We start from the raw sequence: 72089 nt of genomic DNA on the forward strand, positions 1-72089 counted from the left end.
AGAGAGAAAGAGAGAAAGAGAGAAAGAGAGAAAGAGAGAAAGAAAGAGAGAAAGAGAGAAAGAGAGAAAGAGAGAAAGAAAGAAAGAAAGAAAGAAAGAAAGAAAGAAAGAAAGAAAGAAAGAAAGAAGAAAGAAAGAAAGAAAGAAAAGAAAGAAAGAAAGAAAGAAAAGAAAGAAAGAAAGAGAGAGAAAGAGAGAAAGAGAGAAAGAGAGAAAGAGAGAAAGAAAGAAAGAAAGAAAGAAAGAAAGAAAGAAAGAAAGAAAGAAAGAAAGAAAGAGAAAAAGAGATAAGGAAGGAAGGAAAGAAAGAAAGAAGAAAGAAGAAAGAAAGAAAGAAAGAAAGAAAGAAAGAAAGAAAGAGAAAAAGAAAGAAAGAAAGAAAGAAAGAAAGAAAGAAAGAAAGAAAGAAAGAAAGAAAGAAAGAAAGAAAGAAAGAAAGAAAGAAAGAAAGAAAGAAAGAAAGAAAGAAAGAAAGAAAGAAAGAAAGAAAGAGAAAAAGAGATAAGGAAGGAAGGAAAGAAAGAAAGAAGGAAAGAAAGAAAGACAGAAAGAAAGAAAGAAAGAAAGAAAGAAGAAAGAAAGAATGAAAGAAAGAAAATGAAAGAGAGAACGAGAGAAAGAAAGAAAGAAAGAAAGAAAGAAGAAAGAAAGGAAAGAAAGAAAGAAAGAAAGAAAGAAAGAAAGAAAGAAAGAAAGAAAGAAAGAAAGAAAGAAAGAAAGAAAGAAAGAAGAAAGAAAGAGAAGAAAGAAAGAAAGAAAGAAAGAAAGGAAAGAAAGAAAGAAAGAAAGAAAAAAGAAAGAAAGAAAGAAAAGAAAGAAAGAAGAAAGAAAGAAAGAAAGAAAGAAAGAAAGAAAGAAAGAAAGAAAGAAAGAAAGAAAGAAAAATAAGAAAGAAAGAAAGAAAGAAAGAAAGAAGAAAGAAAGAAAGAAAGAAAGAAAGAAAGAAAGAAAGAAAGAAAGAAAGAAAGAAAGAAAGAAAAAGAAAACCATGCTAGAAATAAGAAATAGTGCAAGTTTTTCAGATAGATAAAGAGCCTCTGGGTCTATTTGAAAGAAAAAGTATTGTCTAAATGAACCTTAAATCAGCCCAAAGGCACAAACTTTTGAGACAAAAGGCTCACCCATGGAGCACTGAAAGCTTTTGTGATGCAGAATTTTAGACCTTGAACACAGATGGATCCCAGATAGGAGAGGCTACAAGAAAGCACAAATACTGCTCAAAGAACACAAGTTCTTTTTTTCCCAGAAGTCCATTAACTCCTAATTTTGTAAAGAATTCTGAACAAATCCAATTATGAAAAATATCTAAACAAAACTTAATTTAGTGAAGGGGAACTGAAATTTTACATTCTAACAAGTCTCTAGGTGACCTTCAAATACAAAGACTAAGCATTATAAACCTCTACTCTGTTTTGTTAAAATAAAATATATATTTATATATATATGATATTTATATATATGTATATATAATATATAGCAATCAACTGGAGAGATTTTCTAACATGGATGGTCCAATATCTCCAGGAATTCTCATTCAAGTTATCTCAAATACCATTTTCTAAAAGTTCTGGGTGCTTCTATATGTTGCTGAGTGCTTTTCCTTTTTGTGGTAGTTTTGTTGTTGTTGTTGTTGTTTTCTTTTGTTTTGTTTTTACTGTTGTTTGTTGGGGTTTTTTATGTTTTTCTTTTTTTTATTGTCTTCTCTAGCAGAACCATACAACTTGAATTATTTTGTTCTGCCTCATGAATTGAGGAGGAAATAAAAATGAATGGTACCAGGACCAAACAGCCGTATGAACATGAGTGGAAGTAAAAAATGATCAGACTTAAATATTAAACCCAACGTGAACAACAGAATCCATACCCTATCTACAACAAGCTATACACAGAGGGGAACAGTAACACTAGCACTTCAGGGGACAAAGAAAGGAGATATGGGAAAAGGGGTGGAAGGAAGACAACACTGGTGTTGGGAATGGCCCTGATTCATTGTCTCTATGTACCTTAAATATTACTGTGAAAGATTTGTTATTCACTTTTGGTCACATTAAATTATTTTTAAAAATATTAGACAATATGAAATACTAAGATACAGAGAACTGGTTCACTCATCCTTTACTGATGGAACTGTAAATGCTACAATCCACTACTATCAAATGATTTGAAGATTTTTTAAAACATAAACAGATGTTTATCACATAATTTACTAATTAAATTCCTGAACATTTATCACAAAGCATTGAGCAGATGTTTACACAAAAACCTGGACCTGATAAATTACATCAGGTTTTTTTTTAACTTATAGCAGGTTTATAGCAACACACACACACACACACACACACACATCAAATGCCTTTTGATAAGTAAAGAATGAAATGAATATTAAACAAATAGGTCAAAATTTACAACAAAAATATTACAGGCAATTGAAAGGAAAAACTTGATATACACAACTTAGAGAGAGCACAAGGGCATTATGGCAAGTTTGGTATGTTGAGGTTTTTTTTTTTTTTTTGGTAGGGGAAAGTATTAGGTCATTTCTAAAAGTGTTCAGGTTCTATTTCTGGGATATGAGTCAGGCGTTGGAGGTTAGGTCTTAGTCCCTTTATAAACTCTTAGTATTCTGACAGGTGTTTGTTTGTATGTTTGTTTTGGTCATACCCAGTGGTGCTCAGGAGTTACTTCTAGCTCAACACTTAGAAATCTCTCCTAGATTGGGGAACATATGGGATACTGAGGATCGAACCTACATTCATCCTGGGTCAGCCTTGTGCAAGGCAAACACCCTTCAGCTGTGCTACCACTCCAACCCTATTTTAGATTTTTTGAAATGAAAGAATTAGGGGCCTGTGAGGTGGCGCTAGAAGTAAGGTGTCTGCCTTGCAAGCATTAGCCAAGGAAGGACCGTGGTTCGATTCCCCAGCGTCCCATATGGTCCTCCCAAGCCAGTGGCAATTTCTGAATGTTAGCCAGGAGTAACCCCTGAGTATCAAAAGGGTGTGACCCCCAAAACAAATAAAATAAAATAAAATAAAAAGAAATGAAAGAATTACAGATCCAGGAAACAGACTATTGTTTCAGAGATTAGAGATAGTTGAGGAGGGGAAGCAATAAGCTAATAGTTATAATGAGTTAGAACAAAAAAAATTTGATGATAAAATAATTCTATAATTTTATTTTGTTGGTTACAGAAGTCAATAAGTAATGAATGACATAAAACTCTGCACCCAGTTATAGAAGTCTCAATGTCTTGGCTTAAATATTATAATTATGTAAGGTGAGACTCACTGTTTCAGATGATTAGGTCTCTTTGTACCTCTTTATAACTTCTTTAAATGTATAATTATTTCAAAATTGTAAGCTTATAAAAACTCTTATTTTCTGTTGCTCAAAATTAGCACAGTACCAATGCCCACCCCTGTACTTCTATTTCAAGCATCTTTCTCTCATGTCCAGAGCACACTTCTGTCCACTCTTCACTTGAATCTGTAGGGATTGCATCCTCTTTTCAATTTCCAATAGAGGTTGACCTTTAAAATTGGCTGTTCTGATATTAATTGGTATGACTTTTCAAGAGAGGAAAGTGGTCAATATCTACCAAGACCCTTAAAAATATTCATATACCTGGACATGATTCAATTCCAAGCACCATATATGGTTTTCTAAGGACTGCCAAGAGTGAACTCTGAGAACAATCAGAAATGGTCTCATCAAAAACAAACAAAAAATTCGCATATTTATTTCACTTCCAATTCTAGAAATGTAAGAAATACACCACTGACCAAGTAGAAGCAATGATAAAGAAAAAGGACTACATTAAACTAAGAAGTTGTGCACCTCAAAGGAAACCATGACTAGGATACAAAGACTGCTTACAGAATGGAAAAAACTGGTCACTCAAAACCCAACTGATGATAAATGGGTTAGTACTAAGATTATACAACATACAGGTGGAGCTGAACAAGAATAAAAAATCTAACCAATTAAAAAATGTGGAGAAGAGATAAACAGAAACTTCCTCAAAAAAGAAAGGCACATGATAAAAAAAAATGTTTCACATGATTAAGCATTAAGCAGATACAAATCAGAACAGCAATGAAATGTCACCCCTTACTGTAGGAATGGGCACACATCTGGAAAAACAAGAACAGCCAGTGCTGGTATGGATGTGGGGAGAAAAGCAGTTTCATTGGTTGCTGGTGCTAATGACAACTGGTCCAGACCTTTCAGAAAACAGAGATGTTGCTCAAAAAAAAAAAAAAAAAAAAAGAGGGAGGGACTTCAGAGCATAAAAACCGGCTATCCTTTGCAAAAGCTGGCTCCCTGTGTGTGACACCAGGCGGGGAAAATCCGCGAAAGTACACCGGCCCAGTGGGGCTCAGCTGTGAAAGACTGTGAGTGTGACCTGTCTATGTCTGTCTACTGTCCTCTTGCGTGAAACTCTTGCGAGTGGGGCAAAAAGAGCCTCCAGAAACCTCGCTCGCCCAGACGCCATTTTCAGGGAGGGACTTCAGAGCATAAAAGCCGGCTATCCTTTGCAAAAGCTGGCTCCCTGTGTGTGACACCAGGCGGGGAAAATCCGCGAAAGTACACCGGCCCAGTGGGGCTCAGCTGTGAAAGACTGTGAGTGTGACCTGTCTATGTCTGTCCGCTTCGCTACGCGGCCGTGCACTCTTTCTAAGGAAAGAACTCCATTGCAACAAGAAGGAAAAATCACACTAAGAACGGCGCTATATCACAGAAGCAAACATTTCTCTCTGGACTGTCTTCTCTGTTACATGCTCGGACCTAAGATTTGACCCAGTGTGAGGCTTCATCCACGGAGGACTCCCCTCCCTTAGAGGCAAGTCAGCCCATCCAGAAAGGGAGGAGCCAGAGGAGTGTGCTGCCTACATCATATAGACAATGAATACCACTACAACACGTAGAAAAACCCACAATACAAATGTGACAATGGGGAAACAGCGCAGGCCAGCATCAGACATAGAGAATGAAGATGACAATTCTGAGGACCAGATAATGACTGAACAACTAATCAACCTCTCAGATAAGGACTTTAGACTAGCAATATGGAAGGTGCTCAACAGACTCCAAGAAACCATGGATCGAGTTGAACAGAACACTAATAAGAACCAAGAAAATATGAAGGCAGAAATGACAAAACTCCAAACTGAAATAACATGTCAACTAACAGGCCTGAAAAACTCAGTAAACGAAGTGAATGACAAAATGGATAAGCTCTGGGACAGGGTATCAGAAGCTGAGAATAGACTTGGTGCTGTGGAAGATGAGATACATAACAATTCCATACAGCAGGAGAGATTGGACAAAAAACTTAAAGCAAATGAGCAGACAATGGAAAAATTAGTCAAAGAATGGGAACAGACGAAAATAGAAGTCTATGATAAGATCAACAGAAACAACTTAAGAATCATTGGAGTCCCAGAGACCCAGGAAGAAAATTTCCAGGAAGAATCAATGGTCAAGAACATCATTAAAGAGAAACTTCCAGAGCTAAAGAATATATGTGATCAAATCCTGCATGCCCGAAGAGTACCAACCAAAAGAGACCCCAGAAAAACCACCCCAAGACACATCCTAGTCACAATGACAAATCCCACAGATAGAGACAGAATTCTGAAAACAGCAAGATCAAAAGGGGAAATCATGTTCAAGCAAGCTTCCCTGAGATTTACAGCAGACCTGTCACCAGAAACGCTCAATGCCAGAAAGCAGTGGTGGGATATTGTGACAAGACTGAATGAAATGAATGCTTCACCCAGAATACTATACCCAGCAAAACTCACTTTCCGGTTTGATGGAAGAATACATGGTTTCACAGACAAAAAACAGCTCAGAAACTTCACAGACACAAAACCAGTCTTAAGAGAAAAACTGAAAGACCTAATCTAAGACAAGACTACCCAAAAGACACACCAAATTTTGAAATAAAGATGGCGTTAAATCCCAGGACAATTCTTTCTCTCAACGTCAATGGACTAAATGCACCAGTTAAGAGACACAGAGTGGCTAAATGGATCCAAAAACTCAATCCAACCTTCTGCTGCCTACAAGAAACGCACCTGAATAGTCAGAACAAACATAGACTCAAAATAAAAGGCTGGAGAAAAGTTATCCAAGCAAACAACACCCATAAAAAAGCTGGAGTGGCCATACTAATATCAGATAATGCAAACTTTATACTCAGGAAGGTTGTAAGGGACAAAGACGGACATTTTATATTAATCAAGGGGTACGTAGAGCAGGAAGAATTCACTCTCCTAAACATATATGCACCGAATGAGGGGCCAGCAAAATATTTAATACAACTGCTGACAAATCTGAAAAATAATATCAACAACAACACAATAATTGTGGGGGACCTAAACACGGCTTTGTCAACACTGGACAGGTCAACCAGACTGAAACCCAACAAGAATATACTAGACCTGAGGAGAGAAATGGAAGAAATAGGCCTAGTGGATATATATAGGACACTCCATCCCCAGAAACCTGGATACACATTCTTCTCCAATGTACATGGGACATTCTCCAGGATAGACTACATGCTGGCACATAAAACATACCTCCATAAGATCAAGAGGATAGAAATTTTGCAGACTACCTTCGCTGACCACAAGGCTCTGAAATTATTTGTGAACTCCAAAGGGACTCAGAAGAAACACTTTAACACCTGGAAGTTAAACAGCCTCATGCTCAATAACCAGTGGGTCCGAGATGAAATCAAGGAGGAAATAAAAAGGTTCCTGGAAACAAATGACAATAAAGACACAAACTCTCAGAACTTATGGGACACAGCAAAAGCAGTACTGAGAGGAAAATTTATAGCTTTGCAAGCACACATCAGGAAGGAAGAAGGAGCTTACCTGAGTAGCTTAATGACACAGCTAATAGAACTAGAAAATGCTCAACAAAAGGACCCAAGAACAGGAAGACAGAAGGAAATAACAAAGCTGAGAGCAGAAATCAACGAAGTGGAAACTCAAAAAACAATCCGAAAGATCAACGAAAGCAGAAGTTGGTTCTTTGAAAAAATAAACAAGATTGATAGACCACTGGCAAACCTAACAAAGAAAGAGAGAGAGAGAAACTTGATAACTCGTATCAGGAATGAAAAAGGAGAGATCACTACTGATATGACAGAGATTCAAAGGGTAATCAGAAACTACTTTGAAAAACTCTACGCCACTAAAAATGAGAACCTGGAAGAAATGGATAAATTCTTGGACTCTTATAATCTTCCACGGTTGAAGGAAGAGGATGTAGCATATCTAAACACCCCCATCACCATTGATGAAATTAAAACAGTAATCAAATGTCTGCCGAAAAACAAAAGCCCAGGTCCAGATGGATTCACTAATGAATTCTATCAAACTTTCCAAGAGGAACTACTGCCAATCTTGGCAAGACTCTTTCATGAAATTGAACAAACAGAAACACTTCCAAATAGCTTTTATGAAGCCAACATCACCTTGATACCTAAACCAGACAGAGACGCTACCAAAAAAGAAAATTACAGACCAATATCACTGATGAATGCAGATGCAAAGATCCTCAACAAAATCCTGGCAAATAGGATTCAATGCCTCATTAAGAAGATCATCCACTACGATCAAGTAGGTTTCATCCCAGGAATGCAAGGCTGGTTTAACATCCGTAAATCTATCAACATAATACACAACATCAATAACAAGAAAAATAAAAACCACATGATCATATCAATAGATGCAGAGAAAGCATTTGATAAGGTCCAACACCCATTCTTGATCAAAACTCTCAGCAAGATGGGAATGGAGGGAACCTTTCTCAATATAGTGAAGGCCATCTACCACAAGCCAGTGGCAAATATTATCCTCAATGGAGAAAAACTGAAAGCCTTCCCTCTAAATTCTGGCACAAGGCAAGGCTGTCCTCTCTCACCACTCCTATTCAACATAGCACTGGAAGTACTTGCTATAGCGATTAGGCAAGAAAAGGATATCAAGGGAATCCAGATAGGAAAGGAAGAAGTCAAGCTCTCACTGTTTGCAGATGACATGATACTCTACTTAGAAAACCCTAAAGACTCTATCAAAAAGCTTCTAGAAACAATAGACTCATATAGCAAGGTGGCAGGCTACAAAATTAACACACAAAAATCAATGGCCTTTCTATACACCAACAGTAATAAAGAAGAAATGGACATTAAGAAAACAACCCCATTCACAATAGTACCACACAAACTCAAATATCTTGGAATCAACTTGACTAAATATGTGAAGGACCTATACAAAGAAAACTATAAAACTCTGCTCCAAGAAATAAGAGAGGACACACGGAAATGGAAACACATACCCTGCTCATGGATTGGCAGGATTAACATCATCAAAATGTCAATACTCCCCAAGGCATTATACAGATTTAATGCCATCCCTCTAAAGATACCCATGACATTCTTCAAAGAAGTGGATCAGACACTTTTGAAATTCATTTGGAACAATAAACACCCTCGAATAGCTAAAGCAATCATTGGGAAAAAGAATATGGGAGGAATTACTTTTCCCAACTTTAAACTGTACTACAAAGCAACAGTTATCAAAACAGCATGGTATTGGAATAAGGATAGGTCCTCAGATCAGTGGAATAGGCTTGAATACTCAGAAAATGTTCCCCAGACGTACAACCATCTAATTTTTGATAAAGGAGCAGGAAATCCTAAATGGAGCAGGGAAAGCCTCTTCAACAAGTGGTGTTGGCACAATTGGATAGCCACTTGCAAAAAATTAAACTTAGACCCCCAGCTAACATCATGTACAAAGGTAAAATCCAAATGGATTAAAGACCTCGATATCAGCCCCAAAACCATAAGATATATAGAACAGCACATAGGCAAAACACTACAGGACATTACAGGCATCTTCAAGGAGGAAACTGCACTCTCCAAGCAAGTGAAAGCAGAGATTAACAGATGGGAATATATTAAGCTGAGAAGCTTCTGCACCTCAAAGGAAATAGTGCCCAGGATACAAGAGCCACCCACTGAGTGGGAGAAACTATTCACCCAATACCCATCAGATAAGGGGCTAATCTCCAAAATATACAAGGCACTGACAGAACTTTACAAGAAAAAAAACATCTAACCCCATCAAAAAATGGGGAGAAGAAATGAACAGACACTTTGACAAAGAAGAAATACGCATGGCCAAAAGACACATGAAAAAATGTTCCACATCACTAATCATCAGGGAGATGCAAATCAAAACAACGATGAGATACCACCTCACACCCCAGAGAATGGCACACATCACAAAGAATGAGAATAAACAGTGTTGGCGGGGATGTGGAGAGAAAGGAACTCTTATCCACTGCTGGTGGGAATGCTGTCTAGTTCAACCTTTATGGAAAGCGATATGGAGATTCCTCCAAAAACTGGAAATCGAGCTCCCATACGATCCAGCTATACCACTCCTAGGAATATACCCTAGGAACACAAAAATACAATACAAAAACCCCTTCCTTACACCTATATTCATTGCAGCTCTATTTACCATAGCAAGACTCTGGAAACAACCAAGATGCCCTTCAACAGATGAATGGCTAAAGAAACTGTGGTACATATACACAATGGAATATTATGCAGCTGTCAGGAGAGATGAAGTCATGAAATTTTCCTATACATGGATGTACATGGAATCTATTATGCTGAGTGAAATAAGTCAGAGAGAGAGAGAAAAACGCAGAATGGTCTCACTCATCTATGGGTTTTAAGAAAAATGAAAGACACCCTTGTAATAATAATTTTCAGACACAAAAGAGAAAAGAGCTGGAAGTTCCAGCTCACCTCAGGAAGCTCACCACAAAGAGTGATGAGTTTAGTTAGAGAAATAACTACATTTTGAACTGTCCTAATATTGAGAATGTATGAGGGAAATGTAGAGCCTGTTTAGGGTACAGGCGGGGGTTGGGTGGGGAGGAGGGTGATTTGGGACTTGGGTGATGGGAATGTTGCACTGGTGATGGGTGGTGTTCCTTTTATGACTGAAACCCAAACACAATCATGTATGTAATCAAGGTGTTTAAATAAAAAAAAAATTAAAAAAAAAAAAAAGATAAAAAAAGGAAAGTAACAAATGTTGGCAAGGATATGGAAAAACTGGAACACTCAGATAATGATGATATGACTAAGAAATGAGGTATATGTAAATATTAAACATTGCTCTGTGACCCAGTAGCTCTGTTTTAAAAGATATCAGGGAATAGAAATCAGGAGTTCAAATAAAAACAAGTACATGAATGTTCACAATAGTGTAATTCATAAAATCCAGAAGGTAAAATAACCCATATGTCAATCAATTGAAAAGTGGGTATCAAAATATATCCCATAAACACAATAAAAATTAATAAGCTACAAAAGGGATAAAGAACTAATACATGTTAATAATGAAGATGAATCTTGAAAACTTATTCAAAGCAGAGATACAAAAGCCACATGTTATATGATCCTATATAGTATACATTAGGGTAAGTGTATAAAAAAAAAAAAAAAAAAAAAAAAAAAAAAAAAAAAACCTAGAAATTAGTTTCCATATGGTCCAGTAATACCATTCCTAGAAATATAGCCTAGGTACCCTAAAATACAATCCAGAAAAGCCCTCTGCATGCCTATGTTCATCGCAGCACTATACACATTAGTCAGAATTAAACAACGTAAGTGTCTGAAAACAGATGAGTAGATTTAAAAAAAAAAATAGTGCTGCATCTATACATTGGAATACTATGCAGCCATTAGGAGAAATTAAGTCAGAAATTTGCTTCTATGTGGAAGGATATGAAGAATATTATGCTGAGCCAAATAAGTCAGAGGGAAAGGGATAGACAGGATCATAATGCTCATTTTTGGGACATAAATAAAAGATAGTATGGTATTAATATCCAGAGACAATAAAGAGGGTCAGGAGGATCAGTCCAAGATAGGAAGCTTGCCATAAAATGCGAGGGAGTGTAGTTAGGGCAAAGAAGAAACTACTATAACTGTGATAATTGGAAATGATCACTCTGGACAAGAATTGGGTGCTGAAAGAAGATAAAGTGATATATGTGATATTCCTTTAGTAATAATATTGCAAACCAGTATCTAAAGAAGAAAAAAACAAGAAAGAGGAGAAAAAAAATATCTGCCACAGAGGCAAGCACAGGAAAGGACAGGGGAGAGCAGTAGAGTAAATGGTGTTATTGGTTGTGGGAAATATGTGCCAGTCAATGGTGTTGTGCATTACATGACTAAAATTCAATCATGAATAACTTTGGAACTGTGTATCTTGTAGTGATTCAATTAAAGAATATCTTAAAAGATGTCAGCAAAGATTAACTGTATTTTTAATTACAATCACAGCTATATTCTAATTATAACTAAATGCAAACTAAGTTGACAGATAAATACAGATGCACTCATATGCTAAAATGTGATCTTATTTTAATATATATTTTATGAAAAAGATTTAATCCCAGTGTATTTATTGATATGGTTCACAATTTTGTTCCTTGTTCTTTGCAAAGAAAACATATTAAAATATCAGTGAAGAGGTTTCAATTGATTGGATCTTAACTAATTCTAAATTTTCTTTTTTGTAGTTCTTCCAAGTTTTTATTATTTAATTTGAACTTTTATAATGAAAATAGTGCTACTTCAGATGTGTAAGGCTTGAGTCATACCTATTTAGCCTCTCAACTGCTTGAAGAAAACTTTTTCCCTAAACATATATAGGAATGCAATCTATTCTACTGAAACTTTATACAGAATCTGTTGCAAAACACAATTCTCCCAGCTACTACAAATTTCAAGTGTTTTTTTTCCCCACTATATGGTAAGAGCTACACTAGCTATCCCATCATTCACTCACCCAAACCTTATCTTCTACCTATTAAAGTTACATTTATTATTACAGTATTGCTGTACTCACTTTGTCCTATGTAGAAAAGCATTGGAGCTAATTAAAACAGAGAAGTAAGATCTCTTTAAATCTAAGTAAAGTTGTTCCAGAAAAACAAGTCATAATATAGCTCATAACCTGCACTAAAAATCTCATTTGTTGGTGATGTAGAGGTAAGATATTCATATACATATGTATATATATAAATATAATTACAGAACCAACAATATTATAAGCATGGGACCCAGATTCCAATAAGCAAATTTAAAAATGTGTTTGTCAAGGAGGCAGGCATGTATAGAGGTAACCTGGGGACAATGTTGGAAGAAAGTTGGCACTGGTGGTAGGACTGGTACTCTAACATTGCATACACGAAATTCTAGTGTGAATAATTTTCTAAATCATTGGGATTTAAAAAAATTTAAATAAATATTTTATTGCTAAAAATGTAAGCTTTTTAAAATCAAATCCCATTTTTCAAATTAATTTAATTTGTTCGGTAATTGAACCCTTCTAACGGAGTACTTTAATAATAAAGTGTGTTTTATCTAAATTGAAGCTTTATTTTTTAAAAAAGAACAGAAAAATCAACTTATTATTTCTTTAATTTGATTATATTTTCCCTATCAATATAACTACATTTACCTCATTAAAGTTTGAGCATTTTTACAGTGCTTGGTTTTACAGCATTCCCTTGGGTTTCTCTAAAATATCTTGTTCCTTGTACATTTTCAAATTATAGATCACCACAGTACTGTCCTTCCCCTCACTTCATTTTTCTTAATAATAGGAAGGTCGTCCAGTAACTACAATTCAAAGATATGCTTTCTGTTGGAAAGCATATCCAAAGCACATAAAAGCATACACTTATATCTATACCATTTATTTGAAATCTTTGAGAAACAAAATATACCCAAAAATGGCCACAGTAACTGCCATATTCACAAATTTTAATTCAATTTTCATTCAGTGTTTAATATAAAAACAAAAGGCTGGGTCAAAGAATGTCTGAAACTGTCTTATAGGACACAGCTCAGAAGTAGAGCTCTAGCTTGTATGTGTAACAATGACCTGAGATTGCTCATTGGTGTGTGATCACACACATGTGGATGAGCAAAAACATATACATACAGACATGCATGGGTGTCAAACAAGTCTAAAAGATTTCACCTTGTGTTATGAACATAAAATGCTTCGCTCTATAGAAATGAGAAGACTAAACTAGTCTCACTTTTGCAATTTCTTTTCCAGTAACACTGAATTGTAACATTGAATAGACTTGTTAATAGAAATTAAGATCCTAAAAGGAACTCCTGATCTTTAGACATTAGCCTGATCTCTGCTAACTCTAAAACACAAAGAATTTTGTAAAATGAATAACTATATTCATTTTAAATAACCTCCAATCAGGTCCATATCATCCATGGACTAAATTATCTTAGTGTAATGATCAGAGGCCAAAATTTCCATTAGTTTTAGATGGATAGAGAGTTAGACAAGACTCCATTCCTGGGGCTGGAGAGATAGTACAGCAGTAGGACGTTTGCCTTGCACACAGCAGCAGATCAGGAAGGAGGATGGTTCGAATCCTGACATCCCATATGGTTGTCTGTGCCTGCCAGGGATGATTTCTGAGTATAGAGCCAGGAGTAACCCCTGAGCACTGCCAGGTGTGACTCTCCCCCCCCCAAAAAAAAAAAAAACCCAACAACAGCAACAACAACAACAAAATTCTAATCCTATTTCAGAGATTGTTCAAACATTCCAGGTGACTAAACTTACTAGGATAATTTTAGTACAAGTATCACAGTGACTAGCCAAAGACATTGTATTTGCTCTTTCTTCACCTTGTGATCAATGAAAACTGTGAGCAATCTAAAGGGAGATTTAAAAGTAAGAGTTAATCTGAGACTGTTGCAGAAGCCAGATCCCCTGTATGAGACATCAGGTGGGGAAAAGCCATGAATGTACGCCCGCCCAGTGGGGCCCAACTGTGAGTGCTACCTGTAAATGTCTGTCTACTGTCCTCTTGCGTGAAACTCTTGGGAGTGGGGCAAAAGAGGCTCCAGAAACTTGCTCTCCCGGAGGCCATTTCCAGGGCAGGACTTCAGAACATAAAAACTGACAGACTGTTGCAGAAGCCAGATCCGCTGTTTGGGACATCAGGCGGGGAAAAGCCACGAATCTACGCCAGCCCAGTGGGGCCCAACTGTGAGTGCTACCTGTAAATGTCTGTCTACTGTCCTCTTGTGTGAAACTCTTGGGAGTGAGGCAAAAGAGGCTCCAGAAACTTGCTCTCCCGGAGGCCATTTCCAGGGCAGAACTTCAGAACATAAAAACCGACAGACTGTTGCAGAAGCCGGATGCGCTGTTTGGACATCAGGCGGGGGAAAGCCACGAATCTACGCTTTGCTACGCGGCCGTGCACTCCTTCTAAGAAAAGAACACCATCACAACAAGAAGAAACAATCACACTAAGAACTGTGCTATATCACAGAAGCAAGCATTTCTCTCCGGACTGTCTTCTCTGTTGCATGCTCGGGCCTAAGATTTGATCCACTGTGAGGCTTCATCAACGGAGGACTCCCCTCCCTTAGAGGCAAGTCACCCCATCCAGAAAGAGCGGAGCCAGAGGAGTGTGCAGCCTACATCATATAGCCAATGAAAACCACCACAACACATAGAAAAACCCACAATACAAATGTGACAATGGGGAAACAGCGCAGGCCAGCATCAGACATAGAGAATGAAGATGATAATTCTGAGGACCAGATAATGACCAACCAACTAATCAACCTCTCAGATAAGGACTTTAGACTAGCAATATGGAAGATGCTCAAAGAACTCAAAGAAACCATGGATAGCATTGAAAAGAACACTAATAAGAACCAAGAAAATATGAAGACAGACATCACAAAACTCCAAACTGAAATAACATGTCAACTAACAGGCCTGAAAAAGTCAGTAAACTAAGTGAATGACAAAATGGATAAGCTCTGGGACAGGGTATCAGAAGCTGAGAATAGACTTGGTGCTGTGGAAGATGAGATACATAACAATTCCATACAGCAGGAGAGATTGGAAAAAAACTTAAAGCAAATGAGCAGACAATGAAAAAATTAGTCAAAGAATGGGAACAGATGAAAAAAGAAGTCTATGATAAGATCAACAGAAACCACTTAAGAATCATTGGAGTCCCAGAGACCCAGGAAGAATATTCCCAGAAAAAATCAATGGTCAAGAATATCATTAAAGAGAAACTTCCAGAGCTAAAGAATATAGGTGATCAAATCCTGCATGCTCGAAGAGTACCAACCAAAAGAGACCCCAGAAAAAACATCCCAAGACACATCCTAGTCACAATGACAAATCCCACAGATAGAGACAGAATTCTGAAAACAGCAAGATCAAAAGGGGAAATTACGTTCAAGCAAGCATCCTTGAGATTTACAGAAGACCTGTCACCGGAAACACTCAATGCCAGAAAGCAGTGGTGGGATATTGTGACAAGACTGAATGAAATGAATGCTTCACCCAGAATACTATACCCAGCAAAACTCACTTTCCGGTTTGACAGAAGAATACATGGTTTCACAGACAAAAAGCAGCTCAGAAACATTACAGACACAAAACCAGTCTTAAGAGAAAAACTGAAAACCTAATTTAAAACAAGACCAACCAAAAGACACACCAAATTTTGATATAAAGATGACGTTAAATCCCAGGACAATTCTTTCTCTCAACATCAATGGACTAAATGCACCAGTCAAGAGACACAGAGTGGCTAAATGGATCAAAAACTCAATCCAACCTACTGCTGCCTACGAGAAACGCACCTGAATAGTCAGAACAAACATAGACTCAAAATAAAAGGCTGGAGAAAAATTATCCAAGTAAACAACACGCATAAAGAAGCTGGAGTGGCCATACTAATATCAGATAATGCAAACTTTATACTCAGGAAGGTTGTAAGGGACAAAGATGGACATTTTATATTAATCAAGGGGTACGTAGAGCAGGAAGAATTCACTCTCCTAAACATATATGCACCGAATGAGGGGCCAGCAAAATATTTAATACAACTGTTGACAAATCTGAAAAATAATATCAATAACAACACAATAATTGTGAGGGACCTTAACATGGCTTTTTCAACACCGGATAGGTCAACCAGACTGAAACCCAACAAGAATATACTAGACCTGAGGAGAGACATGGAAGAAAGAGGCCTAGTGGATATATATAGGACACTCCATCCCCAGAAATCTGGATACACATTCTTCTCCAATGTACATGGGACATTCTCCAGGATAGACTACATGCTGGCACATAAAACATACCTCCATAAGATGAAGAGGATAGAAATTTTGCAGACTACCTTCGCTGACCACAAGGCTCTGAAATTATTTGTGAACTCCAAAGGGACTCAGAAGAAACACTTTAACACCTGGAAGTTAAACAGCCTCATGCGCAATAACCAGTGGGTCCGAGATGAAATCAAGGAGGAAATAAAAAGGTTCCTGGAAACAAAAGACAATAAAGACACAAACTATTCAGAACTTATGGAACACAGCAAAAGCAGTACAGAGAGGAAAATTTATAACTTTGCAAGCACACATAAGGAAGGAAGAAGGAGCTTACCTGAGTAGCTTAATGACACAGCTAATAGAACTAGAAAGTGCTCAAAAAAAGGAAACAAGAATAGGAAGACAAAAGGAAATAACAAAGCTGAGAGCAGAAATCAACGAAGTGAAAACTCAAAAAACAACCCGAAAGATCAACGAAAGCAGATGTTGGTTCTTTGAAAAAATAAACAAGATTGATAGACCACTGGCAAACCTAACAAAGAAAGAGAGAAAGAGAGAACCTTGATAACTCGCATTAGGAATGAAAAAGGAGAGATCACTACTGATATGACAGAGATTCAAAGGGTAATCAGAAACTACTTTGAAAAACTCTTCACCACTAAAAATGAGGACCTGGAAGAAATGGATAAATTCTTGGACTCTTATAATCTTCCACGGTTGAAGGAAGAGGATGTAGCATATCTAAAAACCCCCATCACCAATTGATGAAATTAAAACAGTAATCAAATGTCTGCCGAAAATAAAAGCCCAGGTACAGATGGATTCACTAATGAATTCTATCAAATATTCCAAGAGGAACTACTGCCAATCTTGGCAAGACTCTTTCATGAAATTGAACAAACAGAAACACTTCCAAATAGCTTTTATGAAGCCAAAATCACCTTGATACCTAAACCAGAGATGCTACCAAAAAAGAAAATTACAAACCAATATCACTGATGAATGCTGAGGCAAAGATCCTCAACAAAATACTCGCAAATAGGATTCAATGCCTCGTTAAAAAGATCATCCACTACGATCAAATAGGTTTCATCCCAGGAATGCAAGGCTGGTTAAACATCCGTAAATCTATCAACAAAATACACAACATCAATAACAAGAAAAATAAAAACCACATGATCATATCAATAGATGCAGATAAAGCATTTGATAAGGTCCAACACCCATTCTTGATCAAAACTCTCAGCAAGATGGGAATGGAGGGAACCTTTCTCAATATAGTGAAGGCCATCTACCACAAGCCAGTGGCAAATATTATCCTCAATGGAGAAAAACTAAAAGCCTTCCCTCTAAATTCTGGCACAAGACAAGGCTGTCCTCTCTCACCACTCCTATTCAACATAGCACTGCAAGTACTTGCTATAGTGATTAGGCAAGAAAAAGATATCAAGGGAATCCAGATAGAAAAGGAAGAAGTCAAGCTCTCACTGTTTGCGGATGACATGATACTCTACTTAGAAAACCCTAAAGACTCTATCAAAAAGCTTCTAGAAACAATAGACTCATATAGCAAGGTGGCAGGCTACAAAATTAACACACAAAATTCAATGGCCTTTCTATACACCAATAGTAATAAGGATGAAATGGACATTAAGAAAACAACCCCACTCACAATAGTGCCACACAAACTCAAATATCTTGGAATCAACTTGACTAAAGATGTGAAGGACCTATACAAAGAAAACTATAAAACTCTGCTCCAAGAAATAAGAGAGGACACATGGAAATGGAACCGCATACACTGCTCATGGATTGGCAGGATTAACATCATCAAAATGGCAATACTCCCCAAGGCATTATACAGATTTAATGCCATCCCTCTAAAGATACCCATGACATTCTTCAAAGAAGTGGATCAGACACTTTTGAAATTCATTTGGAACAATAAACACCCTAGAATAGCTAAAGCAATCATTGGGAAAAAGAATATGGGAGGAATTACTTTCCCCAACTTTAAACTGTACTACAAAGCAACAGTTATCAAAACAGCATGGTATTGAAATAAGGATAGGTCCTCAGATCAGTGGAATAGGCTTGAATACTCAGAAAATGTACCCCAGACATACAACCACCTAATGTTTGATAAAAGAGCAGGAAATCCTAAATGGAGCAGGGAAAGCCTCTTCAACAAGTGGTGTTGGCACAATTGGATAGCCACTTGCAAAAAATTGAACTTAGACCCCCAGCTAACATCATGTACGAAGGTAAAATCCAAATGGATTAAAGACCTCGATATCAGCTCCAAAACCGTAAGATATACAGAACAGCACATAGGCAAAACACTCCAGGAATTTACAGGCATCTTCAAGGAGGAAACTGCACTCTCCAAGCAAGTGAAAGCAGAGATTAACAGATGGGAATATATTTAGCTGAGAAGCTTCTGCTCCTCAAAGGAAATAGTGCCCAGGATACAAGAGCCACCCACTGAGTGGGAGAAACTATTCACCCAATACCCATCAGATAAGGGGCTAATCTCCAAAATATACAAGGCACTGACTGAACTTTACAAGAAAAAAACATCTAACCCCATCAAAAAATGGGGAGAAGAAATGAACAGACACTTTGACAAAGAAGAAATACACATGGCCACAAGACACATGAAAAAATGTTGCACATCACTAATCATCAGGGAGATGCAAATCAAAACTACGATGAGATACCACCTCACACCCCAGAGAATGGCACACATCACAAAGAATGAGAATAAACAGTGTTGGCGGGGATGTGGAGAGAAAGGAACTCTTATCCACTGCTTGTGGGAATGCCACCTAGTTCAACCTTTATGGAAAGCGATATGGAGATTCCTCCAAAAACTGGAAATCGAGCTCCCATATGATCCAGCTTATACCACTCCTAGGAATATACCCTAGGAACACAAAAATACAATACAAAAACCCCTTCCTTACACCTATATTCATTGCAGCACTATTTATCATAGCAAGACTCTGGAAACAACCAAGATGCCCTGCAACAGACGAATGGCTAAAGAAACTGTGGTACATATACACAATGGAATATTATGCTGCTGTCAGGAGAGATGAAGTCATGAAATTTTCCTATACATGGATGTACACGGAATCTATTATGCTGAGTGAAATAAGTCAGAGAGAGAGAGAAAAACGCAGAATGGTCTCACTCATCTATGGGTTTTAAGAAAAATGAAAGATACCCTTGTAATAATAATTTTCAGACACAAAAGAGAAAAGAGCTGGAAGTTCCAGCTCACCTCAGGAAGCTCACCACAAAGAGTGATCAGTTTAGTTAGGAAAATAACTACATTTTGAACTGTCCTAATAACGAGAATGTATAAGGAAAATGGAGAGCCTGTCTTGGCGGGGGTCGGGTGGGGTGGAGGGAGACTTGGGACATTGGTGATCGGAATGTTGCACTGGTGATGGGTGGTGTTCTTTACATGACTGAAACCCAAACACAACCATGTCTGTAATTAAGGTGTTTAAATAAATTTAAAAAATTAATTCAAAAAAAAATCCCAGGATAATACTTTCTCTCAACGTCAATGGACTAAATGCACCAGTCAAGAGACACAGAGTGGCTAAATGGATCAAAAAACTCAATCCAACCTTCTGCTGCCTACAAGAAACACACCTGAATAGTCAGAACAAACATAGACTCAAAATAAAAGATTGGAGAATAATTGTCAAAGCAAACAACACCCATAAAGAAGCTGGAGTGGCCATACTAATATCAGATAATGCAAAATTTATAATCAGTAAGTTTGTTAGGGACAAAGATGGACATTTTATATTAATCAATGGGTATGTAGATCAGGAAGAAATAATTCTCCTAAACAAATATGCACCGAATGAGGGGCCAGCAAAATGTTTAATACAACTGTTGACAAATCTGAAAAATAATATCAATAACAACACAATAATTGTGGGGGACCTTAACACGCCTTTGTCACACTGGATAGGTCAACCAGACTAAAACCCAACAAGAATATACTAGACCTGAGGAGAGACATGGAAGAAAGAAGCCTAGTGGATATATATAGAACACTCCATCCCCAGAAACCTGGATACACATTCTTCTCCAATGTACATGGGACATTCTCCAGGATAGACTACATGCTGGCACATAAAACATACCTCCATAATATCAAGGGGATAGAAATTTTGCAGACTACCTTTGCTGACCACAAGGCTCTGAAATTATTTGTGAATTCCAAAGGGACTCAGAAGAAAAACCTTAACACCTAGAAGTTAAACAGCCTCATACTCAATAATCAGTGGGTCCGAGATGAAATCAAGGAGGAAATAAAAAGGTTCCTGGAAACAAATGACAATAAAGACACAAACTATTAGAACTTATGGGACACAGCAAAAGCAGTACTGAGAGGAAAATTTATAGCTTTGCAAGCACACATCAGGAAGGAAGAAGGAGCTTACCTGAGTAGCTTAATGACACAATTAATAGAACTAGAAAGTGCTCAACAAAAGGACCCAAAAATAGGAAGACAGAAGGAAATAACAAAACTGAGAGCCGAAATCAATGAAGTGGAAACCCAAAAAACAATCCAAAAGATCAACGAAAGCAGAAGTTGGTTCTTTGAAAAAATAAACAAGATTGATAGACCACTGGGAAACCTAACAAAGAAAGAGAGAGAGAGAAACTTGATAACTCATATCAGGAATGAAAAAGGAGAGATCACTACTGATATGACAGAGATTCAAAGGGTAATCAGAAACTACTTTGAAAAACTCTATGCCACTAAAAATGAGAACCTGGAAGAAATGGATAAATTCTTGGACTCTTATAATCTTCCACGGTTGAAGGAAGAGGATGTAGCATATCTAAACACCCCCATCACCATTGATGATATTAAAACAGTAATCAAATGTCTGCTGAAAAACAAAGCCCAGGCCCAGATGGATTCACTAATGAATTCTTTCAAACTTTCCAAGAGGAACTACTGCCAATCTTGGCAAGACTCTTTCATGAAATTGAACAAACGGAAACACTTCCAAATAGCTTTTATGAAGCCAACATCACCTTGATACCTAAACCAGACAGAGATGCTACAAAAAAAGTAAATTACAGACCAATATCACTGATGAATGCTGAGGCAAAGATCCTCAACTAAATCCTGGCAAATCGGGTTCAATGCCTCATTAAGAAGATGATCCACTACAATCAAATAGGTTTCATCCCAGGAATGCAAGGATGGTTTAACATCCGTAAATCTATCAACATCATACACAACATCAATAACAAGAAAAATATAAACCACATGATCATATCAATAGATGCAGATAAAGCATTTGATAAGGTCCAACACCCATTCTTGATCAAAACTCTCAGCAAGATGGGAATGGAAGGAACCATTCTCAATCTAGTTGAAGCCATCTACCACAAGCCAATGGCAAATATTATCCTCAATGGAGAAAAACTAAAAGCCTTCCCTCTAAATTCTGGTACAAGACAAGGCTGTCCTTTCACCACTCCTATTCAACATAGCACTGGAAGTTCTTGCTATAGCGATTAGGCAAGAAAAAGATATCAAGGGAATCCAGATAGGAAAGGAAGAAGTCAAGCTCTCACTGTTTGCAGATGACATGATACTCTACTTAGAAAACCCTAAAGACTCTACCAAAAAGCTTCTAGAAACAATAGACTCATATAGCAAGGTGGCAGGCTACAAAATTAACACACAAAATTCAATGGCCTTTCTATACACCAGTAGTAATAAGGAAGAAATGGACATTAAGAAAACAACCCCATTCACAATAGTGCCACACAAACTCAAATATCTCGGAATCAACTTGACTAAAAATGTGAAGGACCTATACAAAGAAAACTATAAAACTCTGCTCCAAGAAATAAGAGAGGACACACGGAAGTGGAAACGCATACACTGCTCGTGGATTGGCAGGATTAACATCATCAAAATGGCAATATTCCCCAAGGCATTATACAGATTTAATGCTAACCCTCTAAAGATACCCATGACATTCTTCAAAGAAGTGGATCAGGCACTTTTGAAATTCATTTGGAACAATAAACACCCTCGAATAGCTAAAGCAATCATTGGGAAAACGAATATGGGAGGAATTACTTTCCCCAACTTTAAACTGTACTACAAAGCAATAGTTATCAAAACATCATGGTATTGGAATAAGGACTGGCCCTCAGATCAGAGGAATAGGCTTGAATACTCAGAAAATGTTCCCCAGACATATAGTCAACTAATTTTTTTTTTATCTTGGAGTCAACTAATTTTTGATAAAGGAGCAGGAAACCCTAAATGGATCAGGGAAAGCCTCTTCAACAAGTGGTGTTGGCAAAATTGGATAGCCGCTTCCAAAAAATTGAACTTAGACCCCCAGCTATCATCATGTACGAAGGTAAAATCCAAATGCATTAAAGACCTCGATATCAACCCCAAAACCATAAGATATATAGAAAAGCACATAGTCAAGACACTCCAGGACATTACAGGCATCTTCAAGGAGGAAACTGCACTCTCCAAGCAAGTGAAAGCAGAGATTAACAGATGGGAATATATTTAGCTGAGAAGCTTCTGCACCTCAAAGGAAATAGTGCCCAGGATACAAGAGCCACCCACTGAGTGGGAGAAACTATTCACCCAATACCCATCAGATAAGGGGCTAATCTCCAAAATATACAAGGCACTGACAGAACTTTACAAGAAAAAATCATCTAACCCCATCAAAAAATGGGGATAAGAAATGAACAGACATTTTGACAAAGAAGAAATACACATGGCCAAAAGACACATGAAAAAATGTTGCACATCACTAATCATCAGGGAGATGCAAATCAAAACAACAATGAGATACCACCTCACACCCCAGAGAATGGCACACATCACAAAGAATGAGAATAAACAGTGTTGGCGGGGATGTGGAGAGAAAGGAACTCTTATCCACTGCTGGTGGGAATGCCACCTAGTTCAACCTTTATGGAAAGCGATATGGAGATTCCTCCAAAAACTGGAAATCAAGCTCCCATATGATCCAGCTATACCACTCCTAGGAATATACCCTAGGAACACAAAAATACAATACAAAAACCCCTTCCTTACACCTATATTCATTGCAGCACTATTTATCATAGCAAGACTCTGGAAACAACCAAGATGCCCTTCAACAGACGAATGGCTAAAGAAACGGTGGTACATATACACAATGGAATATTATGTTGCTGTCAGGAGAGATGAAGTCATGAAATTTTCCTATACATGGATGTACACGGAATCTATTATGCTGAGTGAAATAAGTCAGAGAGAGAGAGAAAAACGCAGAATGGTCTCACTCATCTATGGGTTTTAAGAAAAATGAAAGACATTCTTGCAATAATAATTTTCAGACACAAAAGAGAAAAGAGCTGGAAGTTCCAGCTCACCACAGGAAGCTCACCACAAAGAGTGATGGGTTTAGTTAGAAAAATAACAACATTTTGAACTTTCCTTTTAATGAGAATGTATGAGGGAAATGGAGAGCCTGTTTAGAGTAAAGGCGGGGGTCGGGTGGGGAGGAGGGAGACTTGGGACATTGGTGATGGGAATGTTGCACTGGTGATGGGTGGTGTTCTTTACATGACTGAAACCCAAACACAATCATGTATGTAATCAAGGTGTTTAAATAAAAAAAATATTACTGTGAAAAATCTGTAATTCACTTTGACTGCAATAAATAATAAAATAAAGATACAAAAAAATGTAAGCGTTAATCTGAAAGATTGATTAATTTAAATTATAGTTTAAAAGTACTTCTTATTTATACTGAGTTAAAATATGTCAACATATTAACATGAATAAAATAAATAAATCTATATATTTGTGTTATAGTTTACTCATACTTACACTCTAAATTTCTTTTTGATTTTAATGTAATGAGCTATAATAAATTAATTAATATCAAAAAGAAGCTACCATGTATACTGTATTTTGTTTTGTGCTGACATTTAAAATTGAGACAACATTGCATTGCCACATAGTAAGTTTTTCTTTCTACAAACATTTGTATAACAACTAGTTTATAATACTCAAAAATGTAGTGCCGGATAAAATAAACTATAGCCCCATATTGTACTGTGGAACTAAAATAGTATCTACTAGGTGTAAATATAGGGACAACTTCAATCACGCACTTCCTTTAACATTTAAGAAAATTATTTTTCTCATTTTAGTGGAACCACAAAAGGAATAATTTAACCAAGACTTGCTTATTTATTTTATTAATTAGATTATTTAATTGAATGCTCATCAGATACAGTTACAATGTAGTTCTTGAATTTTATCAAATAATATTCAATTACTATTCCTTTACCAGTGCGCATTTCCTGCCGTCAAGGAACTCAGTTTCCTTTACCCCAGTGCTCTCCCTTCTCTACCTGCCTCTATAGAAGACATTTTACTTCACTTTTTCTTTTTCTCTTTCTTTCTTTCTTTCTTCTTTCTTTCTTTCTTTCTTTCTTTCTTTCTTTCTTTCTTTCTTTCTTTCTTTCTTTCTTTCTTTCTTTTTCTTTCTTTCTTTCTTTCTTCTTCTTTCTTTCTTTCTTCTTCTTCTTTCTTCTTTCTTTCTTTCTTTCTTTCTCTTTCTTTCTTTCTTCTTTCTTTCTTCTTTCTTTCTTTCTTTCTTTTTTCTTCTTTCTCTCTCTTTCTTTCTTTCTCTCTTTCTTTCTCTTTCTTTCTCTCTTTCTTTCTTTCTTTCTTTCTTTCTTTCTTTCTTTCTTTCTTTCTTTCTTTCTTTCTTCTTTCTTCTTTCTTATTTTTTCTTTCTTCCTCTTTCTTCTTTCTTTCTTTTTCTTTTTTCTTTTTTCTTTCTCTTTCTTTCTTTTCTTCCTTTCTTCTTTCTTTCTTTCTTTATTTCTTTCTTTCTTTCTTTCTTTCTTTCTTTCTTTCTTTCTTTCTTTCTTTCTTTCTTTCTTTCTTTCTTTCTTTCTTTCTTTCTTTCTTTCTTTCTTTCTTTCCTTTTTTCTCTTTAGACAATGCAGTTTGCAACAGAATTACTGAATGTCTATCATGCATATCATTTTACCTCCTTTGAGCAATTAGTTCAATACAGAGTTAACCTTTTCAACTATCTTTGACATAGTCTTACCTTCTCTTCCCTAACTGCATTCCCTGCTCTTTGTAGCAAGCTTCCTGACATTCACTGATCCACCTGGCTCTTTTCTCTATTGTCTTTGGATACAATTAACACACAACCATGTTTTAATATTTCATAAATGAGTGGTGTAATTCTATGTCTATCTCTCTGTGACTCACTTTGCTCATCATAGTACTCTTCATATCTTTCCATGTATAAGCAAATTTTAAGCTTTCATATTTTTCTAATGAGCTGCATAGTATTCCATAGTATTTGTAGATATACCACTCTTTATCTACTTATTTGTTCACAGATACTTAGGTTGTTTCCAGATTCTGGCTAGTGTAAATTGTGTTGTAAAAACAGGAATGCAGAGGGCATTTCTGTATTATATTTTTGGTCACTTGGGGATATATTTCATGAAATGGAATTGATGGATCAGAAGAAAGCTTAATTTCTATATTTTTTGAGAAATATCCATATGGTTTTCCAAAACTCTGAACCAGTCAACATTACCACCAGCAGTTGATGAGAGTTCTTTTCTCCACACCAGTACTGGTTGTTCTTATTCATTTAGATGCATGCTAGTCCCTATAGTATGGGACAATATCTCATTGTTACAATTTTAATCTACCTAATGATAATGATGTGGCACATTTTTTTCATGTGCCTTTTGGACATCAATCTTTCTTTGAGAAAATTTCTGTTTATCTTTTTCTCCCCATTTTTGAATGGGGTTAGAATTTTGCTGTTGTTAAGCTCTACCATGCTTATATATATTAGATATTGATACTTTATCAAATGGGTATTGATTGAATAGTCACCATTACTTTTGAGGTATAAAGGCTTCTTAGTTTAATATATTCCCATTTGTTTATCATTATTTCCAATTGCTTGGTCAATAATATTTTAATGACTAGACATGCTTTAATGGGTTTTTTTGTTTTTTGTTTTTTAGCTTCAATGTTATGGAAAGTTCTTCCTATGATTTTTTCTTTCTGTACTTAATGGTTTCAAGTCTGCTATCAAGGTCTTTTTCCATTTTGGTTTGATTTTCTGCATGGCATTAAAGAGAGTCCTGAGTTTTGGAGGGGTTTTTGCATATCATGCCCAGTTTTTCCAAAACCACTTGTTGAACTTATTAACATTGCTCCACTTTATTTGTCTTGCCTCTTTATCAAAGCTTAATTGCATATATACATGAGTATTTGTCTCATGATATTCAAGTTTATTACACTAATCTGAAAGATTGTCTTTAGTTCAGTACCATGCTGTTTGAATTGCTAGTGCTTCATAGAACAGACTGAGTTGAGAGAAGTGATAGCTCTTCTTTTCAAGGATAACTTTAGCTATTTGTGAATGTTTATTGTTCCATATGAATTTCAGAAGCTTTTTTTTATTTATATCTTTGAAAAATGTGATGGTATCCTCATAGGGATTGCATTAAATCTATACAATGCTTTGGGAAATATTGCTTTTTAATGTTAGTCTTCCCAATTTATAAGCATAAGAGTATATGTTTCCATTTCCTTATGTCTTCTTTTATTTCTTGAAGCAGTATTTTGTAGTTTTCTTTGTGTAGGGAGAGTACTATATCTATATATCTAAAGCACAGTCTCAATCATACTGAAAACATGAGATCTAAGTTATAACCACCAAATTTTACAATTTTCCTGCCATGGTGGTAGTCAGAATGGGAAAGGGAACTGGAGAGTGGGAGATATATGAATATGAGAGCACTGAGCATGGGAATTTTAACCAGTGGTGGGATAGGTACTGAAATATTATATGCCCAAAACTAAACCTTGTAAACGATTGTTCTTTTTTTGTTTGCTTGTTTTTTTGGGACACACCCTGTGGTGCTCAGGGTTTACTCCTGGCTCTGCGCTCAGAAATCACTTCTAGCTGGCTAGGAGAACCATATTGAGTGCCTGGATTCAAACCACGGTTGGTCCTGGGTCAGCTGTGTGCAAGGCAAACACCCTACCGCCGTGCTATCTCTCCGGCTCCCTGTTGTTCTTTAATTAAATAAAACTTTTAAAGTATTCAAGATTCAATAAGGAGGAAATAGAAAACCCATCAGGCTGATTACAAACAGACATTAAAACAGAAATGAATTCTCCCCAAAAACAAAAGCTCAGGTCCAGATGGTTTTACTTGTGACTTTTACCAAAACTTCCAAGATCACCTAGATCAGATGACAGTTCTAACAAAGTGAGTCATGTTGGAGGGTCCAGTGAACAATGTAGAGGAATATTTTTATATTTGTTTTCAGGTATGATATGATAACTTTGTACCTGTAAAACAAATGTTTACATTTGGAAAAAATTATAACCTCAATAATATTTTTGATATAAAAACACTGGAGACATTGATGGAAGGAAATATGCCCTGGTAAACTGGAAATGGGTGTTGAATATTTCATTAAAGCCCCTCAATCATAAACAACTTTGTACTGTATTTAAAAAAATTAAAAAATTGGGGGATGGAGCGGTGGCGCAAGTGGTGCACACACTAGCCTAGGACAGACTGCGATTAGATCCCCCAACATTCCATATGATCCCCAAAGCCAGGAGGAATTTCTAAGCGCATAGCCAGGAATAACCCCTGAGCATCACTAGGTGCGCCCCCCAAAAAACAAACAAAAACAATTTTTAAAAATAATCCACCAAAATATTAACATGAGGGGAGAAACTAATACTGTTAAAGGGTCCATGAAAGGGTCTATAAAAGCCCAAGGCTCAAAATAGCCAAGGGTCTGAGAAAACCCAGTGCCAGGGAAAGTTCACTGCCTCAATAAAGACCACAAAACATACCTTCAGAGAATGTAAACAGCAATGGGTTTATTGAACCAGAACTCTGGGATGCATTGTCTCTTGACGCAGCAAGTTTACCAGTGGACCCCGGGTCTTAGAAACCCAAGAGTTTTATAGTTATCAATATGATAAGTTTTCAAACTTCAAACATTTCATTGGTTCACACAACTGTTATAATTCAAAAAACATTCAATAGTGTAACCAGAAAAAAAAACGCGATTTCTTCAGGTGATCTCTGGGTCACCCTGATCCATGTGCTTTAGGTAATCACATGTCCTTTCATGGACCTTCTCATCTCTGTGCCTCCCTCTTGTGACTTTTAAAAATATCTTTCAAAATATTAAAATTGCTTAAACATACACTTCAACAATACTAACCTTAGAAGTTTTCAACTTTTAAAAATAATTTTATTCAAGTATTTTTTATTTTATCAATCATAATGTATACATATTTCAATTTTTATATTTTCTAAAATTGGTAACATGTATGTTCAGAAGGTGGTCCAGAGAGTGCACTAAGAAATGCTGAAAGTCACAATCAAGCAATGATTACTCAGTAAATATATTTAGCACATAGCACAGTTTGAATGTAATATGCAAATTTTAAAACCCATTTTTAAGGATATATATAAGGTATTGGTTAATGAGCTGCATAACAATTGCTGTGAGTAGTAAGTAAGCATTTTGTAGGAATGTTACAGGGTTGAATTACCTTGACACTTTTTGAGATGTGTTTGATATCTGAGAAAGAATGCTCTTGATTCTGGAGAGCTGGTTGTCATGGTAAATCTACCTTTGTCCAGTCTACAATTCTCTCGTGTAACTCCAGTCCTCTCCTTCCCTCAGGTTAGTTTTCTGACTATGCTACTGTCCCTGTTTCTTAGATGCTTTCAGAGAGCATGCATGCAAATGAAAGTTAAAGTTCTGTATGCATTAAAAAGAAAAGGACTGCTACTGTACTGTGATTATACTCATCTCTTTGGGTTCTGCATTCCATATATATGTGTGTGTGTATATATATATATATATATATATATATATATATATATATATATATATATACCTAGTGGTGCTCAGGAGTTACTCTTGGCTCTGAGCTCAGAAGGTGCATGCGATGCCGGGATTCAAACCGGGTCCTTCCTATGTTAGCAGCATGCAAGGTAAATGCCTTACCGCTGTGCTAATGCTCTGGCCCCCATTCCACATATTTTTAAAATTTTCTATCTTAGAAGCCCAGAACAGATTCACCAGGAAACAAAATAGAAAAACTATAGTGCTTTTTTTGTATCCTGTAGGAGAACTTACATTCATTGGCTCCAGCTATATATAGCTTAAATTCTCTCTTTTCCCCACCTAGACTTAATCTAAAATTTCCCTAATCCTTCCATTTTCTTCCCTGGAATTACAGGAATGCATATGCATAGAGAACCATGTGACTAGCAGCAAGCTCCTATATGTGACTATGATAATCACATTTGCCTGAGATCTACATTATTAAATACTACCTGGAAGCCAACTAATACTTCAAACTATCTATCCCTGCTCAGAAATAAAAAAAATAAATGATGCCAATATAAATATTTGTGTTTCATAAGAAACAGAGAATTCAACGTAAGTACTAATAAGTAAAATCTTGACGAACAAGCTAGTTGTCCATCCTCACACTTTTTCATGAATAGTAAAGAGAAGGAAAATCAGGACCTTTCTGTTGTAGTGAGTAAACCAAAGGGTGATTAATGAGCATCTAAACTGTAAAGAACTAGAAAGCTTTGTCGTTTGTCCAAAGTATTTGGTCATTCTTGGGTTTATTTTTGTTTATTTGTTTGTTTGTTTGGGGGCACACCCAATGACACTCAGGGGTTACTCCTGGCTATGTGCTTGGGGGACCATATGAGACACCTGGATTGAACCCAGATCTGTCCTGGGTCAGCTGTGTGCAAGACAAACGCTCTACCATTGTGCTATTGTTTCAGCCCTGTATTTGCTCATTCTTATAGGAAAAGGAACTGAATGTATTTTGAATAAAGTTGAGCAATGGAGTACCAAGACACCAAGCACGCTATGTAGTAAAACCCTTGAGAAATAGGCCACAGGATGAGAGTTTGAATAAGAGAGTTGGAGCAGATTTTGCCTCCAAGGCACCTGAAAAGCAAGAGACAGAACAAGAACTACTTGTTATAATATGTAAATATATAACCAAAAGCCTCTTTATTTTTTTCAATAATGCTACAACATATGAGTGTAGTGTTGACACTCTATATATTTTTTACTTTTAAAAGTTACATTCACATAAAATTGTGCTTATTGTTTGCCTCGTCTGCCCGGATAAACTTTCAATTTGCTATGCTAAGCAATTTACTTCTTTGACAAGTTAAAATAATTCACCTATAAATATTTAAATTTTACACATAGGAAAGGAAATTTTTATGACAAAACAAAAGTAAAAATAGGCTTTAAAGTGCTGAAGATATTTCAGAACTAGGTGCTTCCTTTAAACACATAATTTCTAGAAATTAATAAATAAATAATATATTAAATAGAATTTCATTTTAAAAGCACAAGATGTTTTTAAAAACAGTGACATCACTCAACCATATCAATTAGTTATTTCTTTTTAAAAAAGAGTTATTCATTCCTCCCTTCCCACCTAAAGAAGGGCTTTGCTGGGTAGAGAATTTTGTGAGATGGGAAGAAAGTAGAAAAACAAGGAGCGATTTCTGACTGTAGAGCCAGGAGTAAGTCCTGAGCACCACTGGATATGCCCCCCTCCAAAAAAAAAAAAGAAAAAGAAAAAGAAAAAAATGTTATAGATGCAAAATTATGGGAACCAAAATGATAGATTATTTTTCCCTCAATATGCTCACATTATAGTAGACATATAAAGAGGGATATTATCATACCTAGAGAATAAAATTGATATACTTTTCTATAAAATTAGGCAGTACGTGAAAAATTAAAATGAAACTATAAAATTATATTTAATATTGACTATTTTTAGTATAATAAGGTAATGGTCATAAGTTATTTATTCTTAATATTATCAAACTTTCCAATTTTTAAAACAGCAAACTTTATTGATAGGTCATATCAATAATGTGGATAATGGGCCAGAGTGGTGGTGCAGGCAGTAGGGCATTTGCCTTGCATGCAAATGCACGCAACCTAGAATGAACTGCTGTTCGATCCCCAGAGTTCCATATGGACCCCAAGCCAGGAGCAATTTCTGAGTGCATAGCCAGGAGTAACCCCTGAGTGTCACCGGGGATAGCCCAAAAAACAAAAACAAAAAATATGGATAAGAACTAATGAGTTTCCTTTGGCAGATTAATGCTAATTAAGCTGTCTTTGTTTGGTATCTCAGCTTTCTATGCATGTCATCTTTCAAGACATTGAAATCAAACGGATATTTACATTAAATAAAAAATACATTCTCTTTCTCTTGATAATCTCATTTTCTAACTCTACATATCATAAGTTTATAAGTATAGCACCCAAACTAATTTTTAATGTCAGGAAAAAACTCATTTGCTAAAGTCTCATGACATAAATTTGGAATTCATTCAGAAAGTAATTTCTGTATAACATTTTTCACTCGATATGAAATAAATCTTGACAAAGTATGAATTTTATAAGTATATCTCTAAACTAATGTTCCTAAAGAGTCAGACTTTATAATCATCGCCAAATTTGTCTGAGTTTCTTTGCTAAAAATTAAAAATTCTAAGAAAAACTTCTCTAAAGTTTTTGAGATAGTATATCTTTATAGAGACGATCTACTGATGAAAATGATTTTGGAAAGATAAAAGTGATTGGTTCCTATAAACTGAATTTTGGCTTCTTAAATATAATTCTTCTACTTTTTAATTTATCAACTCTATAAGATAAAAGGGTAAGTGTTGGCATGATAAATATGGATTTGAATACTTACCTGGTAAGGGAGATACCATAATTACGAAGGCGGTTTTCCCAGGTTGAGGCTTATCCATTGCACTCCAGATGTGCTGACCCATGCAATTTCCCCAAATGTGAGAAATTCAACGGCATCATTTGTGGTAGTGAGGGTCTGCATTTGCTCTCTCACCTGAGAAAAATAAAAAATATAGATTTGGAAATATATGAGGAAATGTAATTATCTAGACAAGTGGAATGGAGAATGCGGGGATGGGAGCTCATGCATTAGCCTGGAAATTTTAATTTCTACCAGAAGGAGGAAAAACAGATCATTATCATGTTTCTGCCATGTGTCAGTGCCCATCATCATATTATTTAATGCTTGCTATAACAGAATAGTTTTTGTATAAGAGAATAGTTTCTTCATTTTACAAATGAAATAGTTTGATTTAAATAAAACATGTGGGATTCCATAGTGGTTAATGTATTTGATGGTAGGACCTGTTTCTATTTCCTGTGGACATGAGCATGATCTAATAAAAACAGGTTATATTTTTTAATTTATTGAGGCCATTGTGAATTACTATTCTTTCACAGTTGTATTTCAGGCATATAGCAACAGTGAATTAGGGCCATTCCCACCACCAGTGTTGACCTCCCTCCACCATAGTTCCCAGCATGCATCTCATACCTCCACCCTTAGGCCTCTGGACTACCAGTGTAGCAAGTCCATTTTGTGTTTAGCTTGTGATAGTTTGGATTTTGGGGTCTCTTGACTCTACTGCCCTTGACTTTGGTTTGGGCATTTAGATTTGATCCATTTTTTTTTACACAATGTCCTTGAGATCATTGGTCCCTGAGTCAAATCACTTTTTTTTCAATTTATATAAGGATATAGAAATATGAGGCTGAACAAAATGATTCAAGTTCAAGGTTCTATGAAAAAGGTGAAATCCCCTATCTAAAAGATATTAAAAAAAGATTTGTTTGTATGTTGGTACTTGTATATTAAAATTCTAAAAAGCAAACAAACAATATTTGTTAGTATGTTGGTATTAGTACATTCATATTTCAGAATGGGAATTATTCTACTATGACTCATGTTATTCTATTAGTTTATGCAGTGATCTTATGTTCTAGCAAGGGATTTTTCTCCACCAAGGTAGCCAATGTTAGACCATTGAAAAAGCTTTGTACACCAAAAGCAATAATGTTAACTATATTTAAATAAGTTTCTTCAACTATAATACAATATAAATTAAAGTGAAACAAAATATAAATAACCTTTTCCAAAACTATTTGAATATCTCATTTAAATATAATATGCTTTTTCATTGTTGAGAAAAATAGCTCAACTGGATGAGGCCTCAGAGTTGAATCTTGGCACAAGTATCCCCAGACATTGTTGGGGTGAACTTAGTGTGCCTCAGCACATTAAGTAGGGCTCAATTTTGATTCATTTCATTAAACCAATTGACTAAGTTTTATTAGGAATAACTCCCAGACTCACTGAGCAGTGCTTGGGAGGCACCTTCAAATAAAATAAGGTGTATTTTATGGTATGAGAACAATATTTGCTATTAAATTATTTCACACATGTTCAGTCATTGAGTGCCTTGAAAGAAAAAACTAAATGTAACAGACATTGATACCTAAGTAAGAATAGAGTTCAGTTGAGGATGTTAGACTTCTATCTAGAAAAAAACAGAAAATGTTTCAATTTCTATAGCTTTAAGGTATATGGATAGATCCTTCCAAATGATGTCATGCTGACTTACAAGAATCCAGTAATTGTTGGGAAAGGCAGGTGTGCACTGAAGAGGTCGTTGTGACAGAACATAAGAGTTACTAAAAATATTTATGAGGGAAGTGATAATAGTGGCTGTAGTTTACTCAAATATTCCAAGTAAACAGATTTAATGATATAAGGCATTGAAGATGTTACCAATTTGCTGACAGAGAAGACAAGTTTGAAAAACTATATTTTGACAGGGTAAATAGTTTGAAAAGGATTTTAAGACAGTAGGATTATTTGTATATGGTGTCAGATTAATTTAAAAACCCATTACATGGACTTTGAGAGAGATAGATCTGGGTTTAATCCCCATCATCTCATATGATTGGTTCCCAGATCCTGAGCATAGACCCAGTAGTAAGCCTTAAACATTATCAGATGTGGTCCCAAAAATTTTTAAAATAAGAGCTCAGTAAGTAGTTCATAATTAACAGTATATACTCCCTTTGGGTCAAGTAATGAATTTCAAATCAGTATCTGAAGTTTCTAATTTTATTTTCTCATCTCCTACAGCCCCCTTTTATCTTTTTTGTGCTTTCTAACCTAGTATCTTCAACCTTACTCTCTCTGTTCATTTTTTCCATCACATTTAAATATACTCAATGTCTAAACAAAATCTTCTCAAATCCAGTTTCCCCAATATTTGTCAAATATAGATCATAGATAATTTCTTTAAAATAGTTTCATGTCATATACATAGCAAACACTAAACATGCATTTTCACAATAATATAAAATCTGTTCTTCAAGTTTGAATAATCTTTTATAATATTTAACACATGGTATCATGATTGTTCCTATATATATTAGAACTATCAGTATTATTTCAGCTAGAGAAGACACCAGAATGTGTTTTTGTCATACAATTCAATTAGACACACACAGAGAAAGAGAATGAGAGATATGAACTAGATTTCTTTTATCTAAGTATTTCATAGCTTCATGAATCAGATTGTCCATAAATGACTTTCCTTTACCCCCACCAAATCTGTTTTTTTATCCTCAAGTTTTCCCTATAGTAATAAAAGGAACTTCCATGCACTCTATTTTCCAAGCCAGTAACCTAAGAGTTATCTTTTATTCCTCCCTGAACTTTTCCTACAAGAGGGAATTACTGCAAATTAGAAGGGTGTGTGTGTGTGTGTTTTGGGCCACACACAGTGGTGTTCAGTGCCTACTCCTGACTCTGTGCTTAGAGAGTTACTCTTTGAAGTAGTTCCAGAGATCATATATGCTTCGAAGTATCAAACCTGGGTCAGCCACATGCAAGTCAAATGCCTTACACCCTGTACTATCTCTCTTGCCTATGTTGCCAATTTTGTTTCAAAATAATAATTCTTTCATCCCTTAATTCTCCTTCCCTCACCAGCTTATTCTACACACACACAATCACATACACATGCACATATTATGTATATCTATGTATATATATATATATTTTTTAATTTCTAAACTTATCACACTCTCATTGTCAGATTTTCATGTATACAGTTTTGCTCTCTGGAACAGCCTTTGACCTACTCTGTTTCCTTCTAACATACATAGCCAGACATTTCAGTGATTGTGTATTTAATTATTGAATTACAGGGAGATTCCAGAAGTTTCAAGAAAGGTAGACAGTAATCCAATATATTAGGAGGACTCTCAAGCTACCTAAAAGGAATTCAATACTCTAAATTCAGTATAACCACACCAAACAATCAATCCTACTGTAAATACAAGAAACCTCATGAGAACCTCAAAAGTGTCTTGTTAAATGTTCTAATAGTTGATTTACTACCACAATAGTCCATTGACCTTTTTAAAATTTTTGACTCATTTATTATTTCTATTCCCTGAACATTGTGTTTTTGTTAGCCCTAGGTAGATACTGAAGGCTTAGAATTGCTTGCATTGTAACTTCAATGCAGAACTTTACTAGTAAAACTGGGACCATTTCCTGTCGCTATTAAATGTCTATCTCCTGATTCCTAAAGATTTAATATCACTTCGCTTCCCACCCTGCAACTCTTTACTCACCATTTGCCTAGAGGCAGTCTTGTATTCATATTTCATTCTGTAAATCTTTGCTTAATTATGTTGCAATTAATATGGTATTGTTTTATGAACAAGACCAGGATGAGTAACTTGCCAGGAAGATTATGTTACTCAGACTCTTCAAATGTATATAAAACAGAGTTTTAAAAAAATGCTTGTGCTCAAAAATATAATTAAAGAATGGCCCACAAAGAACGATGAGCTCATCAAGCTTAGCCTTTTCATTTTACAATGAGGAAACTACCTGGGGGAGGTGGAACAATTTACTGAAGTCACACAACTTGTTGGGTATATTTAAGTTCTATGAATGCCACCAAAGAATTTATGAATGACAGAAACATTGCCATCTAGATGAGAAGGGAGATTATAGATCTGAGGGCAGAAGAAGTGTGGGAACAATCACAAGTTACTTACTCAGGATAGTCTTTTAAAGAGGTAATGTAAATTGCCAGGAACCTCATCACCACAGAGGTGAATTACCTCATAATGTAGTCAGGCCTCCACAGTCATCTGAGGAAAAATTGTGGCTTCCACAAAGAAATGCTACCAACCATAAAACAATTAGTCGGTGCTGTTTATTTAAATGTTATTTTGTTTTTCTTTTCTTTGTCCAATTTTTTAAAAATCTAGTCACTTACTTCCTTTCCAATTTCCATTTCCATTTAGTTGACACTTCCGGTTTAGGATTTATTTTCTTCTTAGTGACTTATATCTTATTACTTACAGCTACCATGCCCTAATATTCCAAATAAATATTTTACTTTGCTTTATTGTTCCACAGAACATTTAAATAGCAACTCACACCCAAATGAAAGCTGCATTTCTGGAGCCAGCAATCTTCCCTCACAAATTTACAAAGTAAAAAAATTTTATTCTCCTTCCTGCTTCCCTTTCTCTTGCATACTCAGTTATTCCAATTTCAAGTCACTCTTTAATTATCCTGGACTGTTTTCTACTCTGTTAGCAAGATTATCTTTCAGAGATAACTTTTTATACTATGTCTCTTTGGTACACATAACCACTCAACTTTTTTAACTCGACTCATAATAATTGACTCTTACATGATCCCACCACTTACATCTTTGTCCTGTTTTACAGATTCTTCAAAGGGACACAATTTTTTTTCTAAATACACATACAGTAATAGTGTTACTAAAAATATCACTATAGCATAGATTTCCTAGTATTTCCAAGAAAAGTCGAAACACCCTGACAGAAAAAAACTGTTTTATTACAGTTTGATTTAACAAGCTAATTTAGAGAAATCATCCTTAAGCAATTAAGAAGGAAATATTTATTTTCAATAATGTATTATAATTGTTAAGAAATCCCCTAAAAAACTCAGAATGTTTCCACTTAGAAACATCCTACAATTTAAAATTGTAGGAAATTTATATAAGCATTAAAGTCATGTCTATGAACAGTTTTACTGTCAACCAAATTGTATAATCCAAAAAAAATAGTTCTTCAACTGATTATAAATTTTCTGAACAAGTTAAAAAAGTTAAATACTTGAAAATGTCAATGAGATACCAAAACTGGACAATTTAGAATGAAAATGAAAACTAAAAATACTTAACTCAAAAATAAAGTTATCCATATTAGGGAGACTTTCTCCTGATCCTTCCCCTTTCCCTTTTAATATAAATGTTATAGTAAATCCCAGGCACAAATTTAGTAATGGCAAGAATGTTTAAGACTTCAAAAGAAATACAGTCCTTAGGGGCCTTAGTGATAGCATAGCAGATAGGGAGTTTGCCTTGAACACAGCAGATCAGGGTTTGCTACCTGGCATCTCATATGGTCCCACAAGCCCACCAGGAGTGATATCTGAGTGTACACCCAGGAGTAATTCATGAGCCCAGTCAAGTAAAGTCCAAAAATGAAATAAAAATTAAAATTAAAATATAGTCCTTTTTACCAGGATAAATGGTCCATTATAAGACAAATAATCTAGTAGAAAAACAATAAAGAAATGAATCCGCTAATTTTTTATATAAATCAGCTAATGTTTTGAGCATGATTCTAAGCTATACATACATGAAAATACCCATAGTAGAGTAGTGCAGAGAAAAAGTTTATGACTTGAATTGTAATATAAATCACTACTTGTGTCCTTAGTTAATCCCTCTATGGCACACTCCCAAAGCACTGTTAAAAAAAATAAAGGTTTGGAAACAAAATATTGGAACCATTATCTCCATAATGAAGAGCCAGCAAATAATTGATATCTTCCTATAAATAGTTTAACTGTCTGCTACAACAACAATAAAATTAACAATGTTATTCTTGCATTTTAACAGAATCCAGACTATGAAAACATAATGCTCAAAATGTTCTGTATACAATATGCAGGAATTTAATAAACAAAATTTCTAAAAATATGATGAGTACTATAGAGATAGTACAGAGAGCATGGCTGTTGTTTTGAAAGCAGCAGACATGGAATAGATCTCCAACTGCACGTATTGTCCCCTGAGTACCACCAGGAATAAGCAAGAGAACAGCTAGTTATGGCTCCAGAACCAAGATAAAATAGAGAAAATTTATGAATTATAAAGTAAAAAAATAAACAAAGGCCAATGTGAGCAATTCAAATCTTAAAATTATACAAGGTGACTACAAAATGATAATTGTATCATTAACTAAAAGTAAACACCTTTTAAATAAGTAAAAAGATATTTTCATCAGAGAATTAAAGTGTTCAAACTTTAAAACTTTAGAACTAAATTGTATAAACAAAAAAAGGGATTAGTCACAATAAATTATTTATTCCATGTGATATAGGGGGAGATATTGAAAAGAACACACTAGAGCATTTTCTACTTGCTAAAAATAGCAAAAGTTCTAACATGTTTGTTTAAGGAGTCCTATGAAAAAGGAGTAAATGAAATATTTTCTAAATGAGTATCTGAAGAATATTGGCCAATATATAAAACAATAATAAATACAAAATTACATATTTAGAAAATCCTAAACAAGATAAATTCAAGGCTCAGAAATATTATATAAAAATCATGAGTACTAAAGAAAATAAAAAGTATTCAAAAACATGTTATTACATAAATCTGATATATATTATTATGCACTGCCATTTTCTCACCAAAACACCTAAAAGAAAAATAGCTGAAGAAATACTTTACACTAAGAATAAAAATAACTTTTTATCCAAAGTGTATAGAAAAATTATACAGTATTTGATGTAAGTATAATACTGCCAGTAGAGTATTTGCCTAATAAGTGGCTGACCTGGGTTCAATCCCCAGAACCCCATATGGTCCTTGAGCCCTGCCAGATGTGATTGAGTAGAGACAAGAGTAAGCATGGCACAAAAAAAGGTCAAAATTATACAATATTATTTTATAGTTCTGAAGTTAAAATATAGTACTTGATAAAAAGTACACTGGTTGCATTTATTAACAAAAGGCCTATCCCAAGTGATATACTAACAGAATTTCTTCATATTTAAGGAAATAAAACCAATCACAAATCATACATTTCAGGAATCAGATCTTCCTGAAAATTTAATGGGAAGAAAAATGTCTGACAAAACCAATACCTGACAATCATGAAAGTAAATTAGAGGTCAATATTCATAAGCCCAACTTTCTTAAACAAAATATCAAATTAAATCTAACAAGATATTGAGTTCTTCATAACAAATAGTGTTTATACTATAGATGCAACATTTAAAATCTATCAGTGCAACTCACTATATCAACATTATAATTTATGTACAAGATTTATACAGATATTCAAAAAACTAACAAAACAAAGAAACTGAGAAAACAAGAAAGAGATGAGAAATGTATTCGATTTCATAGTCATTACAATGATTAACTTTGTCCATCAACCTGAATGAAATAAGCAGAGCCCAGGTTAGTGTTATTTCTATGTTATCTATAAAGATATTGTAAAAGTAGCATTTAAATGAATAAACTCAGCAATGTGGGTTGACTTTGTTGTGTGTGGGTATCATCTCCTCCATGGAGAAAATGGAGGAGATGATTGGAACAAACATTTAAAGAAAGACTGAATTCTCTCTTACTTACTCCCAGCCTTCTTAAGCTGAGAAATTAGTCTCCTTATACATTTGAATGATGATATGCTATCATTCTCCTACTTCTAAAGTACCAGATTAGGACTGCAATGGCACAAAATTAGCAATTAAATACATGTAACATATATGCAAGTTGAATTCTATATTGCAGGTGTCCTATTGATTCTCTTGCATAATTTCGACTAACACAGATATCATTCAAACCACATACATACATATATAACTATGAATAGTGTGATATTTAATAGTGAATCTTGAACTTCTTTCCAGTAGGATTAGACAGAAAGAAAGAGTGTCTATTATCCTTATTCCTATTTATTATCTCACTGAAAATCTTAGGCAGCTTAATAAAGCCATATAAAGAAACAAGATATGTACAGATTGAAAAGAAGTAAAGTTCTATATTCAGACATAAATTGATACATAAAATAATCAAGAAATTACACATATGAAAATATAATTATCTTAAGAAGTGGTTTAACAAGTCCATAGAATGAACAGCTGGGTTCAATTTCTTAGACATTACCAAACATAGAAGGAAAAATATCCAAAATTAAATAATTGAGAGAGATTATTCTGTTCATGAATCAAAGAATCTAAAATCATAATGATGTAAATTCTCTAATGGTCATCAATGAACTCATTCAAAGTCAGTCAATGTCCCAGCAAGAATTTTTACATATTGGTATAATTGTAAATATAACTAATAGAGCAAACAAACCGAATAGAGAAGTTATTTTGCAAAAGAAAGAATATGGTTGTTATATATAATTTTGGTTTTAGTCTAATTATAAAAACCACAGTAATAAGGACAGTGGAGTTCAGAAAAAAAGAAATCATAAGTCAATGTCATGTAAATAGTACCATAAGGTGTGATCAACTGATTTTTAAAGACACACTGAAATAATTCAATGAATAAATGAAAGTTTTATAAATATTGCGGCAATAACTAAGCACACATAAGAATGAGCCTTAAAAGTTACTTACACTTTAAGCATATACTTTATCTATATCTCACAATGACATGTATATTTAAATATAAGAGAAAAATGACAAATCTAACCAAGGAAAACTCAAAACAAAGAAATTGTTTCTGTGGGTTAGACAGAAATTTTAGAAACAGCAAAAAGCACAATACACACACATATAAATCATAAAAATTGATCTTACCAAATATATACATTTAACAAGCTAAGCAAATAAAAAGTAAACCACAGGGCCAGAGAGGTAATATAACAGGTAAGATGCAACCTTGAAAGCGGCTGACCTGAGTTCAGTTCCTTGTATCTTATATTGTCCCCTGAGCATCAATAAAGGTGAGTACTGTGGGCGTATAGTTTTATTTTATTCTTTGCAATGTTAGGGACCAAACCCAGAACCTTCTGTATGCATCTGCCACATCCCCAGCCAAAATATTACATATATTTTTAGTCATTCTATCACCTGACATTTTTTATTTCATCCAACCAATTACAGATAAGTCAAACTGCTTGACTTTTATCCTGCTGTTCACTTATACAAAGCTCATTTTTACCTGATCACTTTTCCTCTGAGATTGTCTTCAAATCCGTTGATCATTTTTGCAATGTCCAATCAATCTCTTGTTAATTCGTGTAATGTACTAAGTAGAATCCCCTAGTGAAAAGATGATTCTTATAACAAGCTAAATAGAACCCCCAAGTGAAATGATTACCAAGTGCCTCAAAGTCTGACTATATTTGGAGAAAGGCCTTTAAAGAGTGGTAACGTGGTTTAAAGCTAAGTGCGGCACTAAAATGAAACCTAATCCACTATTACTAGTCCTCCTATTATGAAAAGAGTTTGGGAACCAGGGAGCTAGTAGAGAGATTAAGGCACTTTTCTTGTATGCAGTTAACCCTGATCCAATCCCAGCATCCCAAAGGATTATCCAAATCCTACCTTGAGTGATTCCTGAGCATAGAGCCAGGAGTAAAGCCTGAGCAATACTGAGTTTTGCCCCCAAATTAATATAAACTAAAAATAGTGGAGATAGTAGGGCACAAAGAGAATACAATGACAATAGCCAGAAGGAAGAATCAAAATTAAACCTATGCTGCAAACATTTTACCTTGGGCTTCCAGTCCTCAGAATCATGAAAAAGTAAATATATCTTGGCGAACCCAAAATATATCTTGTTTAATCCAGTAAATATATCTTGTTAAATATATCTTGTTGTGGAACTTTGTTATGACATCCTAGCAACTTCACACACTAGCTAACCTATTTTTATTTCAAACATTATACATTTTATCTATTAAAATTTTTCTGAGTCTTTTTTTTGTGTGTGTCAACACCTTTCCTCATCATGTTAGTGTTTTATTCTGTATTCTGAATGTGTGAGCACATATATATATATATTAATATCATAGTTCATCTGTATAATATCTGGGTATCTGTGGGACTGGAATGATAACACAGCAGGTAAGGTATTTATTTTTTGTCTTTTTCTTTTCTATACATAGTTCAGCCGTGTTCAATCCCCAGCATCCCATATGGTTCCCTGAGCCTACCAAGAGTAATTTCTGAGAGCAGAATTAGGAGTGACCTCTGAGCACTGCAGGGTATGCTGTCCCAAGATAGGTGATTTATTTATAAAGATTTTCAGGGTAGCTCATAACAGTTTATAATCTAAGAAATTATAGGACTCTAATTTTGGCAAAACTAATGAAGTAACAACCCTCAAGGATCTGTTAACCAAATATAAAGAGTTCTTTCAACTCTACTGTTGGAATTACAAACTCCTCTTATTTTCATTTTCACTCTTAAGCTTTAGATGGTCTGGTAGTTTTCTCTATTTTGGAAGTCTTTTTTCTTATGCACAGATGACTCATACAAAAATTTATTGTACTCAGACAAAAATGTAAAAAAAAACTCCACTATCTAAAGCATTTCTTCTTTGGTGGCATGAGTTTTCAGGCCAAACCTGGTCATTAACTCAGGTTGACTCTTGGTTCTGCTCTCAAAGATAATTCCTAAAGCAACTTCAGGAGGTAGCAGGTGTCTTACCTTATTGACTATGTACAAGTTTACCTCTGCCCCACTGCCCTATAGCTCTTACCCTGAGTTATTCCTTTTGTTCAGGTATCCTACTAGTCAGTTTTGTTTTTTTGAATATGGAACGCTTCTCCAATTTGCGTGCCATCCTTGTGCAGGGGCCATGCTAATCTTCTCTGTATCACTTTTAACCACCATGAGCTTCTCAAACTGAAGTCTCTACTTCATGATATTGTAGTTGGAAATTGCCATGATAGAAAAAACTGACAATTAACGGGTTTCATCTACTTCATGAATTTCCTTCTTTCAGGTAACAACATCAATATTGTAGACCATGATCCAATATCTGTAAACCATTATTTTACATACTTTGCCCAATATTCTAATTGTTTAAGAATGGAGAAAACATCTGTTATCTCTTATTCCAGAAATAGAAGTCCTCATTTTTAATAGTTTGTATGTCATCATATTTAAACATAATACTAATATTGTATATAAAACATCCATTAAGTAAATTTAACATATTGGTTAATGAGACCCACAGTAAATAATATTTAGGTTATAGTCAAGATAGTGCCATTCAAAAGTGTTTTAATAAACATTCTTGAATTTATTAATACGAGTCAACTTCCTAAACAAATTGTCTGGATCAAAGAGTGTAATATTATAAAATGCCCAAGATACCTCAAAAATTTTGCATATTAGAATTATTCTCAGTATCTTAAGAGATTATTTTTATATGAAAATTTAGGTTTTACCACTTAGAGAAAAGGAACCATTTGTTTTAATATTTATTCAATTATTATTTTTTATTCAATATGACTATGATTCCTTAGATCACCTACATTTTTCCCAATGGTTGATCATCATTTTCTGCCAAAGAAATATTTATTTCTTCTATGATCTTATTTTAATCTATATGAGCCAATTATGAATATCTAATCAACAAAATATTGCACTTTGTTTTACATTTTATTTGAGGATTTATAATTTATATAATAATTTATATTTATTTTATAATTTATAAGTTATTTAATATTTTAATATATTTAATAATTTATTTATAATTTAAAAATAACATAACATATAATGATACATATATTTTGATGAATTTTCACATACATGCATGTTGTAAAACTATTACCATATATAAAAATGAAGATTAATATAATTGAAATTTTCCTAATTTCTCTATTATACACCCTCTTTACCAGATTTATATCCAAGAATTATTATCATTTAACATATTGGTTAATGAGACCCACATTAAATAATATTTAGGTTATAGTCAAGATAGTGCCATTCACTATGTTAAAAATAATAGTTTCTATTATTACTTATTAGATTTTATTTTTATACTTTTGTTTACATTAAATCATACTATGTATTTTGCTTTACCTATAATTTTACATTTATAAATTATTTTTATTTTTCTCTATGTTGCTGCCAGAGCTAATAGCTGTCCTTTGCCATTTTCTGAATAGTAGTTTATTGTATGATTATATGTTGTACATAATCTGTTTATCCATTCTTTTTTATTGGACATTTGAGATATTTTCAGGCGTGGGCTATTATGAATAATGCTGCTACCGTGTAAGAGTACTTTTGGAAATATGTTCTTTCCCATGAGTAAGTATATAGGATGGGCTGGGCTGTGAAGAGATGTATATTTAACTTTTAAAAATATTTGAATGGAATTTACATAACATAATTCATCCAATTAAATCAATATTCAGTATTCAGAGTTTATTCAAGATTTTCAAAGTTTATCACTCTAAACAAACAAGCCAAAGTTTAGTAATTATTTTCCTTCCTAACTCCTTTTGTTACCACCAATAGCTCTAGATAACAACTAAGCTGTTTTTGCATTTATATATATAAATGCATATATATTTTATATATATATTGCATATATATACCTGAATGAGGCATTTTATAAAGAGAAACTTAACAAAAAATATGCTTTTATTGTTACTGATTTTCTTCACTTAGCATAAGTAATATTTTCAAGGTTCTTCCATACTAAAGTATGTATTAGCACATCTTTTTTTATTACACATTCTATTTTGCCTATTTATCATTTACGTACTTTGGAGCTACTGTGATAGTGTTGTTATGAATAGTCATAATGATTGTGAAGCTACTTTAATTATCTTGGCAATATACATAAAAATATAATGACTGAACCATGGAGTAGTTATAGAATTAACTTTTAAAGAAACATCCAAGTTGTTTTCAAAACATTGTAAATCTGACATTGTCAGCTGTTATACCAAGACCAATGAGTTAAAGATATTAGATATACAAGTTTAGTTTTATCTGTTTACAAGTTAACTGACCTACCCCCTCCACACACATACTCTCTCTCTCTCTCTCTCTCATCTATTAATTTTTTGTTTGTTTTATTTTGTTTAGAACCACCCCCAACATGCTCAGTATTTACTCCTAACTACCTAGGAATCAGTCTGGGTGCAACAAGTGTCATACATGATCCACTGTGTCCAGACTATAAACTGATTGACTTTTAATAAATTACTCATCTTTTCTTGAAGCAGAAGCCTCATGCCCTAAATGCAGAGCATTGGAGAGGCAAGGGTCTGAAAGCAAACGCTGACACTGGAAATAATAGACACATACAGGTTAAGGGGAGAAAACAGGTTCAAGAACTTCCACACGCAAGCCTTCCACTCTTAATATGCAGATAACTCAGCAGTGGAAAATCAAAACTGCCAGTGGTTTTTCCCTGAGACCCCGGGTCTTTATTAGCAAGTGCCAGACCACACCCTGGGGTGGAGAACAGATGGTCGGAGGTACCAATCCAAAGGATGCTTTAATTCAAAGGACGCTTCTACCCAAAGGTGCTTCCAACAAGCACCTATCCTGAATTGCATGGAACCCGATTAATCCAACACTTTCTCACCTTGATTTTTATCATGTGTAAAGTGTAAATTCAAAGTTTTAAAGAAAATCTCAGAGAAAGGAGTAATCTCTATAATGTTCATTCAAATATATTTATTAAATCCAAACTGGCCTCCCCAAATTGGTAGTTTTTGTTTTAGTAATCTTGTCTACAAAATTCAGTCCTGAAATAAGAGTAGAGATCAACAGAGTACAATGATGAGAGAAAAATAAAGGAATGTGAAGGCACATATCTGATTATTTGTGTTTCTATAATCTAAGTTTGAAGAGTCTTACTAAGAGAGGAAAGTAGATCAAAGGAGGTTTGAGACTGAATAGAACTGACCATATTTGAGTTCAAATGTAAGTGTTAAAAAAGACTGAACAGGGGCCCGGAGAGATAGCACGGCGGCGTTTGCCTTGCAAGCAGCCGATCCAGGACCAAAGGTGGTTGGTTCGAATCCCGGTGTCCCATATGGTCCCCCGTGCCTGCCAGGAGCTATTTCTGAGCAGATAGCCAGGAGTAACCCCTGAGCAACGCCGGGTGTGGCCCAAAAACAAAAACAAAAACAAAAAGACTGAACAGACTTTTTAACCCAAAATTGAGCTAAACCATGAAATCCCTTTCAGGACTACAGTTACCACTTACATCCCCAATCATAGATAAAGTTCCATATTTTTAATAAAAGAATCTGTGTTGCTATAGTAAAAAAAAGAAAAGGAAAACTTTATGTGCCTTATAATGTCAATAAGAAAAGACTTTTTAACTAAATAGAATGGACTGATATTTACAATGAGGTAAGAGATCCTAGAAAAGAAAGAAAATGCACCCTTGACCTCAAGCCAACGAAGTACCTCAGAGGAGGACTAAAACATTTTAAGTTTTCCAAAAGCTTTCATTATCACCAGATTGGCTACAGAAGAGAGAATCTGGGTCTGTGAGATGGAAAATACAAACAGCATCCTCTAGAAACATTTATGGCCTGTTCATTTCAGATTTCTCCTTTGCACTGAAACATTTGGTTGAAATTAATTTGACCTCCCATCTGTGAAATTATTGTTTTCCATGGGCTTGGTTGCATGACTATTAAGTGGTGTTTTAGCTTTATCATTTTCTTTATTATAGTTTAATATCAGTGTTTTATTATCTATGTGGAAAGTAGAACTGAGAACTATAACTATGTTCATTACATTTCTACTATGAGAAAGCATTTAATGAGCTTCACATAAAATGATACCTTGAAGAAATGTCACAATTAAAACTATATGGTTACTTTAAATATACAACATTTAACACCAAAGAACAAAATCAAGTACCATTTAAGTATTTTTTTTTTTTGGTTTTTGGGCCACACCCCTTTGATGCTCAGGGGTTACTCCTGGCTATGTGCTCAGAAATCGCCCCTGGCTTGGGGGGACCATATGGGACGCCGGGGGATCGAACCGCGGTCCTTCCTTGGCTAGCGCTTGCAAGGCAGACACCTTACCTCCAGCGCCACCTACCCGGCCCCCATTTAAGTATTTTTTGTTGAAGCTGAAATTATTAGACTATAGACTAAATTAATTTCCACCTTTCCTATGTCTTCATACTCATTTCCTGTTTATAGCTAACATTGCATTGTCAAAGAAACTCAAAATATACATAAAGTAGATGGCAGAGAACTATGAATATGAAAATATAGTCTGAGACAACGCTTGCTTAGTTTTTGCTAGTATTTTAAAGAAATTTGACTCTAAGTCTTTGAGTTTAATAATATTACACACACCTACTCTCATAACCTTGAATGAAAAGATGAAGTATTTTATAAACATGATATTATAAACATTATTTAAAAAATTAGATATTTTTCAAGAGGCATGGCAGATGCCTCTTTTTCTGGAGTTTGAGCTCTGGAACCACTTGGTTCTCCCAGAACTATCTAGGTGTGGTTCTAAAAGATAGTAAATAAACAAATATATATTATATGATATGTGTTATTTATTATATGTATAATGGTATAACTTTCCTTTCATTATCTAGCTAAAGGAAAACGATTTTTAAAAAAAGAACCCAAAATGTTATTTTATTTCTGGATCTCAGAAGGATTCAACTGAACATTTTAATTTTATTTTAACTTGCAAAACAAGTAGAACAATAAATTTGACTACTTCTAGTAATTAGAAATTGTCTGAACAAACCTTTGTAACAAGGCTGGCTCATTTATTAAAATGAGTGCCTCTATTTCTCCTAGTTTATGTTATTTCTCAATATATGAGCAAAGCATCTTATTGTTAGTGTGGGACCCTTATGGACAAAAGGGTATTAATAATCTATAACAGAAATTACGTAGTTTATAGACTCCTGAATAAAAGCCAATCCTCTTTTAGTTATTTTTTTCCTTTTATTTAAATGCCATGGTTACAAAGTTGTTTGAAAAACTGATACCATCCCAGGCACTACTGAGATGAGTACAAGGTGGATGCCATGACAGAACCTAACTGGGGGGGTGCTGGCATTCTAGCCATACTGCCCTGCTTCTGATGTTAATAGGCAAAATAACTTAGACTCTGAGGCACACCAGTAGCATGAATATATATATATATATACATATATATATATACATATATATAAGCATTAAGAAAAATTTTGAATTATTTACTCAGCAAACTTGAAAATATCAAAAGAAAAATGTGCTACTTATTAGCATGAAGCTTTCTTTAAATGGCATTCAGGAAAATTTTTTCTGCTTTTATTTACTCTTCAACTCCTAAGCATATCTTGTAACTCCTGTATAATTCTGAAATTGCTTCCTCTTCTTTTATAAGACAAATATTGATTTTATACATCATCCCAAACTTGAATATTTTGAATAGGAGAGAAGAGTATGTCACTTTTCTCTTTGGGGCTGTAAGTATTTAAAGAGATGCCTTCAGGTGCAATGACACTAATCATAAAATCGGGCACGAATTTGCAAAAATATGTTCAAATGTCTAAAAACTGCTCTGTTAACTTCCTAGACTCATTACTAAAAACTGAGGTACTGAGAATGGTGATGTGGGCTAACGCACTGAAGTTAAGTATTTGTCACATTGGGGCTGAACTACAACACAGTGGTTAGGGCATTTGCCTTGCTCACAGCCGACCCAGGTGCTATCCCCGGAATCCAATATGGTTCCTTGAGCCTGCCAGGAGTGATTTCTGAGCAATGAGCCAGACTAACCCCTAAGTGCCACCGGATATGGCCCCAAAACAAAATAACGAAAACAAACAAAAAAAAGTTTGTCACATTGAGAAAGAGCTAGTTTTTCTAAGTGCTTCACTTTCAGACTGCATGAGTTGCACCAACGAGACTCAGCCCCACTGAGAAAGCCCTGTACAATTGCTCCTTTGGATGCAGTCCCAGGCAATAAAGATGATTAGCTCACAGTTGGAACTGAGTTCCTCTGGAGTTACTTGACAGGAGGCACAGTTCTGAGAAATGTGCTCCACCTCTCCTCTGTATTGTGTGCTGTCCATAGAAGTTAGAGGAAGATGGGCTAAATATTTCTGAGGTATATGTAAAATTTGAAATTGTGCAAGGCATACTTGAAATTTTCATAATTAATATAATTAAAAACTGCTATTACGAGATGGAGTATAATAACAATATTAAAGTGGAAATGAACACAGAAGAGAAAAAGCAAAAGAGTAAATTAAATTACATTTTGTCTGCAAAGCAATTGTTTAGAATAATTTGATATCATTGATAACAGTAAAAAACATGGTCAACTTTTTATATAATCTTGGCTCAGTTCGAGTTTTTTATTTTATAAAGTTTTTAAAAATAAAACATATCAAGTGATTAGAATTGAGGTCATTACCTGTCTTTACACTTCTACAGCTTTTTAATAGCATATATTGAGGAGGAAAAAGAGGGGAATATAAATAGTCACCTTTGAGTCAGCCTCAGTTCTAATATGATTTACTTGTATTAACTTAGACTTTTCCCAACAGTATAAAACTGAATAAATCTGAATATTATCAGATATCAAATATCAATGATTTTGATTATATCAAAATCTTTTATAATATCAAATTATCAAATACCAATATCAAATCTGAATATTATCAAATCCAGTGTATAAGGATAAATGAAGAGGTCACACAACACAAAATGTGCAGGGGAATAAAATCTATCACCTTTAATACATGTGCTGTTTCAATAGAAAATGAGAGCAGTTTCCCCTATTTTTTATACATTTTTAATCATTACTTCATAAGGGTGTATCATTATATGGCCCAAATCAAAACTATTTAAATTTTTTTCTCAGGAGAGGGCACTGTTAACTATTCACTGTAGCAATGTCCTTTCTTCTAGGTCTTGTTTGATGCTTTCTCAGGTCATCTATCTCCCCAAGCTACCTAGTTTTATTCATAAAAATGTAAGGAATGGGAGATCATTGTAATGAAAGTGAATCTTATTTGACAAGCCATAGTACAATGTTCCACAAATATCCTTATCTGAGATGGACAAAGGATTTAGCTACCAGAGTCTCCAAAGAATTCAAATTATTGGAGTCAATACTAGTTTTCCAAAATACTTTGAGTCTCTGATTCCTCTTATTTATAGGATCACCAGCCTTGAAGTAGCTCAAGGGCATCATGAAGAATGCATCCCTTTGTGATGCAAACACTGAGCTCTTTGGAGATATAGACAAACCAGTACCAAGAAGAAACAGATATTGAGGCACTCTTCTCAGTGAAGCTATGTCAGAAGTAGCTCCAAGAAAAGCAGAAAGTCATAAGAATATAAATAAAAGATGATCAAAATGCAAACTCCTCCTCTTGACACTTAGCAACAACTCTAACCCAGGCAGAGCAGTTTGGAACAAGCCAAAAAAGATAAATTTTTGTTTGTTTTGGGGAGTCACATCCAATGAGCCCACTCTGGCTACCTCAGGCTCTGGGCTCAGAAATTGCTCCTGGAAGGACCATATGGGATCCCTGGGATGGAACCCGGGTCTGTCCCGTTTGGCAGCATGCAAGGCAAATAGCCTACCACTGTGCTATTTCTCTGCCCAATAGTTTTTAATTTCTAATCTTTTTTTCAATATAGAATGAAGTGGGATTGAATGAACAGTACAAGTTATTTGTTTCACATCTACTGTTCCATGTTCGAAAATTTCTGGGAAAACCCATCCCTTATGTGACTGAAATACTAGCAATGTATTTGTTCTTATTTATCTTAGACTATATATATATATATATATATATATATATATATATATATATTTTTGTTTGTTTGTTTGTTTTGTTTTTGGGCCACACCCGTTTGACGCTCAGGGGTTACTCCTGGCTATGTGCTCAGAAATCGCCCCTGGCTTGGGGGGACCATATGGGACGCCGGGGGATCGAACTGTGGTCCGTTCCTTGGCTAGCGCTTGTAAGGCAGACACCTTACCTCTAGCGCCACCTTCCCGGCCCCCGGATTATATTTCTTGTAATTATTAAAAAACACTTTTTGAAATCAAATTATTAAAAAGTATGCATAGTTTCTTGATTTTATCAAACAATTTATTTATGTATTTTATTTATTGGTCAAAACACTACTAACTGAATGCACATCCCATTAAGTAGCCAAAATTTTTCTTGCTCTATTTTTCTCTACATCAAATGAATTATTTTCTATTTGGTTTCAAGACTAAATATCAGATCTTTTCTATTTAGTTAAGAGCAAGTCAACTCAACTCTAAAGTAGAACTTCCTGTGTAATCTTGCTCTTTACTATATGGAGACACACCAAATTCATAATTATCTTCTGTGACTTCTTAAATATAATCTTCCCCTTCTTTTTCTTTTGACCTCTAGTCTAACTTCTTCAAAGTCCAATCCCAAAGCAGTTGTCAATTTACCCTAGGCCACCAAAATAGTATCATCAGTCCTTGGGATAATAAAATTATTTAAATCATTTAAACTGGGACATTTTATTTCTTTTATTATCTGTCTTGTTCATGAACAAGATAATTTTCTCTTTTTTGTAAACTCATTTGATTAACAATTATATAGTATCTATTTTATATGCTTTAAAAAATTAACAAATATAAACAATCGAACAGAAAAATGTGTCTTGTGAAAATTTATCCTATTAGGGGAATAAATTTAAAATAACTTGTATAAAATAACATAAAATATAAAATATCAGGTATAAAACTCTATTGTAGAGGCCAGAGCAATAGTATAGCAGGTATGGTGCATACCTTACAAGCTGTTGACTAGGGTTCCATCCTTTGCACTTCATATGGTCCTCTAAACCCAACATGTTCTCTGAGCTCAGAGTCAATTTTAAGCTCTGAGTACCACATGTAAACCCCCAAAATATATATTTAGTAGCTAGAATATGGGGGAAAAACAGGTATTCAGTGTCAGAAAGTGGATAATGAATATATAGAAGAAAAAATACAACTTGTAACTCAGATGGAACTTGAGGAGCCCATGTTAAGTTTAAAGACAAACTGAACGTTGCCACTATTCTGTGGTATATAAAATAACATGATGAATGAAATGAAGGTACCACAGGTTGATAAATCCTTGGCCTTAGATTATAGAAATAAAAATTCCAGAAAAGGAAAGAGGAGGAGGGTGAGAGGAAGAAGAGGTAGTCAGGAAGCAAAGCTAAGGGGTCATGTCTGAGAATAGAAGTGAATTATTGATTTATGTATTTCTAAACCACTAGAGTCAACATCACAACATAGGCTCAAGCTAAAATAATTAAACTTAAGAGGGGACCACATGTTCTAGCAGCCCTGGGGGTGAGGGAAGAGGATATGGAAGGTAGGACAAAAACGGAGGAGTAGGGAAGACAAACCGGTGATGGGAATCCCCCCTGATTTTATGTAAATATGTACCTAAAATATTATTGTCAACAATATGTAAGCCACTATGATCAAAATAAAAATTATGTTGAAAAAAATGTGTCTATTAAAGTGAACGAGTGGCAGCACAGTGGGTATGGCATTTGTCTTGCATGTTGTACCCTGAGCCTGCCAGGAGTAACCCTGTGCCCAAATCTAAAAAATTTTTTTAAAAATGTGTCAAGGAGACAAAGTGCATTATGGGAGGAAGCCTAGGGTCATTGGTAAAGGCGTGTGGACACTGGTAGAGGGATGGGAGCTGAAACATAGAATGCCACAACTCTTATTGTCAGCATTATTATCATGACTAAGCATATAAAAATAATACATATTTTACAGAATATATTTGATATATGCATGCTCATGCTCCTGTATATGTTATAAAAAACATGTAATATATAACAAACATATAGTATATATTCTATATGTATTTGGATTAAATATTACCAAAAAATGAGACACAAGAGTAAAAGTTTTGGATAGTTGAGATTGTATTGTATTATTTTTAGACCAGGGGTCATTACCCTGAAATTACATTGTAATTTTTTTTTCATCAGGGGTTATTGTTCTAAAATGCTAGGAATAGAAGGGCATGTGGTACTATGGCTCAAATTCAAGGATTTCAATATGCTAGAAAAGTACTTTTTCAATTATTTGAATATCTCTCTGACCTGTATTGACATTTTAAAGAAATTGATCAAAGACTCATTGAGTGATTGACAAATAATTGAACAAAAGTGAATGTAGTTAAGTTTGTACACATCCAAGGAATCACTTAGACTGAAAAGCCAGTGCAATGGCCCTTCAGTGAAATCAAGTGCAATGGGAACTGAGGAACTGAAAGAAAATGTGTGTGGCTAGAGTGTAGAGAAAGGAAGGAGGAATAAAATGCATTGTAGAAGATACAGGTTGACAGAAGCCTTGGGGCTGGAGCATTCCATGCATTTTAAGGACTTTGGTATTTAAAGGAATTCAGTCTGGCTGCTCTGTGAGAATGACTCATTGGAAAGGAAGATGGAATCCAGGACACCACTCAGCTGGTTTTTGCTGAGAGAGCAGAGTGGTTAAGACCCAGATCAGAACAGTGGAGGTGGAAAAAAAAAAAAAAACAACCTAGGTAAAATCTGAAGCCAAAGCCAGCAGAATTCTCTAGACAATTGATTATAAGGCATTGAAGATGGAGAAAAAGTAAAATATAGAGAGAAACTCTTGCTCCATTATATAAAAATACTTATTGTTCCACATGTCTTAAAATTTTGCTATATTTTTGTTTTACTTATTTCTTTAGGGATTACAATAAGCATCAGTTATTTTTAATTTTTAGGTTACATCAGCAGTTTTCAGCATATAATATGGTATGTAACTGAAGTTTAGTCTTTCCACATACACAGTAGTTTTTCTATTTATATCCTTTTACTCACATATTATTCAAATATGATTTTGTGAGTTATATGTGTATGTGTGAAAACTTCATATACTATGACATGAATACCACATAGATTAGCATTTATGTAATATTTTATTGTGTGATTATCATCTATTTAATATTTACCATAATGTATTACTTAAAATGCATTTAGAAGTATTATTAAGCCACTTCATATGCAAAAACGTTAGAAGCCATATGATTCCATTTAGCTGCATCCTTTAACTATTAATTTTAAACAATTACAAGAAAAAAAAAGATACCTCGTATAAATAATCACCTTTACCATTTTCCTAACTATTTATTCCTTCTATACCTGAATTTCCATTTGGCATTGCTTCCCTTACATCTGAGAAGATTCTGTAAGCATTTATGGTAGTTTAGGTATGCTTGCAAAAATAAATAAATAAATAAATAAATAAAGCAGAAAAACACAAATGTTTACAGGATTTTTCCCATGTAAAAATTATTTTATTTTTTTCTTATTTGTAAAGTATACATAAAATCTTAGCTGGCGATTTTAGGCACTCTAATGGTGATTTTTTTTTTTTTTTGCTATTGTTCCCTTTTATATGTCCTTTCTCCTTTAGATATATTTCATAATTGTTATGTTGTTTTAGAAACCTTGGATTGCAGCAATTCCGTTTTGATTTTTGTTTTTGCTTAAATAGCTCTTTTTTTTTTTTTTTTTGGTTTTGGGGTCACACCTGGCAGGCAGCGCTCAGGGATTACGCCTGGCCCTACGCTCAGAAATCGCTCCTGGCAGGCTCAGGGGAACCTTATGGGATGCAGGGTTCGAACCACTGTCCTTCTGCATGCAAGGCAAACACCCTATCTCCATGCTATCTATCCGGCCCACTTTAATAACTCTTGCTTTGGTTTGCTGTTTCAAAAATTAAGTTAAAATTTTTATTAGTAGTAAGGTTTTTATTAAGTTAATTAGGAAATACTTAAATACTTTTTTTCTTTTTTTTCTGCAATTTTATCTGTGTTGTATTGCCTGTTACTAAAAAAGAGCAGTATTCATTAAATTGGTCACAAAGACTTATATTTAATAGGAAGTTTGAATGAAAGACTTCTAAGAAAGACTAATTTTTTTCACTTTTTGATTAGGTTTGTTTGGTTTTCTGTTTTGTTTTAGAAGGAAGGCACACCAGCAGTTCTCAGAGATTATCCTGGCTCTGTGCTCAGGAATGAGTCCAGAAGGTACTCAGGTCCATTAGATCACACCTTGCCTTTGCCCAAAACAAAGGCATCCCCTCAACTTCCTCTTTGTTTTCACCAAGTCCTTTAACTTGTAAAAGTTCACCTGGATAGGCATTTCTGTCTTCACTTGACCTTCCCCTCCTATTTTACTAGTTGAATAAAAAGAGGTTTTAATTTGACTTGGAGGGCTAAGAGAGATCACGAGGTGAGAAGTCAATCAGACTCCATGATTTTCTCCTGACTAGCTTGGTTTATTAATTCTTCACAGTTACCATGATTCAGACCCATTCATCTAGAGTTGGAAATACAGTGCATGGGGGAGATTTCACAACTATTCCTTTCTTTTGTATAGAACTTTTGGACACAATTTACTTTTTTTCAATCTCATATTTCTACATTTTCTACAAAATTAAAAGGGGGAGTTGTTGGAAAACTGGGTGTTTTTTTTTTCTTTATTTAGGATTATTATTTTTTTGCTTGTTCGTGTTCCCCATGATCAGGAAGTACATCTGGATTGGCCCCCTAACCTTACCTGTTCTCCACCTATGGTGGTGGTCCTACTCTTCCCACTAAAGACCTCTATCGGGTCAGAGAGACTGCTTTCAGTTTTGGTCCTACAACTAGGCTATCTGCCTGCTGGTATCTTTGCCTGCTAGCAGTAGGTTTTGGTGGAAGTTCCTGAACCTATTTAATCTCCTAAATTGGTGTGGATTATTTCCTGTGTTGACATTGCATCCACACCTGCATTCCACAATCCCCTGGGACTGGAGCATGAGACTTCCATTACACTTATACAACTTTATGCAGCAATGCAAGGGATCAAACCAGGGTCTGCTGACCTCAAAACAAGAGCCTAAAACCTTTGTACTACCTTTTCTGGAGGCACAGGTAACATTTTTTAAAAAGAAGTTATTAAAAGAAAATCATTAACTCCCTCTGCCAAATTTGAACCAAATAAAATTTTAGCTTGAGAATTATGTCATATGTGTGAAAACTTGTTGGATTTGGAAGCGATCTTCCTACAGCAAATTTAAAGAATTTAAATAAAATTAAAATTAATTATATTAGAGCCAGTGAGTGAGTAAGAAATGGCTGCATGTGGGGGTTTCCAGGCAGAGTGCTGATTGCTCTACCTGCAGAGTCTCCACCCGGCTGTACTTCTTCTGAGAAAACTGAGGACCTGAAGGGAGCCCTGTGCTACTCTTCTCTGTCTTTCCTGAACTCTGGAAGCTCACCTCAGAGCCCTGGGAAGCGAACCCCCCAAAAAACTGAAGCTACCCAGCGAGCCAGTGAGTGAGTAAGAAATGGCTGGATGTGGGGGTTTCCAGGCAGAGTGCTGATTGCTCTACCTGCAGAGTCTCCACCCAGCTGTGCTTCTTCTGAGGAAACTGAGGACCTGAAGGGAGCCCTGTCCTACTCTTTTATGTCTTTCCTGAACTCTGGAAGCTCACCTCAGAGCCCTGGGAAGCAAACCCCCCAAAAACTGAAGCTACCCAACAACTCTCCTCAGAGTCTTGGGAAGCGACCCCAAAAATACAGCATTCTGAAGCTGCCAAGCAAGCGAGTGAAAACTACGCCTGTCCAGTGGGGCCCGACTGTGAAAAACTGTGAGTGCTGCCTGTGTGTGTCTCTCTACTATCCTGCTGCGTGAACCTCTTGAGAGTGGGCTGAAAAGAGGCTCCAGAAGGCACTTAGCTCCACTTCGCTACGCAGCCGTGCACTCTTTCAAAAAAAATAACACCATCACAAGAAGAAAAAAAAAACACACTAAGAACTGTGTTGGATCACAGAAGCAAGAACTTCTCTCCAGACTGTCTTCTCTGCTGCGTGCTCAGGCCTAAGATTTGATCCTGTGTGAGGCTTCATCCACGGAGGACTCCCCTACCTTGGAGGCAAGCAGGCCCATCCAGAAAGGGCGGAGCCAGAGAAGTGTGCTGCCTGCATCATATAACCAATGAATACCACCACAACACGTAGAAAAACCCACAATACAAGTGTGACAATGGGGAAAGAACGCAGGCCAGCATCAGACATAGAGAATGAAGATGACAATTCTGATGACCAGTTAATGACCAACCAACAAATCAACCTCTCAGATAAGGACTTTAGAGTAGCAATATGGAAGATGCTCAAAGACCTCAAAAAAACCATGGATAGAGTGGAACAGAACACTAATAATAATCAAGAAAATATGAAGACAGAAATCACAAAACTCCAAACTAAAATAACATGTCAACTAACAGGCCTGAAAAAATCAGAAAACGAAGTGAATGACAAAATGGATAAGCTCTGGGACAGGGTATCAGAAGCTGAGAATAGACTTGGTGCTGTGGAAGATGAGATACATAACAATTCCATACAGCAGGAGAGATTGGAAATAAAACTTAAAGCAAATGGACAATGGAAAAATTAGTCAAAGAATGGGAACAAATGAAAATAGAAGTCTATGATAAGATCAACAGAAACAACTTAAGAATCATTGGAGTCCCAGAGACCCAGGAAGAAAATTTCCAGGAAGAATCAACGGTCAAGAACATCATTAAAGAGAAACTCCCAGAGCTAAAGAATATATGTGATCAAATCCTGCATGCTCGAAGAGTACCAATCAAAAGAGACCCCAGAAAAACCACCCCAAGACACATCCTAGTCACAATGACAAATCCCGCAGATAGAGACAGAATTCTGAAAACAGCAAGATCAAAAGGGGAAATTATGTTCAAGCAAGCATCCTTGAGATTTACAGCAGACCTGTCACTGGAAACACTCAATGCCAGAAAGCAGTGGTGGGATATTGTGACAAGACTGAATGAAATGAATGCTTCACCTAGAATACAGTACCCAGAAAAATCACTTTCCGGTTTGACGGAAGAATACATGGTTTCACAGAAAAAAACAGCTCAGAAACTTTATAGACTCAAAACCAGTCTTAAGAGAAAAACTGAAAGACCTAATTTAAAACAAGACTAACCAAAAGACACACCAAATTTTGATATAAAGATGGCATTAAATCCCAGGACAATTCTTTCTCTCAACGTCAATGGACTAAATGCACAAGTTAAGAGACACAGAGTGGCTAAATGGATCAAAAAACTCAATCCAACCTTCTGCTGCCTACAAGAAACGCACCTGAATAGTCAGAACAAACATAGACTCAAAATAAAAGGCTGGAGAAAAGTTATCCAAGCAAACAACACCCATAAAAAAGCTGGAGTGGCCATACTAATATCAGATAATGCAAACTTTATACTCAGGAAGGTTGTAAGGGACAAAGATGGATATTTTATATTAATCAAGGGGTATGTAGAGCAGGAAGAAATAACTCTCCTAAACATATATGCACCAAATGAGGGGCCAGCAAAATATTTAAAACAACTGTTGACAAATCTGAAAAACAATATCAATAACAACACAATAATTGTGGGGGACCTCAACACTGCTTTGTCAACAATTGATAGGTCAACCAGACTGAAACCCAACAAGAATATACTAGACCTGAGGAGAGAAATGGAAGAAAGAGGCCTAGTGGATATATATAGGACACTCCATCCCCAGAAACCTGGATACACATTCTTCTCCAATGTACATGGGACATTCTCCAGGATAGACTACATGCTGGCACATAAAACATACCTCCATAAGATCAAGAGGATAGAAATTTTGCAGACTACCTTCGCTGACCGCAGGCTCTGAAATTATTTGTGAATTCCAAAGGGACTCAGAAGAAAAACTTTAACACCTGGAAGTTAAACAACCTCATACTCAATAACCAGTGGGTCCGAGATGAAATCAAGGAGGAAATCAAAAGGTTCCTGGAAACAAATGACAATAAAGACAAAAACTATCAGAACTTATGGGACACAGCAGAAGCAGTACTGAGAGGAAAATTTATAGCTTTGCAAGCACACATCAGGAAGGAAGGAGCTTACCTGAGTAGCTTAATGACACAGCTAATAGAACTAGAAAGTACTCAACAAAAGGACCCAAAAATAGGAAGACAGAAGGAAATAACAAAGCTGAGAGCAGAAATCAACGAAGTGGAAACCCAAAAAACAGTCCAAAAGATCAACAAAAGCAGAAGTTGGTTCTTTGAAAAAATAAACAAGATCGATAGACCACTGGCAAACCTAACAAAGAAAGAGAGAGAGAAACTTGATAAGTCATATTAGGAATGAAAAAGGAGAGATCACTACTGATATGACAGAGATTCAAAGGGTAATCAGAAACTACTTTGAAAAACTCTATGCCACTAAAAATTAGAACCTGGAAGAAATGGATAAATTCTTGGACTCTTATAATCTTCCACGGTTGAAAGAAGAGGATGTAGCATATCTAAACACCCCCATCACCATTGATGAAATAAAAATGGTAATCAAAAGTCTGCCCAAAAACAAAAGCCCAGGCCCAGATGGATTCACTAATGAATTCTATCAAACTATCCAAGAGGAACTACTACCAATCCTGGCAAGACTCTTTCACGAAATTGAACAAGTGGAAACACTCCCAAATAGCTTTTACGAAGCCAACATCACCTTGATACCTAAACCAGACAGAGATGCTACGAAAAAAGAAAATTACAGACCAATATCGCTGATGAATGCAGATGCAAAGATCCTCAACAAAATCCTGGCAAATAGGATTCAATGCCTCGTTAAGAAGATCATCCACTACGATCAAGTAGGTTTCATCCCAGGAATGCAAGGATGGTTTAACATCCGTAAGTCTATCAACATAATACACAACATCAATAACAAGAAAAATAAAAACCCCATGATCATATCAATAGATGCAGAGAAAGCATTTGATAAGGTCCAACACCCATTCTTGATCAAAACTCTCAGCAAGATGGGAATGGAAGGAACCTTTCTCAATATAGTTAAGGCCATCTACCACAAGCCAGTGGCAAATATTATCTCAATGGAGAAAAACTAAAAGCCTTCCCTCTAAATTCTGGCACAAGACAAGGCTGTCCTCTCTCACCACTCCTATTCAACATAGCACTGGAAGTACTTGCTATAGCGATTAGGCAAGAAAAAGATATCAAGGGAATCCAGATAGGAAAGGAAGAAGTCAAGCTCTCACTGTTTGCACATGACATGATGCTCTACTTAGAAAACCCTAAAGACTCTACCAAAAAGCTCCTAGAAACAATAGACTCATATAGCAAGGTGGCAAGCTAGAAAATCAACACACAAAAATCAATGGCCTTTCTATACACCAATAGTAATAAGGAAGAAATGGACATTAAGAAAACAACCCCATTCACAATAGTGCCACACAAACTCAAATATCTTGGAATCAACTTGACTAAAAATGTGAAGGACCTATACAAAGAAAACTATAAAACTCTGCTCCAAGAAATAAGAGAGAACACGCGAAAATGGAAACACATACCCTGCTCATGGATTGGCAGGATTAACATCATCAAAATGGCAATACTCCCCAAGGCATTATACAGATTCAACGCTATCCCTCTAAAGATACCCATGACATTCTTCAAAGAAGTGGATCAGGCACTTTTGAAATTTGTTTGGAACAACAAACACCCTCGAATAGCTAAAGCAGTCATTGGGAAAAAGAATATGGGAGGAATTACTTTCCCCAACTTTAAACTTTACTACAAAGCAATAGTTATCAAAACAGCATGGTATTGGAATAAGGACAGACCCTCAGATAAGTGGAATAGTCTTGAATACTCAGAAAATGTTCCTCAGACATACAATCACCTAATTTTTGATAAAGGAGCAGGAAATTCTAAATGGAGCAAAGAAAGCCTCTTCAACAAGTGGTGTTGGCACAACTGGCTAGCCACTTGCAAAAAATTAAACTTAGACCCCCAGCTAACATCATGTACGAAGGTAAAATCCAAATGGATTAAAGACCTTGATATCAGACCCCAAACCATAAGATACATAGAACAACACATAGGCAAAACTCTTCAGGACATTGAGACTTCAGGCATCTTCAAGGAGGAAACTGCACTCTCCAAGCAAGTGAAAGCAGAGATTAACAGATGGGAATATATTAAGTTGAGAAGCTTATGCACCTCAAAGGAAATAGTGCCCAGGATACAAGAGCCACCCACTGAGTGGGAGAAACTTTTCACCCAATACCCATCAGATAAGGGGCTAATCTCCAAAATATACAAGGCACTGACAGAAATTTACAAGAAAAAAACATCTAATCCCATCAAAAAATGGGGAGAAGAAATGAACAGACACTTTGACAAAGAAGAAATACAAATGGCCAAAAGACACATGAAGAAATGCTCCACATCACTAATCATCAGGGAGATGCAAATCAAAACAACAATGAGATACCACCTCACACCACAGAGAATGGCACACATCACAAAGAATGAGAACAAACAGTGCTGGCGGAGATGTGGAGAGAATGGAACCCTTATCCACTGCTGGTGGGAATGCCGTCTAGTTCAACCTTTATGGAAAGCGATATGGAGATTCCTCCAAAAACTGGAAATCGAGCTCCCATATGATCCAGCTATACCACTCCTAGGAATATACCCTAAGAACACAAAAATACAATACAAAAATCCCTTCCTTACACCTATATTCATTGCAGCACTATTTACCATAGCAAGACTCTGGAAACAACCAAGATGCCCTTCAACAGACGAATGGCTAAAGAAACTGTGGTACATATACACAATGGAATATTATGCAGCTGTCAGGAGAGATGAAGTCATGAAATTTTCCTATACATGGATGTACACAGAATCTATTATGCTGAGTGAAATAAGTCAGAGAGAGAGAGAAAATCGCAGAATGGTCTCACTCATCTATGGGTTTTAAGAAAAATGAAAGACATTCTTGCATTAATAAATTTCAGACACAAAAGAGAAAAGAGCTGGAAGTTCCAGCTCACCTCAGGAAGCTCACCACAAAGAGTGATGAGTTTAGTTAAAGAAATAACTACATTTTGAACTGTCCTAATATTGAGAATGTATGAGGGAAATGCAGAGCCTGTTTAGAGTACAGGCAGGGGTCGGGTGGGGAGGAGGGAGATTTGGGACATGGGTGATGGGAATGTTGCACTTGTGATGGGTGGTGTTCCTTTTATGACTGAAACCCAAACACAATCATGTATGTAATCAAGGTGTTTAAATAAAAAAAGAAAAAGAAAAAAAAAACAGAAAAACTTAAAAAAATTAATTATATTAATTAAATATAAAAATTTTAATTTTAATCTTCCTATAGCAAATAAAATTTTGTAATGGCTCTTTATCCAAAAGCTGTCTTAGTTATACAAATGCATGGAATATTTTACTTATTTGCAGGATTGAAAATAAACAGTCATAAATTTATAGTTTATTATTTCTGTTAAAAATTCCTCTAAATATTTTTGTTGGCATATTCTGATAGATTAACAACTAAAAGTCTATTTAGATATTAATTCTTATTTTGAGTTAAATTACTTTTCTTAACTCCAATCTCAAATTAAAAAAAAAAAACTTAAATCCTAATTTCCTGTTCTGTTTGCCCAAATTGCTGTAGTAATTTAAATTTTGTGTAAATTACAATTCCATTTCTCACACTATTCTCAAATACAGCTTAAAATTAATACTTAAAAATAAGGCTAAGTGCCAATATTTTGAAGCATTTGACGCAACATATTATCAAATGGGAAAACTATTTTGCTCACAGACATTTATCAATAAGACCCTGAAGAAATTATCTTGAATTTTGTCTAATTTAACCAAAATGTTCATTTGTTGCTAATAGAGATTATTATAGTTATGAAAATATCCAGGTCAGGAATTCACTGAAGTAAATATGGATAATCACTTTGCTGATTCATTGTTGAAAGATTATTGCAATTCCAAGACAAGGCTGTCCTCTCTCACCACTCCTATTCAACATAGCACTGGAAGTACTTGCTATAGCGATTAGGCAAGAAAAGGATATCAAGGGAATCCAGATAGGAAAGGAAGAAGTCAAGCTCTCACTGTTTGCAGATGACATGATACTCTACTTAGAAAACCCTAAAGACTCTATCAAAAAGCTTCTAGAAACAATAGACTCATATAGCAAGGTGGCAGGCTACAAAATTAACACACAAAAATCAATGGCCTTTCTATACACCAACAGTAATAAAGAAGAAATGGACATTAAGAAAACAACCCCATTCACAATAGTACCACACAAACTCAAATATCTTGGAATCAACTTGACTAAATATGTGAAGGACCTATACAAAGAAAACTATAAAACTCTGCTCCAAGAAATAAGAGAGGACACACGGAAATGGAAACACATACCCTGCTCATGGATTGGCAGGATTAACATCATCAAAATGTCAATACTCCCCAAGGCATTATACAGATTTAATGCCATCCCTCTAAAGATACCCATGACATTCTTCAAAGAAGTGGATCAGACACTTTTGAAATTCATTTGGAACAATAAACACCCTCGAATAGCTAAAGCAATCATTGGGAAAAAGAATATGGGAGGAATTACTTTTCCCAACTTTAAACTGTACTACAAAGCAACAGTTATCAAAACAGCATGGTATTGGAATAAGGATAGGTCCTCAGATCAGTGGAATAGGCTTGAATACTCAGAAAATGTTCCCCAGACGTACAACCATCTAATTTTTGATAAAGGAGCAGGAAATCCTAAATGGAGCAGGGAAAGCCTCTTCAACAAGTGGTGTTGGCACAATTGGATAGCCACTTGCAAAAAATTAAACTTAGACCCCCAGCTAACATCATGTACAAAGGTAAAATCCAAATGGATTAAAGACCTCGATATCAGCCCCAAAACCATAAGATATATAGAACAGCACATAGGCAAAACACTACAGGACATTACAGGCATCTTCAAGGAGGAAACTGCACTCTCCAAGCAAGTGAAAGCAGAGATTAACAGATGGGAATATATTAAGCTGAGAAGCTTCTGCACCTCAAAGGAAATAGTGCCCAGGATACAAGAGCCACCCACTGAGTGGGAGAAACTATTCACCCAATACCCATCAGATAAGGGGCTAATCTCCAAAATATACAAGGCACTGACAGAACTTTACAAGAAAAAAACATCTAACCCCATCAAAAAATGGGGAGAAGAAATGAACAGACACTTTGACAAAGAAGAAATACGCATGGCCAAAAGACACATGAAAAAATGTTCCACATCACTAATCATCAGGGAGATGCAAATCAAAACAACGATGAGATACCACCTCACACCCCAGAGAATGGCACACATCACAAAGAATGAGAATAAACAGTGTTGGCGGGGATGTGGAGAGAAAGGAACTCTTATCCACTGCTGGTGGGAATGCTGTCTAGTTCAACCTTTATGGAAAGCGATATGGAGATTCCTCCAAAAACTGGAAATCGAGCTCCCATACGATCCAGCTATACCACTCCTAGGAATATACCCTAGGAACACAAAAATACAATACAAAAACCCCTTCCTTACACCTATATTCATTGCAGCTCTATTTACCATAGCAAGACTCTGGAAACAACCAAGATGCCCTTCAACAGATGAATGGCTAAAGAAACTGTGGTACATATACACAATGGAATATTATGCAGCTGTCAGGAGAGATGAAGTCATGAAATTTTCCTATACATGGATGTACATGGAATCTATTATGCTGAGTGAAATAAGTCAGAGAGAGAGAGAAAAACGCAGAATGGTCTCACTCATCTATGGGTTTTAAGAAAAATGAAAGACACCCTTGTAATAATAATTTTCAGACACAAAAGAGAAAAGAGCTGGAAGTTCCAGCTCACCTCAGGAAGCTCACCACAAAGAGTGATGAGTTTAGTTAGAGAAATAACTACATTTTGAACTGTCCTAATATTGAGAATGTATGAGGGAAATGTAGAGCCTGTTTAGGGTACAGGCGGGGGTTGGGTGGGGAGGAGGGTGATTTGGGACTTGGGTGATGGGAATGTTGCACTGGTGATGGGTGGTGTTCCTTTTATGACTGAAACCCAAACACAATCATGTATGTAATCAAGGTGTTTAAATAAAAAAAAAAATTAAAAAAAAAAAAAAAGAAAGAAAGATTATTGCAATTCAAAAATATGTGCATTGAGAATGGGGGTTTGGGAGTCAGGATTGGGCTGAAGAGAGAAAGCCACTGACTTTTGTCACACTAGAGAAATTTAAAATTTTCATAAGGGCATAAAAATATTATTGGCCTTTAGATTTCCAGAATCCATTAGAGAAGTAAAAAATACATGCAAATAAAGAAAACTATACAAAATATAAAATAAGGTAATTTTTATAATAACTTTTATTTTGACCAAACTAGATTACAAATCATTCACAGTAGTATTTTAGGTACAGAGTGGCATTGAATCAGGGGCATTTTCACTACCAATGTTGTCCTCCCTCCACCCCTGTTCCCACTATGCATCCCATAACACCTTTCCTTTGCCCCCCGGGCCGCTAGTATAAGTGGTCCCTTCTGTGTCTAGCTTGTTGTAGATTGGGTATCAATTCTGTTGTTTTTGGCTTTGAATTTGGTGTTTAAGTTTGATCATCTAACTGAAAAATTAGATTAAAACTTCAGGATTTATTATATATTATCATTATAATTTATGCATTTTGCCTCTTCTCCAAATTATTAGTAATATTTTTATACTAGAAAAAATACATTTAAACAAGATTCCTAAAGTATTTGAACTAATGACTAAGCAGGCATACTATAATCAATTAACAAGTATCTCTTGAATGTCTATTATGTATCTAAGATTTGCTAGAAACTCTGAAGAAAATAGAATAGACATTAAATGATGCCATCATGAAGCCTCCTTCATGAGGGAATAATACTCAAGCAAAAATATAACAGGAAAGTTTCTTGCCTTGAGAATTTTAATTCACAAGCTAAAATTGATATATGTAGCTTTGGGAGTCTGGTGTAAGCCCTGTACTACTATTGGGTCTGACCCCAAACTAAGACATTCCTCATGAGTTGATGCATATTTATATTAATGGAATAACATAATTATTTATTAAATCTATATGTTATATATTTTATTTATATATAATATATAAATATATATTTATAAATATATAAATAAAAATGTATGAAATATATTATTTATTATATATGTTATGTATAAATCTATGTGTTATAATATATAAATCTATATATAATATATACATATACATATATACATATATAAATCTATATGTTATATATAAATATATATTTATATATACAATATATATAAATAATTATATTATTTATTAAATATATATGTTACATAGTAAAACTATATATATAGTTTAATAAATAAATTGGCCCTTCATACAAATAGATAGAACTTATGGTACGTATACTAGTATTCATTTTCAGTAGCGCCCGCGCGACATATATACTTTATAACAACACCAAAAAATATTCTTAATTCTCAACTGTTTCTAGGGAAAAAAAATGGAATTCCCTAGACTTGAAGGATAACATTCAAATAGGTCTCCAAAATCAGTGTATATGTAGATGTGACTTCCTATACAGTGGTCCTCTCTGACTGCCAAGCCTAATCCATAAACAATTCATCTATACAATGTATATAACCCCTCTGATATATTTCCCCTCCTCCACACAGAGTCCCTTCTACTCCCTCATCTTCCAATCCGGATTCGTTATTTTCCCTTAATTAACCCTCTTTACCCTCAGTTGTTTAATTTGTTAGGCACCAAGACCGACCTCCTACCCCAATAGATTCTGCCCTTTTCACAGCTCTACAAAGCTCATTATTACTTCTTAACTCTCTCACCCCCAACCATCAGTACCCCACATTTACCCTTTTTATTCTTTTTTTTTTGTGTGATAATTATTTTCAGCAAGAAAGTTTCTTTTTTTTTTTTTTTGTACACCACCCATCACCAGTGCAACATTCCCATCACCAATGTCCCAAGTCTCCCTCCTCCCCACCCGACCCCTGCCTGTACTCTAAACAGGTTCTCAATTTCCCTCATACATTCTCATTATTAGGACAGTTCAAAATGTAGTTATTTATCCAACTAAACTCATCACTCTTTGTGATGAGCTTCCTGAGGTGAGCTGGAACTTCCAGCTCTTTTCTCTTTTGTGTCTGAAAGTTATTATTGCAAGAATGTCTTTCAGTTTTCTTAAAACCCATAAATGTGTGAGACCATTCTGCATTTTTCTCTCTCTCTCTGACTTATTTCACTCAGCATAATAGATTCCGTGTACATCCATGTATAGGAAAATTTCATGACTTCATCTCTCCTGACAGCTGCATAATATTCCATTGTGTATATGTACCACAGTTTCTTTAGCCATTCGTCTGTTGAAGGGCATCTTGGTTGTTTCCAGAGTCTTGCTATGGTAAATAGTGCTGCAATGAATATAGGGGTAAGGAAGGGGTTTTTGTATTGTATTTTTGTGTTCCTAGGGTATATTCCTAGGAGTGGTATAGCTGGATCGTATGGGAGCTCGATTTCCAGTTTTGGGAGGAATCTCCATATCGCTTTCCATAAAGGTTGAACTAGACGGCATTCCCACCAGCAGTGGATAAGAGTTCCTTTCTCCCCACATCCCCGCCAACACTGTTTATTCTCATTCTTTGTGATGTGTGCCATTCTCTGTGGTGTGAAGTGGTATCTCATCGTTGTTTTGATTTGCATCTCCCTGATGATTAGTGATGTGGAGCACTTTTTCATGTGTCTTTTGGCCATCTGTATTTCTTCTTTGTCAAAGTGTCTGTTCATTTCTTCTCCCCATTTTTTGATGGGATTAGATGTTTTTTTCTTGTAAAGTTCTGTCAGTGCCTTGTATATTTTGGAGATTAGCCCCTTATCTGATGGGTATTGGGTGAATAGTTTCTCCCACTCAGTGGGTGGCTCTTGTATCTTGGGCACTATTTCCTTTGAGGTGCAGAAGCTTCTCAGCTTAATATATTCCCATCTGTTAATTTCTGCTTTCACTTGCTTGGAGAGTGCAGTTTCTTCCTTGAAGATGCCTTTAGCCTCAATGTCCTGGAGTGTTTTACCTACGTATTGTTCTATATATCTTATGGTTTTGGGGCTGATATCGAGGTCTTTAATCCATTTGGATTTTACCTTCGTACATGATGTTAGCTGGGGGTCTAAGTTCAATTTTTTGCAAGTGGCTACCCAGTTTTGCCAACACCACTTGTTGAAGAGGCTTTCTTTGTTCCATTTAGGATTTTTTGCTCCTTTATCAAAAATTAGATGATTGTATGTCTGGGGAACATTCTCTGAGTATTCAAGCTTATTCCACTGATCTGAGGGCCTGTCTTTATTCCAATACCATGCTGTTTTGATAACTATTGCTTTGTAGTAAAGTTTAAAGTTGGGGAAAGTAATTCCTCCCATATTCTTTTTCCCAATGATTGCTTTAGCTATTCGAGGGTGTTTATTGTTCCAAATAAATTTCAAAAGTGCCTGGTCCACTTCTTTGAAGAATGTCATGGGTATCTTTAGGGGGATCGCATTAAATCTGTACAGTGCTTTGGGGAGTATTGCCATTTTAATGATGTTAATCCTGCCAATCCATGAGCAGGGTATATGCTTCCATTTCCGCGTGTCCTCTCTTATTTCTTGGAGCAGAGTTTTATAGTTTTCCTTGTATAGGTCCTTCACATTTTTAGCAAGTTGATTCCAAGATATTTGAGTTTGTGTGACACTATAGTGAATGGAGTTGTTTTCTTAATGTCCATTTCTTCCTTATTAGTATTGGTGTATAGGAAGGCCATTGATTTTTGTGTGTTAATTTTGTAGCCTGCCACCTTGCTATATGAGTCTATTGTTTCTAGAAGCTTTTTGATAGAGTCTTTGGGGTTTTCTAAGTAGAGTATCATGTCATCTGCAAACAGTGAGAGCTTAACTTCTTCCTTTCCTATCTGGATTCCCTTTATATCCTTTTCTTGCCTAATCGCTATAGCAAGTACTTCAAGTGCTATGTTGAATAGAAGTGGTGAGAGAGGACAGCCTTGTCTTGTGCCAGAATTTAGAGGAAAGGCTTTCAGTTTTTCTCCATTGAGGACAATATTTGCCTCTGGCTTGTGGTAGATGGCCTTAACTATATTGAGAAAGGTTCCCTCCATTCCCATCTTGCTGAGAGTTTTGATCAAGAATGGGTGTTGGACCTTGTCAAATGCTTTCTCTGCGTCGATTGATATGATCATGTGATTTTTATTTTTCTTGCTGTTGATGTTGTGTATTATGTTGATAGATTTACGGATGTTAAACCAGCCTTGCATTCCTGGAATGAAACCTACTTGATCGTAGTGGATGATCTTCTTAATGAGGCATTGAATCCTATTTGCCAGGATTTTGTTGAAGATCTTTGCATCTGCATTCATCAGCGATATTGGTCTGTAATTTTCTTTTTTCGTAGCATCTCTGTCTGGTTTAGGTATCAAGGTAATGTTGGCTTCATAAAAGCTATTTGGAAGTTTTCCTGTTTTTTCAATTTCATGAAAGAGTCTTGCCAGGATTGGTAGTAGTTCCTCTTGAAAGGTTTGAAAGAATTCATTAGTAAATCCATCTGGGCCTGGGCTTTTGTTTTTGGGCAGACATTTGATTACTTTCTTAATTTCCTCAATAGCAATGGGTGTGTTTAGATATGCTACATCCTCTTCATTCAGTCGTGGAAGATTATAAGATTCCAAAAATTTATCCATTTCTTCCAGGTTTTCATTTTTAGTGGCATAGAGTTTCTCAAAGTAGTTTCTGATTACCCTTTGAATCTCTACCATATCAGTAGTGATCTCTCCTTTTTCATTCCTAATACGAGTTATCAAGTTTCTCTCTCTTTCTTTCTTTGTTAGTTTTGCCAGTGGTCTATCAATCTTGTTTATTTTTTCAAAGAACCAACTTCTGCTTTCGTTGATCTTTTGGATGGTTTTTCTAGTTTCCACTTCATTGATTTCTGCTCTCAGCTTTGTTATTTCCTTCTGCCTCCCTATTTTTGGATCTTTTTGTTGAGCACTTTCTAATTCTATGAGCTGCGTCATTAAGCTATTCAGGTATGCCCCTTCTTCTTTCCTGATGTGTGCTTGCAAAGCTATAAATTTTCCTCTCAGTACTGCTTTTGCTGTGTCCCATAGGTTCTGATAAATTGTGTCTCCATTGTCATTTGTTTTCAGGAAGGTTTTGATTTCCTCTTTGATTTCATCTCGGACCCACTGATTATTCAGTATGAGGCTATTTAACTTCCAGGTGTTAAAATTTTTCTTCTGTGTCCCTTTGTAGTTTATATATAATTTCAGGGCTTTGTGGTCAGCAAAGGCAGCCTGCAAAATTTCTATCCTCTTGATATTATGGAGATATGTTTTGTGTGCTAACATGTAGTCTATCCTAGAGAATGTCCCATGTACATTAGAGAAAAATGTGTATCCAGGCTTCTGGGGGTGGAGTGTCCTGTATATATCTACTAGGCCTCTTACTTCCATTTCTCTCCTCAGGTCTAGTATATTCTTGTTGGGTTTCAGTCTGGTTGACCTGTCTAGTGTTGACAATGCCGTGTTGAGGTCTCCCACAATTATTGTGTTGTTATTGATATTATTTTTCAAATCTGTCAACAGTTGTATTAAATATTTTGCTGGCCCCTCATTCGGTGCATATATGTTTAGGAGGATGATTTCTTCCTGCTGTACATATCCCTTGATTAATACAAAATGTCCATCTTTGTCCCTTACTACTTTCCTAAGTATAAAGTTTGCATCATCTGATATTAATATGGCCACTCCTGCTTTTTTTTGGTGTTGTTTGCTTGGATGATTTTCCTCCAGCCTTTTATTTTGAGTCTATGTTTGTTCTGACTATTCAGGTGCGTTTCTTGTAGGCAGCAGAAGGTTGGATTGAGTTTTTTGATCCATTTAGCCACTCTGTGTCTCTTAACTGGTGCATTTAGTCCATTGACATTGAGAGAAAGAATTGTCCTGGGAGATAGTGCCATCTTTATATTAAAGTTTGGTGTGTTTGTTGGTAAGCCTTGTCTTAAAGTATGCCGTTCAGTTTTTCTTTTAAGAATGGTTTTGAGTCTGTGAAGTTTTTGAGCTGTTGTTTGTCTGTGAAACTATGTATTGTTCCTTCAAACCTAAAAGTGAGTTTTGCTGGGTACAGTATTCTAGGCGAAGCATTTATTTCATTGAGTTTTGTCACTATGTCCCACCACTGCCTTCTGGCCTTGAGTGTTTCTGGTGACAGGTCTGCAGTAAATCTCAAGGATGTTCCCTTAAATGTAATTTCTCTTTTCGATCTTGCTGCTTTCAGAATTCTGTCTCTATCTATGGGATTCGTCATTGTGACTAGAATGTGTCTTGGGGTGTTTTTTCTGGGGTCTCTTTTAGTTGGCACTCTTCGGGCATGCAGGATTTGATCACATGTATTCATTATCTCTGGTAGTTTCTCTTTAATGATGTTCTTGACTGTTGATTCTTCCCGGAGATTTTCTTCCTGAGTCTCTGGGACTCCAATGATTCTTAGGTTGTTTCTGTTGAGCTTATCATAGACTTCTATTTTCATCTGTTCCCATTCTTTGAGTAATTTTTCCATTGTTTGATCATTTGCTTTGAGGCTTTTTTCCAATTTCTTCTGCTGTATGTAATTGTTATGTATCTCATCTTCCAGTGTACTGATTCTATCCTCAGCTGCTGTTAACCTGTGGGAAATCTCAAACATGTTTTTCTTCAATTCATCTACTGAGTTTCTCAGACCTGTTATTTGATCTGA

General features: G+C 35.4%; 2 non-coding genes across 2 annotated transcripts; one reads left to right on the forward strand and one right to left on the reverse strand.

Moving 5' to 3' along the window:
- The first annotated feature begins 32106 nt into the window (after window positions 1-32106).
- LOC126026477 (U1 spliceosomal RNA) lies at window positions 32107-32268 on the forward strand. The gene has a single exon (XR_007501731.1). It is a non-coding gene; the product is annotated as a U1 spliceosomal RNA (small nuclear RNA).
- Window positions 32269-43096: 10828 nt separating this feature from the next.
- LOC126026863 (U6 spliceosomal RNA) lies at window positions 43097-43199 on the reverse strand. The gene has a single exon (XR_007502072.1). It is a non-coding gene; the product is annotated as a U6 spliceosomal RNA (small nuclear RNA).
- Between the last annotated feature and the right edge of the window lie 28890 nt (window positions 43200-72089).

Source organism: Suncus etruscus, chromosome 13 (assembly GCF_024139225.1).
Source record: "Suncus etruscus isolate mSunEtr1 chromosome 13, mSunEtr1.pri.cur, whole genome shotgun sequence".
Taxonomy (NCBI): Eukaryota; Metazoa; Chordata; class Mammalia; order Eulipotyphla; family Soricidae; genus Suncus; species Suncus etruscus.